At 40.7% G+C, this 72,089-nt stretch overlaps 2 protein-coding genes across 2 annotated transcripts; both read left to right on the top strand.

Annotated features, from left to right (window-relative positions):
• Positions 1-20,200: 20,200 nt before the first annotated feature.
• lingo4b (leucine rich repeat and Ig domain containing 4b) lies at positions 20,201-22,042 on the top strand (the record flags this gene model as incomplete). Its single annotated transcript, XM_079228174.1, has 1 exon — positions 20,201-22,042. The coding sequence occupies one exon, from the start codon at positions 20,201-20,203 to the stop codon at positions 22,040-22,042; it is 1,842 nt and encodes a 613-aa protein (XP_079084300.1).
• Positions 22,043-28,378: 6,336 nt separating this feature from the next.
• Positions 28,379-60,004, top strand: LOC306744822 (semaphorin-7A; the record flags this gene model as incomplete). Its single annotated transcript, XM_079227511.1, has 14 exons — positions 28,379-28,457; positions 33,631-33,770; positions 35,665-35,727; positions 39,568-39,663; positions 40,037-40,142; positions 43,632-43,739; positions 44,226-44,365; positions 45,020-45,198; positions 48,246-48,354; positions 48,572-48,779; positions 57,433-57,548; positions 58,428-58,594; positions 59,029-59,084; positions 59,658-60,004. The coding sequence occupies 14 exons, from the start codon at positions 28,379-28,381 to the stop codon at positions 60,002-60,004; spliced, it is 1,914 nt and encodes a 637-aa protein (XP_079083637.1).
• Between the last annotated feature and the right edge of the window lie 12,085 nt (positions 60,005-72,089).

Raw genomic sequence — 72,089 nt, 5'->3', positions numbered from 1 at the left:
GGAAAAAAACAGTACAATCTGGCAAGGGGACAGGAGACAAACAGGGTTTAAATACAAGAGGAAGGTAACGAGGAACAGGTGGAAAACAATGAGGACAGCACAGGTGAAAGGAATACACAATCAGGGAACAGGGCAGACAGACAATCACGGACAATCACAGGGGAGGAAGTGCAGAAACACAGAGGACACACAAGACAAGGACTTCACAACCAAACAAGACACCAAACAAACCAACATCATGACAGATCCTTTAGCACCTTTCTTATAAAAGTATATATAGAGAGTCTCCAAGGATCCCACTGTTCTTAGGATCAACACGTCTTTATAAAAACAACTTCAAGAGTTTGGAACCCAACTTGTCGAAGGGAGTTTATTTTAAATCTCGTCCATCTCCACAGACGGCCACGGTTTTGGATGTCTGCTCTCACCTCGGTCTGTCTTTTTTCCCGGTGTAGTCGACTGTTCCCGCTGCTCATGAATGGAGCTCTGACAGACACACGTGCTTGAATCCAGAGGGAAGGTTCTTTGGATGGGTGACTTTGCAGATAATGCTAAGATGCATTCACTGAAAATGTTTTGGCGCCAGTCGAATACCTGAATAGTTCAACGATGGCCTTCGAGGTATGTTCGCTCCCTTTTGGTGGGTCTGCTGGGGCTGAAAACCAACGCAGCTGTGACAAAAACCCACCAGAGCAGCACACGGAGCATTTTTAAAAACCTTCGCAATCTTCGCTGCGATTCATTCGGAGAGAGAAGTGCCAGTACGTCCAGTTATCTATTTAATGGGGATCAGCTGCAACATTTTGGTGGATTGTTTAAACGCATTTTTCACCTGTTTTGGAATGCAGAGATACAATAAGACTGCAGAACATTTCATATTGCGTGTGCACGCTTGCCATGCTCGTGACGATCTACTTCAGTTTTATACCTTGGGTAGGCACATTTGTGAACTATGAGGACATTTTTTTGGAAAGTGGGTGCCTTTTATCCGCTCCCTGGTTATTCAGAGGGTGGTTTCCATCTGCAGGATTTGAACCCTTGGATTGTACCCTTTCGTTCATCATCTGTGAGATAAAAATCCGGGCACAACGTGGGGCGATTGATTGTAAAAGTGTACACCCACTCATTTCATATCAGCTGGAAGATATGAAAGAATATATTTTTGTTTTTAGAAGAAAAGCAAGTTTGCATGAGAGCACAGTAGAAAACGGCGCATCAAAATGACCGCTGAAAGCTAACCTTTCCAATGAAACGTCACTTGAACCGATAGGATAACCGACATATATCCTTCATATCCTGACTGACAGGCTACATTACCCAAACAGAAACTACGTTGAAGTACAGGCTCAGCCTCTCTTTTCTTACGTGGATCAAGCCTGTCACATCGTACGGCTCAGATGACAGGTGTTTCGTACAGCCAATGAAATTGCCTAAAAAAACGAATACCAGGAAGAGGGGGGGGGGGGGGGGGGGGGCAGATAATCACAACAGGCTTCAGCTTGATGCGAAGAGATTTCTGCTGATTGAGACTCAGTTTGGCATTGAATTAGCATGAAAATTCATTTATTCTTCATTTTCTCTGTCAGCAATACTGGTAGTAAATAGGAATAGTACCTCCTATAGGTTTGCAAGACTATAAGCCTTTTTAATAGGTATATATATATATATATATATATATATATATATATATATATATATATATATATATATATCTCATGAATGTTTTCAGTCTCAAAATGGAAAAATGCCTAGACATTTCATTAGAAAAACATGTGTAAAATATTAATTTTCTGTGATACTGTTATCTACTTTTTACTTAGATACTTATTAGGCTTCAGGCTATTGTCCCATGGTGTTTTCCAGTCCATAAGTCGCATTTCTAGACATTTACAGGCATCTATTTGCAAAGAAATGTTCAGGCGGAAATAAAAACCTTATACTTTAGTTCAAACTCATAACTCAGTGTCAGCAGCACTTAAAGTGATTCTGACTATTGAGGGGGAAAAAGCTTCAAAGTGTTACCTTTTCAAAAGAGACCAAGGCCATGCATTTACTCCAAATAGTTCAAGTACAGCTTGCAATTTACTTTGGATATTCCTGGATAGGTGTTTTTCTGCAAATTTTACAGGAACGCTAAGAGGTTAAATAAGTACATGACTTTGGACAAACAATTGGGAGGAAGTCCAGTGTTTGCCACTGCCAGATCAATCCATCTTCTATAGATATACAGACATACGCTGACTTTTTATCAAAAACATTTGTGATACGTTAAACAAAAACATAATCCGGAAGAAAAGATGTTCCCATAAACCGTACTTGGCGAAGCGGTTTTGTTGGAACATAATTTTTAGGAGGCATGTTATCCCTATTCAGATAACATGTCACGCACGTAAGTTAAACGTATGTGAACATGACTTTTGGTTTAACGTAGGATCCAAACAGCCATCTCGTGGGTGAAAGTCTAGTGTTTGACGCATACATCCAGCTCGACCTCCTCTTTGTACAGATTTGCCTGGAGTTTAATTTGATTATATGAAAAAAATTGAGGACAGGCTTCCAGTGCGGCATTTAGAACAGCTATAAACACTTTTCCCATTAGAATTGGTTCAAGTACACTGTGTGTGTGTGTGTGTGTGTGCAACGTGAGCTCCATGTAAAGCAGGTGAATTTTCCGCCTGCAGTAGGGAGCGCCTCTGTTGTTCCAACCGGAGAGGAAAAGGTCAGTCCACCGGGAGGGACGACGATGATGATGATGATGATGATGAGAAGATGATTTTCCAGCATCATAACTGCTTTTATAAAACAACAGCTGTTGTCTGCTCACTCACTGCACTTTCTAAAGGGGATATGTGTCCAAATGACCGTGGTGATCCTGGTTTTAAAGGACATCAGGATGTCTGAACTAAACTCAGTTGATCAGTTTGTATAAGCTTCATTAACAAGCACAAGCAGTGTGTGCACACGTGTTTATGTGTGCATGTGCATGCATGTGTGAGGGGAGGAAGGGGGTATTCTTCGCCTCTAGAGTCTGAACCTACTCATCTTTATTGTACCCAGCTGTTGTTCAATCCAGAGATTTGGCTTACCAACGCTTTTCTGCCGATCTCTCCCTCCAAGCTGTGATAGTAATGTACTGTCCTGGAAACATGCCAGCACTCACTCAGTGTGCGGGATAACAAGAAAAAGGAAAAAAGGAGAAAAATTGCAAAATTGCAAATCCCCTCAGAGCTGACAGCTTGGGGATTTTTGCCACCCATATTATGATTATGTGCACGTCTCCGGCACCCTGGATGTGTTTTAACTGTTACTTTGTTGACAACAGCAAAAAAGCACATGCAATCTGCTTCAAACTGCAGTTCTGTGTCTTTGATTATGCATTAAATGTTGTGAACTGATCCTTAAAGGTCATATGTTGTATGCACACCCTTATACTTAGCAAAATCAACTTTAGTTGTCAGAAGTGCAGTTATATAATTTGTAAAGTGAAATAATTCATGCAAATTCTATAACTAAAATGTTCTTAAAATGCTCATGATTTTCGAACCTCCAGTTTTTTACTCAGGGTCAGAAACGGCTTATTGCCAAGTATGTTACACACAAGGCATATGTCTTGGTGATTAGTGCTTGAACAAAGTGCAATCGTAAAATACATCATTTTAAAATAGTATTCTAATATTATTTGACATACTTGGTTCTGTGTTACTTCCAAATCCAGACAAAAAGCAAATTATTTCCTCTTACTATCATGCACTATTCATAAAAGTGGGGGAAATATAATGAATGGATGGTAAAAAACGAGCATGACGATGGAAATTAATCTTTTTTTTTAAATTTGTAATTTGTATTAATATTTAAAATGGAGTTCCGTTAACTCCAAGTAACGACTTTAACAGTGTTTGTTACAGCTGTAATGGAGTAATTCCTACGCTACACTATAGTTACATGGGGATTTAAGGCATTACGTCCCCGACACATGGCGCGGATCCAGCCGTAACCCCGTGGTGTTTGTGCTCCAGTCGAGCGGAGGGATGGAGATGCGGTCAGAGCGCGGCAGCTTCTCCCCAGCATCACGCGCACAACACGGCAGACACACATCGTAGTCGACCTAAATTATTCTTGTAGCGCAATTATCCGAACACTCCCCCGAGGAGTTTCTGCAGCTGGGGAGGGGTGCGGTGGGGGTGGAGGGAGAGAAAAAAAAAAAGGACATTAATGAAGAAGGAGGGCGAAAGTGGATTGCGCGACTTTGATGCGACAGATGTTGGAAAAGTCTAGTTGAATGTAGGCAGAGGAAGAGGAAGCGAGTGAAAGTGTCCTGAACGGAGATGAACGTGTTTTTCTGCTGGAGACGGACGATGAGCATTGAAGAGGTGGAAGCTTTGCTGCGATGTCTCCTTCACTGAAAAGCTTTATCAGGTGAGTTTTCAACTTGATTCCGAGTTCTGATGCTTCTTCCTCACAAAACCCCTCCAACTGCTTTTTAAAAGGTTTCATCAGTTGTACTTGTTGTTGGACGCGAAATAAGCCTACATATTCTTGCATCGTTTATATATTAATCCATTGTTATTGATCGCATGCCTTTGTATGTTTGGCGTGTGTCTGGCAATAACATTCTTTGCTCCCTTATTCATCATAATGAAATCACGATAATAATAATCAAATGTGGAGATGATTTAAATGTGCCAGATAGTTTCATGATCGTATTCGTGCGGTCTTTTTGGGTCCGTTTTAGGATTTTTATACAAAAGAGATTAAATAAGACTCTCCTCAATATTAATTTAAATCTGATTTGTTGTGGCACTAGCAGGCAAAAACCTAAAAAAGAGGCAAAACATAAGGTCCCGGAGACACAGAAACTTTACAGGTGTGTGTTGAGATCAAGGCTGTGTCAAGGGGAAACCTTGTTCCGACCTCGCATTGCTGGTGTGATCCCATCCAAGGTGGTCTCTATATTAATATTTTGTTTTAGTCCCTGTGCTTGTATTAGTTCTCTTGAACCCATCCTTCATAGAAAACTAGAAACATGTGGCATTGCTTTTATTCTCCAGTCTTGTTGCATTGTTTGTGTATATCCATCTTTTTATTGTTGTTGTGGTTGTTGTTGTGTCATTGTTGATTTGCACTCTGGCCGTCCATGTGAGCAATAATCCTCTGGATACTTTGTTCCATAAACCTAAAAAAGGGCCAGAGAAGACTGTTTTAACACAGCAGGATTACAGCCTCTCTTCAAACCTCCAAGTGTCGCCCCCCCCAAAAAAACTGGATAGTTTCCGAACTTGGCTCCTCCCGTTTGACTTGATTATCATCTTACCTGCAGCCTGAAATAAGTCAGGAACAGCATTTAAGGGAGGATGCAGAGGTGAACCAACCACTATGTCCTCTCCCCTCCTGTCATATAATGAGGACACACATCACATCAGTTCCAATGTGGCTCTGGAGGAGCAGATCACCATCAAGGGGGAACCAAGGATTTGACGCTTGGGATTCTGCCAAATGGGCAATTTAATCAGAGGGCATTTTATGCAGAGGAAGTATGTCAGTCTCCTTGTTAGGGGATGATTGATCTGGACTGTTATATTGGGCAGCGGCGCCACTTAAATAGATTTCAGCTTCAGGCAAAGAAGTATATAACATGTTTTGAACTATCTTTGCTTTGCCTTCATGGCCGCTAAACAATACACTGCTGTGGAATGAGGCAGCAGCTAAACATTTCTTTACCTTGCTGTCAGTCATTGAATGTATATAAGTGGATGTAGTCATCGGGATGTCACCCGTTGATTTGTGGAATGTCATTATGAAGCCTTGAGTATCTTGGATTACGGCCGCCGCCATCTTTTTTTTTTAACGCAACTGATGAGCGAAAGTCACCATATCTGGACTGAGGAGGAGTGATGTAGAGTGTAGCGACATGTCAATCACCGTGTAGCGCCGACCTAAAACATACCCTGCTTCATGGTCGGACTCTGAATGGATACTAAATGAACATCATTCTGTATTAAAGAAGACTTGAAACTAAAGATTGAGTCCATAAACTCATGTTTACTGAGGGAATAAATCAAGAGGGAAGTAGAGTCATTTTCTATAGACTTCTATACAACCAGAGGAGTCTCCCCCTGCTGGTCAGTAGAGAGAATGCACATTTTAAGACACTTCCGCATCGGCTTCACTCGACAGAACCGGAGATAACAAACTCAAGATGTATAGCTTAAAGTTAAAGTCAAGTCAAATAATTGGAAAAGCATTGATCATCGTTTAATTTAATTACAATGTCGAGTTTGAGTCCAGCAGATCTCAAATGTTTAATTCATGTCCTGCAGCTCCAGATCAATATTTCAGTTTCACACATTCCGTAGTTTCTTTATCGTGACTAAAGATTCTCATCACAAGGTCCATTTAGTGTTTGCTGTTACATTGACTTGAACGTCTTCAAAAAAGCCATTGGCTGTTTGCACACTCACGGTCCCATTTGAAGAGATGAAAAAAGTGTGTGACAGACTAATTCACTGCAGCTTTGACTTTTATCCAAAAGGCAGCACCTTAATAATATCAGACTGAGCCGAATGTGTTGACGAGCTGTCTGAGAGAAGATGTATCTGAGCCTGGAACAATAAATCTGCATTTACCCACTACATTTTCATTCTTAACGGCAATTTGATTTACAACACAGTAGTGTTCAATACTTCTCTTGCTTTTTGCAAAAGAATACACGTCTTGATTTTCATGTACATTGATTCTTAAGTTGAGTTGGTTGTCTTTTCATCGAAGTCTTAACCGAACCTGCTTTTGCAAGGTTTGCACATGAAAAGATCTTTTCAGGGCAGAATATGTGGTGCACCGCCCCTTTGAACCGACCAAAGTGCACAGACGCACTATTCAGGCCACACAGTCATTTGAAGGCTTTTTGAAGATGAATAGAAAGATGAGATGTTCACTGCCCCTGAAGAAATGTAGTCAGGGCATGAATAACGAGGTGAATGGCACTGGCCCTGGGCTTGTGTCAGCAGCAGTCTTGTGTTTTTCACCATAAAAAAGCATCTTTTCTATTTGATGGTTTCTTTTATGCATTTTTTCTTTCATGACATTTTTACTTTTCCAAGATGCGTGTGTCCTTTACAGTTTGATTATATCGTTCTGTTTTCATTGCATGGGCTTCTTATCTTAATCATTTGTCTATCTTTTTTTAACCTACACAATCAGTTTTTAAAAGTTTTTTGTAAAGGAATTTAGTTGGATTAAATCACAATCCAGTTATTCTTGATTCTTTGTTTTCTCCAGTGGCTTCAATTAGGGAAGGTATTAATGTTTGGTAAACTATCATTCAAATCATATATGGTCATTGTCACGGTTGTTGTGCAGTGGCAACAAGGAAGAGGACCCAAATGCAGCAAGGCAGAGCTGGGGGAATTAGGAACTGTACTGGAATCAAAGGGTAATGAACAGGGTTGGCAATGTAGCATTCCAAAAAGACAGTTAAGTTTCAGGACAGGGACACAATACTGACAGGGGGGGAGGGGTGTAATAGTTGGAAGTGATATGGAAGCAATGCCTACCTTGATCTTCCTTGAAGATCTGGCAACTTAAGAGTGGGAAAGTGCCGCGGATATACGCTGGTGCTTAATAAGGGAACAAGGAACAGGTGTGGCAGGGTGGAAAACTCTGGTGGCATCTGGTGGGCAGGTTGGGAATAACAGGGTCTGCAAAGACAGTAGTCCTGTTTGGCCCAGTCCAGCTTACTACAGGGCTCCTTTTGGTACCCATCCGTCAAGCTATCATCTTTTGAGTCATTGGTGCTCAAGGTTATTTTTAACTTTAAATGCATTAGAGCACTATCTAAAAACACAACTAAAAGGGGTCAGTATCATTAAACACCATCTTAAACCCCTTGCTCCCACACATTTCCAGTGTCAGAATTTGGAGGAGATCCATCCACCAATAACTTTTCGAAAAGCATCAGTCGGACAATTATTTATGCGACAATTGGCCAGTTGGGGGCAAGGTTTGATCTTCTCTCTCAAGCTTTCTTTTGTTCTGTCACTTTTTTGCATGTTTGCATGTATACAACCAAATTCAACGCAATTAACGCCTTTGAGGACACACCTTACAAAAGTGTTCCCTTATCCTCATTTGTATGATTAATTGCATAAAGACTTATAAAAAAGTCATGTAAAATACATATCAGAGAGAGGAGGATGCTATGCAAACTGACTTCTTGCACCCCCAGTGATCACCAGCAGTGGGGACCATCAAATGCAAAAGACACCCATTAACCTCTTAACATTCCTGTAAAATTTGACTATCCAGGTATACCCAAAGTAAATTGCAAGCTGTACTTGAACTATTTGGAGTAAATGCATGGTCTTGGTCTCTTTTGAAAGGTTACAGAATCACTTTAAGTGCTGCTGACACTAAGTTATATGAGTTTGAACACACTAAAGTATAAGGTTTTTATTTCCGCCTGAACATTTCTTTGCAAATAGATGCCTGTAGATGACTATACATGGGACTTATGGACTGGAAAACACAATGGTGAGGAACTTGCATTTAAAAGCAAAAGGCAATTCCTTCCGTTGAGAACACAAGTCGCGTCTCGTTTATTTTACACGAGACGCGTTCTAACCTAGCAAGCATCGGGGCATACGTCATCAACCACAGCCGAACTCTTAAAGGGACCGCGATCCCGGAACAGTAATGCCGACGTGTATAACACATTACTTAAATAACTGCATGACACAACAGTGTATAGAACCACACTAAGCACAAGGGTGAATTATGAAGTCACAGTCACTACAATGGAACCATAGCCTGAAGCCTTATCTAGTCCAAGTAAAAAGCAGATAACAATATCACAGAAAATTAATATTTTACACATGTTTTTCTAATGAAATGTCTTGGCGTTTTTCCATTTTGAGACTGAAAATATTCATGATACATATACTATATACCTATTTAAAAAGGCGTATAGTCTTGCAAACTTATAGAGGTACTATTCCTATTTACTACCAGTATTGCTGACAGAGAAAATGAAGTACAAATGCATTTTCATGCTGATTCAACACCAAATTGAGGATCTGTGAGCAGCTGTCTGTTCTGGTGAAGTTGAAGGCTGTTGGAATCAGCTCCACTGCCACTTCCTGGTATTCGTTTTTTAGGCAATTTCATTGGCTGTACGAAACGCCTGTCATCTGAGCTGTATGAGGTGACAGGCTTGAGCCACGTAAGAAAATAGATGCTGAGCCTGAACTTCAACATAGCTTCTGGTTGGGTAATGTAGCCTGTCAGTCAGGACCTGAAGCTCCTATTGGTTCAAGTGAGGATCAAATAGAAAGCTTAGATTACGGCGGCTATTTTGATACAGTTTGTAGCTGTGCTCTCATGCAAACTTGCTTTTTCTCTAAAAACAAAACGTTTTTTTTCATATCTTCCAGCTGATATGAAATGATGCAACACCAGTTGGTGGATATTTATGGATGTAATCACTTGTTTTGAACTAAATTTTTTATGTGATTTTTTTTTATTGGACCTTTACAACATAACAACGTTGGATTGTTATGGATTTATGGATCAATATGAGGCGTCATCGGTGAGTTGCCTGGAATTTGCTATTGTTTGTTTGTTTGTTGTTGTCTGACAAAAGTCTCGTTTGTAGCTGCTGTGGTGGTCTGATTTTGAAACGGGTTGCACAGCTGGAATCACAAGTAGGTTTCCAGAAACATATGGCACTCGTACCAAACTCGTACCAAACTATAAATAGGGGGTACACTGTACACTAGAATGTCCAGTAAAGGACGCCCGCGGGACCGCAGAACGTCAACAGGTTTTAACTGGCTGTACTTTTAAAAGTGATTTCATATGCATGTGCCCATTTTACCATTTAGTTAAGGTTGTGGGGGCTGGAGCCTATTTATCATGCAATGGGCAAGAGGGAGGGACCTTGGAGAAGTGGCCAGTCCTTCAGGGGGGTCCAAACTAAAAGTAATTTATATACTTATATACTCATAGTTATGCAAATGTTCAGGTCAAAGGGTATTTATTATAACGCCTAACAGCTCCTGCTTGCTGGACCAGGTGCTTGTACTGTAGCATTTTCCTCCACATCCCCCTCTGTGAAAGGACACAACTTCAAGGCTTCCAGAAGCAATGACAGTATTGCTCATTTGTTTCCATGCTTGACACCTTTTGCAGTTATACACTGGTCCTCTCTCAGCAGCAAAGGCAAAAGTAATGTGATGTTGTTGTACCATAAAACCTCAAGAGTTTTTCTTCATCCAAGTCAAGGGTCTAAGACGGTGTTGTATACAGCATCGATTCAGATTGGACTTATTGAGGAGGTCAGGGTGGATAGTCGGGTGTACTTTGCATAAGACTCAAACACCGGTTTCCACAATTTGGGTTCTGTATCCAACAGGCAATGCTCCTTCCTTTTTAAATATGGCTGTTATTGTTTCCCAACATTAACCATACATCTGAGTTGCCCGATCTTAGCCGTACCTTAAACATATCAGAAGACACTTTTAATTTTTGGAGCAATAACATGGGATGTGTAGGAAGGCACTGACGAATGCCGGATTTTGTAATTTAGTTTTAGTGACTAGTTGGCAACTCCATATACCAGCAGAATGGTATTACCACCAGTTCTCCAGCCTTTGATGTAGATTTGTGTAGACTACGGTTTTGAAGCCATGAGTTCAGCATTTTGGCCGTCGGCAACTTTTTTTTAATCATCGCAATGTTTTATTTATTTTTGCAACCAGAAGTGGAAGGTGGAGCTTAGTTCAACCGAACGCTGAAAAAGACATGGTCACAAACTGAAAACACACTGTGAAAGGGTTTAAGTTGTAAGATGGAAATACAGACTCCCAAACGCTGAAAACGGCACGTCAGAGACCTGTCAATCACGAGGTAGCCCCCGCCCTAAAGCATACCTTACTTTATGGTTTACTCTAAATGGGACCATAAATTATCAAACACACATCATGCTGTATTAAAGAAGATCCGAATGCTCTTAATGGTCAGATTGCTTTTTGTTATATGGAAAGTGATCATGCTTTTAGCAAAGAGTCCATTATCAGGAATTAATGCACTTGGCAGAGGCAGCGAGTCGTATGATTCTGGCCTCCATGTTGTCCATTAAATCCTGCTAATGGAAACCTCCCTTACTTACTTGTATACATAAATACAACTGTTTCAATTCAGGACAACACAGATGAGTGTAGAGATGCAAAGATGCGAGAGGAGAATTAAAACTAAAGTAATTATACATACATCTATATCTCTCCTCTCTATCCAGTTTGCATTGTTTCCCTTTAGAAGTCATAGCAGTGTTTTGCATGTGTAGCTTAAACACTTACAGAAAAAATAATAATACAAACTCAACAGTAATGGACGTTTCAGGAAGCCGCCAATCCCCTCTCACACATGTACAGCACACTTCTTTTTTTTTCTTAACTTTCTGCCACTCCTGTCCGGTTCAGGATCAGTTGGAAACCAGGTGGGATTGTGTTAGATTAACATGCAGGCTGGTAAGTGTGCCAAAGAGGTAAAGCTCCACCTCCACACTAGAGAGGGGAGATTAAAGAGTTGATCGCCTTTCTATAAAATAGCCCCCCAAAAAAATGACAATAGTGATTCCTTTCTCCTCTTGCTCTTCAACTTCCCTCATTTCCTCTTAATTAACCTGCAGAACAGAAACCTGAGTGCCTCAAAGCTTTCTTTGACATAACCTTTATGTTTTGGTAGAAAACCTTGATTTGTAGAGATTTGTTGTGTCTGAGGTTATTGGGCATGTGAAAATGACTATACTAAGGACATTTACTCAGATGTTGTACTTGAGACTTGAGTAGCTATGTCTCCTTAATGCCATTTCCCACTCTTGTATCTCCTTATTGATGCATTTATCTTTTGTTTCTCCCAATGCTTATTTTCGCACCTTTTTCTCCTACTTGTTCTTGCTTCCCATCCTCTAATTTTAGTTATTGCATTCATTTACTCATTTTATTTCCACCTTCTTGCCCTTTTCTTTTAAATCTTTCCCCTCATTGCTTTTTTTAATGTAATTTTTTCATCTTTTGCCTCCTCCTTTTTTCTTCACTGCTTCCCCTCCATTTCTTGTAATTGGTACTTTTCCTCCATATTCCCCTTTTCACCTTTATTGTGTTCTCGTGTTTCTTTTAAGTCATCTGAAAAAAGAACTCTTGCTTCAAGTATCTTTACTTTTGATACTTTTACCACAAATTTTACTTTTGCTGTGTGATAATTTGTCATTTTCTACTCAACCTTTAACACTCAGATCTGAGTACTTCTTCTACACTAATCTGAGGGACTTTTTCATTTTCCTTACAGTCCTTCAGAGTCTAATAGAAACATTGCAACATATTTGATATCTGACAGGAAACACCAACAGTCTGCTGCCCCACATTTGAATGGATGCTGTTGTCAGTGTGCATGTTGCCCTGATGAAGTTTGATCAGTGTTTGACCTGTTCCAGGTTAAGAGTCCTCCGTGTACCATCAGTCAGCTCCACTTTAATGCGTGACCTCCGCTCATCCCTCTGATGCGCGTCGATGGATCGGACGCATCGCCACTGTTAACTGAGACGACCTAATTTGTCACATCGCATAGATGCTGCGCTGAGACTAATTCCCTTCCCTCATTTATTTGTGCTATTATTAATATTGCAGACGACGCACTTTGCGTGACACTGCACAGAGTCTTAACTCTCTCATCGTCAGAATGAGGAATTACAGCGGAGTGCTTTACCCAACACGCAGTCTGGAACAAGACCGACGTGAGTGGATCCGTCACTGTGACCCACTTCCACCACACGTTGCACGGGTGTAAATACTCAAACACATTCATACTTATAATGCGTCAGTCCCGTTCTCGCTCTCTTGGTCAAACAGATTGACTTTTTCTCATTCAGACAATCACTTTTGCATTCACCTTTTGAATTTTACTTTGACATGTTTTACATTGGCATTTCATGTAAATACATCTAAGGGAGCAACATTGCATGACAACAGGACGAGCAGACACTTAAAGAAAACAGAAAGAGAGACATTGATTAATTACAACACATGACAAGTGACATTAGAATGCACAAAGCCACAAGTTAAACAAAACACCCACACTTCAAAATACATGTTCCAACCTTGCATCTGTACACACACAAACACAGAAAATGTCATTTCTAATTGTGGAAAATGTTGTGACAAGTCTAATGTCAGTTTGTTCCTGAGTAATTACTTCAAAATAAACTACGTAAAAACAATTCAAGCACTTGCAAGTAATGCGTATGTAGCCACAGAGGCAAACAATTAATATAATCCTATTTGTCACAGACACAAGCTCGCTGCCAGACGCACACTTCTTTATATCTCTCCCACCACATGCCAATTTCAACTACGCCATCAGGCAAACCCACCCTTCATCTGTTACATTAGTATGCATGGCTCTGCTTTTTCCTTACAGCCTTTTAGAATTAGAAATGGCTCACGCTTAACCTCCGCACAGTCCGTAAAATGCTCAGCAAGATATTATGTAATTTAGACATGAATTGGGTGAACATTACATTCCTCAGTGTTCACAACAACAATTTCCCCTTAAATTGTATTTTTAGACAAATCTCTGTTTGTATATTGAGATTAATTAAGTGTGGCTTCAGCTGCAAGGGGTCACAGGCCCCTGCAGCAAGTGCACTTCATGTTCTCCTGCGGGCTTAATAATAATAATCATAGTCCCAAACTTTGGCGCGTATCTCCTCCAGCAGCATTGCCAGCACATGCGTCAAAATACATCAAAATGTGCGGCCTGATCGGGAATCGTGTGCTATGACTTTTCTAAGAGACCGGCTGTTTTCCCGAAAACCGCGAAAAACTGCAAGAAATTGTCCCATTGACTTGAATGGGGTTTTGGTGTGAAGAGAGCAAAAAAACACTCATCTTTGTGCCCATAGTGACTCGCCATAAGTTAACGTAGAGAAATGGTTTAAAGTTTAAAACGTTGACAAAAGTCTGGAGTGTATAGTGCCTAATTTAGCATTTTTTGATACCTTAGTTTTTACGTAATTATTGTTCAAGTTTAGGAAAATGTGGGGACCATTTCAGAGTTTACAATGGGTGTGTATGGCGCAGGTTAGAGTGGTAATGTCATCGCTAGAGCATGGCGGAGCTTTTTGCGTAAAAACTATTTGTATTTTACCATTCACTCTATAATATTTACTTTTGAGGCATAATATATATATATGAAAACTTTGGAAATATTGTCGTGGAATCCAACAAACGAATACTGTTTTGTCAGCAAGCCTGAAAGTGACATGAAGTCCGGCCAACTGCTCCATCAACCTCCATGTTAAATCGGACCACAATTTTCTCTCTTGACGGAAAGGTGAGCACTTTATAAAATTAAGTTACTCTCTCATTTATAAATCCTGACATATATTTAAGCAGACGGAAACGTTCTCAGAAGTCTTGTGTTTCTCATGATTACGTTATTTTCGCGGTATAGGTTGTTTTCTTATTAAATCCACAGTCCTGTCTCCCTCTGTGACACAGCTGCTTCAAGTTAGCCAATCATGGCTGTCACCACGACAATCGGTGACACAAAGATGTCAGCTGACGTTGGTCAGCTGACATCCACAGTCTTAAGACACTCATATTTTAAACTCTACAAAAAACGTTTCACACACACATTCTTATATATCATACATTGTCTCTCTCTCACACACACACACACACACACACACACACACACACACACACACACACACACACACCTACCTCTTGGGGGAGAGACAAGTGAATTTACACGTGTTAATACGGTTGTGTGCACGTTCGCGTGTGTGCGTGCGTGTGTGTGTGTCACTTTGAATTAGGACTAACAGCTCCACTGATGCTCACGTTCACAATATTAAGTCCATAACAATATTCAAGCATATCAATCAATCAATCAATCAATCAAGCTTGTTTCCTCTCTGTGTGACTCTCCGAATCAAAATGTACTAATGTATTTATTTTTAAGAGAATTTGAGTTTTTGGACATGTTTGTGTCTAATCTTCAAGACACACTTTTAAATGGCACATGAGAGCTGACAGCTGTATTTTTTTACAAAACTTTGATATAGACATTGATTTCACTGCTCAAACAAGTCGACATTGCGTCAGTTATCAACCAATCAAAGTCCATTTACAACCTGCAACACTTCAGTTGAAGGCTGAACATGAGCATCTACTCCCATGAGACATTATTTTATGTTCATGATATGTCAACATGTGCTGACTCATTGGCAGAGCCTGCAATCTCAGTTCGGAGTAAAACAAAAAAACAGGGTCTTGTTAGCGTTAGCTGTTTTTTCACCTTGTAGTGTCAGACATTTACTTGTTTATTTAACATGCAGGTCTTGTTTACAAGTCCTTTCTCCTACAAACCTAAAGGGGAAAGTTTTGTTTTCCTGATCGGCTACCCGACAGCTGTTCTGCCAGCAAACCTTTTAATATTTGCTGCTTGCATGCATGAGGTCTCAGGGGCCGTCACACTGCAGCAGGTGCCAGAAGCCCATAAACACACACACACACACACACACACACACACACAGTCTGTGATCCCCGCACTGTTGTTCTGTTCCAGCCGCTTTAATTGGGGATTTGAGCCGGACTCTTGTCTTTCTCACTGTGTTGAGCTAAAAATAGCACTTCGACAAGTGTCAGAAAACCCAGCCGGGCTCAGACTTTTGCATTTTCTGTCAGATGGGGCCGCTTGGCACTGGCATCCATAATCAGGACGTCCAAATTCAAGAGGGAAACAAAGACCGTCAACCTGCGGCCAGGTGTGAGGTCAGGTTCCTGTTTAATGCACCTGTTGTGCAAATCATACACGCTGTCTGTCTGACTTTTGCAGAGAGAGAGAGAGAGAGAGAGAGAGAGAGAGAGAGAGAGAGAGAGAGAGAGAGAGAGAGAGAGAGAGAGAGATTCAAGTCAATTGAGAATCATTGCGTCCCCTTTGCTCCTTGGTACAGCAACATAGTGATATGCGCGGCTGTTCATGGGAGCTCTTTGATTAATTTTGATCCTGAGCAGAAAACGCTGCAGTCGTGAAAACGTTCCATCAGAGCCGAGCTGGTGAACGAAGCATTTTCTTCTGAGCATCAAACAACATGTCGATGGGAACACTTTGGTGGGCATCAATGATGTAATTTCTTTAAAAGGTTATTTTGATCGATATAATCCTTTCATAATCTTAACAATCGAGGGAACAAATGTCGGAGAGCCAAGTGATGACTAAATGTGCAGCTGTGTGAAAAATATAAAAAAAAAGGAAAAGAGGAAAGTCCGAATTTAAACACGGGGTGGCAACTGTCCACAGATTAATAGAAGGCGATAGGGGCCGGCGCGGAGAAACTTGATAGGTTTTGTCCGATGACAGAAGGTGGGACGGATCGTGGGGAGTTCACCCAAAAGTCGGCCGGACCCTGCCAAAGGATTGTCTGAAACATCCGATTGGCTGGGATATTGATTGCATGGAGGCATCGTGAGGGTTTATTAGGTAAGAGTTGGCTTCAGGAGAGTGGATTGTTTATTTTTTGAGTCATGAAAACAAAAAGCAAATCCAAGAAACACCCAGATGGACGGACTTCCCTCAGTAATGATAATTAAAATAAAAAAACTGAAATGATAAATAGACTGAAAGATGAGATGTTAATGTAATTTAAAAAGTCACAATCACCACAATGTTACGTTACATTTTGTAACTAGCCTTAAGTCTATGTTCACTGTTGGGTTTCAAACTGGACATGAACAGTGTCTCCTGGGTGAAGGCCTTCTGTGTTTGTTTTAGCTCTATGTTCTTCACGTTACAAGCATGAAGGCAGTCTCTTGGGTGAAAATCCTATATTTCTATATTAGGTATTATTCTATATAACAAACTTTTTAAACCACAAACCAGAATCTTTTCTTAAAAGTAACAAGATTTTGGGGGATTTAAGTAAGAGAATACACCACAAATGTATACTTTTCTTAAAACATCATACAAACTGTTGGATGAGAATTTGAATTAAAGGCCATCTTGCTATTTATATTAAAAAAAAAAGATTCTGCTCTTAATTTACGAGAAATTCCGGGCTCGTCTCTGCCAAATGTTGGACTCATTGCCAGCCTTACTCAAAGTAGGAAAGACCAGAGGAACTACCCTGGCAATAGAAGAACACGTTCTTATTAAATATGGTTATAAACCAATTTGACATTGTTCAGTATTATATTTATGAAGGAAGCCTAAGTTTAAGCTGTTTTGAGTTCTCAAGTGTTTCACCAACAGAATTTCAAGTGACTGTTCTAATTTCATCAACAGGAACAATGTGCGTAATAGAAAATACTCAGGGTAATTAACACTGTAACAGGATACTCATGTGACTACGCTGCACCAGGGTGAGAAATAAATGTTGAAATTACAAACGCTACAAAAATCTATTTCCTCACTTTCTAATTTGATAGACGGGGTCAGTCCTGGCTGTGACACTTGGGTCGCGACCTTCGACTGGACCGTTGCTTTATGATGTGTTCAAAAACACAGGGGGAGGACCGATCCTGAGTTCCGATTGGCTGGAAGGGCGGAGAAACTGACAGCCGTCCCAGCTGGCATATCACACACCTGCCAGTCTCTGTCTCTCACAAGTTGGGGGGGGGGGATCAACACATTTAGAAGACTGCTATTGGTTAAAGGCTAGAATCCAATGATCAATTATTTGATATGTGCATTTTGGCATTCAGGAAAGAGAGAGGTTGCAGAAGTGTCTCAAAGAGCATCATAGGACAATAAAATGTATATATAACAATTTATTGTGTGTGTATATATATATATATTGGGGGAAATGCATCAGAATTACTTAACAAAAACAACAACAAAATTGATAAATGAGAGTTGAAATTTAATACTGAGCTTTTGACGAATGTTTTGCTGCAACTGTGGCCAAGAAAGCCTCCCCCTCATCAACTATAACTGGCTGAAGTTTAATAAAAAGCTAGTATCAGTGTCTGGTGGTGTCTGCTCGCTGATATATCGGTCCAACGGGAGACCTGGGAGTCTCGGAGCACGAGTGCTGGGTTGTGAGTCAGTGCAGCCAGCCGGTATGAGAACTGTTTGCAAGAAGAAGCAGGGATGATATGAAGACAGTGCAGCTCTGGGACTGTCGACAACTCTGCCGCTCAGAGGAGAGGCTGCAGCGAGGGCGAGTCTGATGCTGCAGGTTAGACTCAGTCTGGCATTTGGATTGTCTTTTGCTGTATTTTTACCGTCTGATATGTAATAATATCTCTGCTTGTGAGGTACAATGTTGCTCCATTTGAGTGAAGCTTATATTTTGGGCTTTGAGCTTCCGGTGCCATTGTGGGACGTTGTAGGTGATGTGTGAAGAATTAGAGTTGAATTATTTGAAAGATTAGTTACCTTTTTTTGCACATACTATAGCAAGTCTCAGTGGTGGTTGTTAGAGGGAAATACATCATTTACATCACATACTTTCCCAGCACCTGTTTAGTCAACTAGAAAGGGCAGACACTGGCAGAATAATGTAATTATGTAATATTTCACAGTGCAGCACTTTTCGGATGCCTTTTCTACAGAAATACACAGGTTGCTTTCTGTTATTATCAGTAACATTATTGTTCATTTTAAAATGGCTATTTGGATTTGCCACTTCTCTTCGTTCATGATTAAGGATTTTATCTGGTTTGGAGCACATTTATTCTAATTAAGATGAACAAGTATTGTCTCATTTTGGCAAAACTAGTTTTCATGTCTTCTGAACTTAGTTTTTTTTATAATCCTCATTATTCAAACCTATTATATTATTTAAGTGTATTAATTAAATAACTACCTTCAAATCAGTCACGACCTACTGTGATTCGGATGAAACTGCTTACATGGATCAAAAAGCTTGTGACAGAATCTTGTTTTTTACTTCAGTACAACTAGATATGGTAATGGATGCTCGTAATGAAGACATAAAACAAATGTGCATGAGGAAAGAAACCTTTGCAGATTTGTTTTGAGTTGTTTATTTATACAGTCATTATTCTAAAACAGTACAGCAATAGAATGAAATAGTGAATGAGCAAAAACAAGAGTTGTGACCTCTGGAAGAGGTGCAGAGTATTGATGACTTCGAGAAAAAGTTAACATTAAATAGGTCTAATATACAAAGTGTCGACAAAGTTACCATCTTAACCCTGATTTGTCTACATTTTGTGATAACAAATATATTTTATTCTGAAAATCTATATCACCCTCATCATTGTCCCTGGCTCCAGTTGGCATACCAACACGTCAATTGTGAGACTTTGTCAGCAGTAGAAATAGTGTCACCATATTCGGGCTCATACATCTGAGGACTTTTGGGGTGGAGGAGTTGAACATGGCAGGACTCAATTAATATGTCTTTATATGTATATTGTCTTTTCTTTACTTCAGGTCTACATTGGAAGCCTAGTCACTCGTCTCCATGAGATCAGCTGGCACAAAGTGAATCTTTTTAAAACTAGGACCGCCTGCTGAGAAAGTTGTATTTGAAGCTGTTTTTTTATTTTATTTTATTCATCTGGTTTGTCATGTTTTTTCTTCTGCTATGACAGCTGAGAAGTGTTGAACTAATGCAAAAGCCACAACCAAAACAATTGCCGGAGATTGATTGTGTGCAGGCCCGGTTCATCTACAATGTTCGTTGAACAAGTAGATACCGCCAGCAATAATAGTTGCCGTGCTTCATTGTCAGCATTTGTTGTATCAAAACAGAATACTACAGCAAAAGACTGTTGTGGGGTTATAGATTTATTCTAAAATATAACTAAGTATGTTGGAATTCTGCTTTGTGTTTGGGCATTAAGTTAAACTTCAAAGCCATTGTTTCTTTAATTTTTCTCAGACCTGTTTCTCTCTCTCTCTCTCTTCTACCAAGGCCACTCTAAAGGGCACGCTATTGACGAAATCTTTACAGAGGACTTAACTCAAGTCTAATTCCAACTTGACTGCCACTGGTTATGAGAATCTGCACTCTGAAACTGAAAAGGTATGTTGTACATTCAAAATAAATGAGGAGAAATCAATGAAATGCAAACATGTCTTGCTTGGATTTTAACAGTGTTTATTTTTAAAACATGAGATTAAGCATTAACATTTATGCATGAATTGCCCAAAACACCAGCGCTAATGTCTTTATATGTGTGTCTCTTCTCAGGCTGGAGGTAAGATGTTTGTGGAGTCAGTCGTCCGATGGGGAGCTTGGAGCATCCTGTTCCAGTTTGGACTGGGTGTATCTGCAGGAGGCTGTCCTCCACGCTGTGTGTGTCGACCTGAGAGTAAGGAAGTGATCTGCTCTGGAAAACATTTGAACTCTGTGCCGGAGGGCTTTTCCGGTGATGCCAGACGTTTGGATTTATCTCACAATAAGATTAAGACTGTTGGGCGCCGCCAGTTCTCTGGCCTCCTACAACTTCAAGAGTTGGATCTCAGTGATAACATAATCTCCATGATTGAGGTGGAGGCTTTCCAGGGCCTACAGAATCTCAGGACGCTTCAGATTAAGAATAACCGGCTGAAGATCATTCCGGTTGGAGTGTTTTCTGGCCTTTCCAGTCTGCGGCTTCTGGATTTGAGCCAGAATGAGATTTTGGTCTTCTTGGACTATACCTTCAAAGAACTGGGCAACCTGCAAACGCTGGAGGTCGAGGAAAATGACCTGGTCTTCATCTCCCAGCGGGCTTTCTTTGGTCTGCAGAATCTGCAGGAGCTAAACTTAGACCGCAGCAACCTGACCTCCGTTCCCACCGAGGCATTGTCCCACCTCCAGAGCCTGACACGTTTTCGCATGCTACGCCTCACCATTTCTACACTGCCGAACAACGCTTTTCGACGACTACACCGTCTGCGTAGCCTCCTGATAGCAAACTGGCCAGCCTTGGACACTGTAGCTAGCAACAGCCTGATAGGTCTCAATTTGACCTCGCTTGTCATCAACAGCTGTAACCTAAGTACTGTTCCTTACTCAGCACTTCGTCACCTGGTGTATCTGCGCTACCTGGACCTGTCCTACAACCCCATCACTGTTATCCAGGGTAATCTGCTCGGGGACCTCCTAAGACTCCAGGAGTTACACCTAGCAGGAGGGAGCCTGCTACGAATAGAGTCGGGGGCCTTTAGGGGACTGGCCTATTTTCGCATGCTTAATGTAACATCCAATCAGCTCACTACTTTGGAAGAGAGCGTCTTCCACTCTGTGGGGAACCTTCAGGTGCTGCGGTTGGATGGGAATCCCTTAGCATGTGATTGCCGGCTTTTATGGGTTGTACGTCGTCGTCTGCGCTTGAACTTTGATGGAAATCAGCCCACTTGTTCGTCTCCTGATGCAGTCAGACAGCGGGAATTCAGAGACTTCTCTGAGAAGGAGCTCCCCAGGCTGTTTACATGCCGCCCTGCCCGTGTCATGGACCGCAGGCCGCAGGAGGCACGCGTAGAGGAGGGCACTACTGTGGTTTTCTCCTGTAAGGCCGATGGGGATCCATTCCCATCTGTTACCTGGATCTCATCCCATAAGAATGTAGTTTCTCCAACAGGACGCATCCGAGTTTTGCCCAATGGAACTCTAGAAGTGCGTTTTGCCCAAGTGCAGGACAGTGGCACATATCAGTGCCTGGCAAGCAATGCAGCCGGCAATGACAGCCTGACTGTCGGCTTGTACGTGAAGGGGCTCCCTCGTAACCGAACCATCCCCTTCTTCTCAGAGGAGGGCTGGGTAGAGCCTTCAAACTCCCAAGCCACCAATTCCTCGGCTCAAATGTCTAAACCATACCCGTTTGACGCAAAGACCCTGATAATCGCCACCACCATGGGCTTCCTGTCTTTTCTCAGCTCAGTGGCCATCTGTTTTGTCTTCATGTTCTTCTGGAGCCAGAGCAAAGGACAGATTAAGCACACAGCAACTATTGACTTTGTTCCTCGGTCTTCGATGGGTGGTGGAGGGGAAGGAGGGGACGGTGGCAGGTTCACCATGAAACTTATTTAAAGCCAAGGAAGAGGTGAAAGGGGCCTCCATATCGACTGTAAGTTACTCTGCACATGGACCCATACTGAGACATTCTAAAGGCAAAACAGAGCCAGTTTGTTGGGCTTGTGCAAGCCCTCTTCTAATTTTAGAGTGGAAAGTCTCGGCAACCACTTTACTAACGAATGAATATCTCATGATCTTGGATTAGAAAGATGTAAACAGATGGAAGGCAGAGCTCTCTCGTGTTTGTTGTGTGTTTGTGTTCAGCAATTTTTTTTATTTGAATGTAGCATGTTAGCATAAAATAGTTAAATACATTTTCCCAGATTTTGGGATTAACACATGAAAGGAGTTTGACACAGGTTTATGCATTGTCAAAACACATCAGGTGCTTATTTAAATCATATTGTACAAGTGTTCTTGTAGGTCTTCTCTTGCCAATACAAGCCATGTAAACATTTGCCCTTTTGACTCTTGGGTTGCTATTTATGTTTGCCCACATGAGGATCATGTCAAAGAATGCCAATGTGGCATTGGCTGTAAGTGTATGTGACTAAAAAGCTTTTGGTACTTGCAATAAATATATGGAATAGACTAGCCAAATAATTTATGATTCTCAACTTTATGGTTACATTTTGGATCTTCCCAGTATGGTTCAGGTATGCTGCATTGGATAATGGTGTTGTGCTTTCTGCAATAGGTACTGCTTACTTTAAATAGATAATGTAGCAGTGCAAAGGGACTGATTGCATACCATAATGTACATAGGAATGTATCCTTTCACATACTCAAAACAAGTTTGTCAAGTCCAAATTGGACCACTGTCTTTACCTTTTAACATATTATTGTATCACGTTATTTCTCTCTGTTCCATCAGAATATGCTATGATTTCTCCTTTTTGTATTCAAGACACTACTTTTTTATTTTCTACCCACAGAAATCTTTGAAAAACATGTGCCTCAGAAACATTCTCATCATCGACAAAGAGAATGCTCACCTGATCATTGTTTGTAAATATTAGGTCAAGGGCGTTTGTGTGCGCTGGGTTTATTCTATCACTTCATCTAGTTCTGGGGATTAGTGTCACTCAAATATTGCACTCTTGTATGAACGTACCTGTTTAGACGCACTACGCACAGAGCAATGCTTTAGTATGCCAGGAAACGAGGATGTAAATGATGCATACATACAGCATTGACAGATTTGTTCATAACTACATTTTTTCCATTTTACTTTATTAAATGCCTATATCTAAACCTGCATTGTTTCAAATAAATTATTATGGTTTGTTTATCAAATGGGGGAAAAAAACAACTAATCCAATCATCTCAAAACCAATCTCTCATTGGATCTTCTTCTGAAATGACTTGATTGTTTAAAAATTGGCAAGAGAAGGAAACATTTTCTTGCATAACCAAAAGCACTTCATCTCTGAGCTGTGAGTCCATTGTGGGGAATTTATGTTTCAATTCGAGACAGAAAGTGGCCCTGTTGCCCCTTTGGAAGACAACAAAGCTACAGCTGGCAGCGAGCCACACAAATGCTTGCTTGTCTTCTGGTGAAGAAGAAGGATTATGTGTGCAGAGGAATACCGCTGTGGCTGTGTGTTTTCTTCTCACGTCTGCTGAAATACGAATGGATCTCTTTAGACATTGACTGTCTCCCCTGCTGCATATTCTTCACTGCTGACTCGCTGTTAAAAACATAATATTGCACTTAAAAGTGATGAACCAAATGTTAACCAATGAACTGCCCTCGCTTCATCTCAGTGCAGTTTAAAAGACCGGCAGTGCACCGAGTGGATTCACCAGAAAGAAAATCTCTTTGTCCGTCTAATGCAGTTGCCCAGAATAACAACAAGGAACTGATAATAATGTGTGTGCGCAGAGATTTAAATCCACTTGGATTACCTCTGCATGTCTCAATCTGTCATATAGGACTGTCTGGCGGGTGCTAGCCTCCCGACCCAGCTTGTCCGTGGTCATATTATCTATTTTAATACAACTATTTGCTCCCATTGGACAAAAAGCCAAAGGGGCAGATTAAAGTGGTGTTTATAAGCCACTCCCCCCTCCATGACTGGGATGCACACACCACTGAAAACATCATGGTCTCTTTGCATCTGCTGCTACGTTAGTTTCAAGCTCCTCCTCTTGATTGACGGCAAAGACCAAGCATTTCTTTACAACACAAGAAGCATTTTACATCTATGTTGAAGGCATTTGGCTGGTACCGTTATCTGGAGTGACAGGGGAATAGGACTAAATGATTAGATGACCTAAATTAAGCAGCTAACGGCAAAGGTGGCAAAGATGAGGCGCTGGATAGCTGGAAATAGAATATAAAGTAACTGAAGGGAAACATGTTTCTTCTAGCTTTTCGGTTTCTTATTTGGAAATACTCATTCATATTATTGACTGTAATATATATTATAAGAGCCGTGTTTTTTCTGAACAACTACAAAAAACTATATTTTTCCAAAAAGGTCAATTTTCATGCACTGATTTGTTTGAATAAGCGGTCGATGCAGAACTGGATCTAGATCTCTATTCATCCTAAAGAAATGGAACAATATTCTGGTCTTGAAAAAGGCTTCAATTAATTCTTCCTGCAGCCCGCCCTGTTTCTACTGTCATTACACCTGCTTCTGACTCAGCTGGAGTTGACCTGCACTGGATGGCGGTGGTCTCCACAGCACTTCAGCGAGGAGATGAGCGGTGACGAGAGGTCCTTGAAAAGACGAGAGAAAGCAGAAAAAGCCTTTCCACCTGATTTACCGTGACAAAAGTGGGCATGGCTCTACATATTAACTGGAAAAAGAATATCTTATCTGTATTTCAAGCGGGGCTTCAGACACAGACACAGACAGCTTTTAATGTGTAGTGTGATCAGCAACATAGCAGCACTTTGGGGAAGTACATGTTGGATGGATGAACAATGATATCTTAGATACCAACCACTAGTGTTGATCAATCTATGTATATTTAGGCCTCAGCACAGTGTCACAGAAAAGGCCATGATGTGTTGGGGTTTAGATCTACACTGTCAGACCTGCTTCACCTTTCAGTCACAGCTGTGTGTTTAACTGAATTCTAATTATGATGCAATTCTAAGCCATTTGGTCAGTTAGTTGAATTAAACTTCAGTACTAAGTTGGGGGTGAGGGGGCATTTTTGTTCATTGTCATTTAGTTGTGATGTTGGGGAGTCGAGTAGATATTTATTTGTGTGCATTTAGATATTATTTGACAGGTTGATGTTTTTTGGCATGCATGTGTATACACACACACACACACACACACACACACAGTTGTGTTTACATCCCTATAGAGGACATTGCATTGGCTAACATGTATTTCCCTTGAGACTTAACCATAACCGCTACTCGCCGACTACCATTAGGGACAATTCGGGAGTTCATTGTCTTTCCTAAGGCCACCGACATGACACAGCTGTTATTAGTATTTTAGCCATGCCCTGTCTGAAGTTTATTTATTCATATAAGGACCAAGAAAACCAAACAGCTACAGGTCAGTCATTACTCCTGCCTCTGCTCGTCGAATGATCCTGCAGGGTTGGTAAACAGAGTGCTGCAGGAATGAGTTCTACAACCCAGGAATGAGTCAGCAGATTCCTTCTTCTCAAAGTCAACGATTTTATGATTTTTGTTTAAATGACTGAAATAAGGTCTTTGGTTAACACACACTTAAGAGATTTCAACGATTAGTTCTATGATATGAAATCTATCAGTGAATACCCCAGTGGGAACCAGTGATACACAAATACGTCATCTCTGCAGTATCTGATTGTTTTGTCACTATGGCTTGGTTTTCCTTTTAGGATAGCCGTAACACAATAGGACATTTTAAAGCTTTTGGTCACACTTAGAAAAAGGTCAGAGAATTGCCAACAACAGGTTTCATCCTCTTTGGAGGTTTTGCTTATCTAAATGGTAACTTGTGTTATCATAGCCCTGGGGAATTATGTCTTAACTATATGAAGTAATCTGGGACTTATATCTGTATTTGAATGTTTTTTTTAGTATCACCTCACTCCATTAATGTAAATCAGAAGTAACTGAACTTCCCATGAATGTCTCATGCAGCTGACATTGGGCGAAGGCAGGGTACTCCCTGGAAGGATGATGTAGTATGTTTTCATTTCAGTTCATTTCTGTTTTTGTCCTTTTTTTTAATAATTAACCTATTTTGTTAGTTTGAGACAACAGGCCTTAACTTGACTTCACAGGCAGATAATTCCATGTTTTCAACAGTATAATAGAGCACATTTTTGATGGAAATAAATATGTTTACAGATTTGTACCTTCAATCATGATAAACAACAACAAAATGATTGAATGATGGTGATTGCTGCACTGGATCCAAACTGCATGAAGCCATCTTCCTCCATCTTTACTGAAATTGTGACCTGCAGGGAAAGAGTACATCAGGTGCTTTCACCATAACACCTTCCACCAGAGACAGCTAATGGTTGCAGTAAGCTGCTGAAGGAGACAGAGCGCTGCTGTTGCAATGATTTAGGAGGTAACATCATCAGCTCGGAGTGCTGAAACACAGATTGAAGCTCTTGATTTTGCTGCCATCTTGTGGTCAAAATATAATATCCCCCACCTGAGCACTACACTGCTGTCATATACAAAATGACATCACTGTTGAGTGAGGTCATATGTGCAACAGACTTGAAGTAAAGCTATCATCACCATTTAGGGAACGACTGATGGAAACCGAGCAAGCGAACCGAGTAGAAAGAGAGGAAGAGGGTCGATACTGTGACTGAAAACATCTAACTAATACTCATCAGGCATTCTGTCGATCATTTTGAAGGAGACAGACGACTTTTCCTCATGTGTTTTGACGATTTTAGTTTTACACAACTCATCAACTGTAATAACAACAATCTGTTTCTTTTGTTCCTTTTCTCAGATGGTCTTCAATACTGTTTTGAGAATCAATAAATCAAAATGTTGGTTTGTTGATGATGGTTGGTTGTCACAGTAGTTCATGAGGACCCCAATGACTCCAAGCGTAGTCCTTGTTAGTTAAATATGTTGATAAGATGAAGGTTATTAAGGGTACAACATCTCTTTTTGAAGCTTCATACCATGCATAATTGAGGTAGAATGTGTGTGACGTAATGAGTAAGTTTGAACGAGTAACAATATTTAATTTGAATCCCTGTAGAGTTTGAGGGGATCTCCATCTCTGACGAAACTCAAAGGTGTTGATTTCAGGGGCAACACTGAGGGACGATTAAAGCATTTGAAGTATGTTTGAAAAGGTAAATTGCCAACAGCAGGTGAGCTTTGACAGGTTTGTTTCGAGGACACACCTGTGTGTGACATATGCCTTCTGAATTGAGGGAAATGCTCGAAAGTTTCTCCTCCATTTTTCTAAATAGCTTCATGCTGATTTTCTCCCACCATGCTCCCAAATGTCTCATAGACACTCTGATGAGGCTTTGGATGGTGCCTAACACAGAACGCAATCTTCTGTAAATGCAAACATCTGTTTGGTTGTGTACACTAACAGGCATTCAACGTTTAGAGTGGTGGAATTTTTAAAATTTGAGTCAATTAACTTTCACAAATGCAAACGCAGCGAAGCCAAACTGCTGATTCATTCCCATCCAGGCTTTCAGGACCTATTGACACACATTGATTAGCATTACAGATGCAGTTGCTGAGGCAATATCATTATTGGCTGCAGGGCTTGTGCGCAAACAAAGCATCAAAATTTAATTTGTGGTTATGTAGTCATTCTTTTTATGCATTATGACGTGTTATTGTTTGATGTTGTCGTGATTTCATTAGATTTAGAAAATATGACGTTTATCAAAAAAAGCTGGAGGAAAAACTGATGTGATCCTATGAACGGATGTAGAATGGAAAAAAAAATATTAAAAAACAGGATGAGTGACATGATTTCAATCTGTGGAAATCATCTTTCCCTAGCAGCAACAGGTTCGACGCCTAATCCTACACGCCAGTAATTATAAACCGTTTTTTTTTTTTTTGTTGCAATCCCACTTTTCATTCCTGCGTCTATGCTGCTGAAAAGTCTACGCTCCCCCTCTTCTCTGCCGTTTGTTTCCGAGGTGGAGCCTGATACCCCGACTTCTCCAAACTGAACTGCCGGGCGAAGCAGGCGGACACGAGAGGACTGGGACCAGCAGTCGGTGGCACAGATCTGGGACGCAGCAGATCGAGAAAGGGACCCGAGAAGAAGAAAAAAGGCGACTGGAAGGAAGAAGCAGGATTTTGTGCAGCTTGTCGTACGGTTTATGTATTTATTTCCTTTCCACAAACCGGCTACACACGAAAGAGCTTCAAGAAAGATGAATTATTTCATCCTGCTGCCGCTTTTTGCAACGATTATCGCTGGAAAGTCACCTCGGCTGAAATTTGTTTTGCACGGTAGGGAGCTCTACCTTTCTGGATGATGCCTGTTTATTTTAGCATTTGATGGTTGTTTATTGTTGTCTTTATGTCGCCAATCATGTTTTATTAATGTGTACGGAGGTTAATGGAACCAATGAATGGGTGAATGGATGGAGGGATGGACGGATGAGTGAATGAATAAATAGAGTGAGAGTTTAGTCACAAGGTGATGAAGCCAGTTATTTTCCAGTTCCCTCATTAAACCATGTTGTTTTGTCATTTGCGAAAGACGCACAGGCGGCACCGATGAAGCCACATTGACGGGGTTACCTCTGGATTAATGTTTTAAAAAAAATGCCAACCCTCCCCCACTGACCGAGTAGTAAATTACGCGCTCGAGCATTCAGGCCGCGCACACATGTTCACAGGCTGTAAGAGGATTCACATCTGGGGTAAAAACTAATTCGGCTATTAACAAAACGCGTTACTGTTACCGGAGTGATTTCTTGGCCAGCTCGGTCTTTTATTTCCTTTCCATTTCCAATTGGCATTCTGTGCACATTCGCTCACAGGCACATTTGAATGATTTTGATGTGATTTATGCAACTTGTAGCTTTTCTGTTGGTCTTTTTGACCACTTGCGTGTTTTGTTCAGCACACCGCACGCTCACTCTATGCTCGTCTTCAAATTGCACCGTCGCATGGTTGTATCAGTCAGGTGCTCACAGGTTTTGGCGACCGTCCACCCACAGCATCCGCGGCGCACCGAGCTGAATTAACCCAGATGCACTTAAAAACAACCTTCTGGAGTAACATGGCCGCCCGTTTGAGCCGAACACACCGCGAGTCCTTTAAAACAGCCTCGTGCCTCCGCCGAAAAGCATCGTTACTGTGAAATACGACTCTTTGGAGGTTGACACGCTGGAGCTCCCACGTCCTTGCGAGCTGCAATGCGGGACACGGCAGCTGCTTCACACTGCAGCAGAGGAGCCCGGTTCCATGGGAGAGGTGGTTGCTGTTGGGTAGCAGCCACCATAAATACACGATGTACATGTACTATTATACAGACATGGAGAGGATGGGGGGAGGGAGGGAAGGTAATAGAATGGAAAATTCCAAGCCGATTCCTAGTTATTTATTCCACTCACGCGTTTTTACACCTCACACAGTCCTCTAATGTATTCAGCAATCAGCGGAGATGGGGGCTGTGTCTCAAGTTATCTGTATCTGTCTCCCCTCCCCGCAGAGGAGCACAGTAAAAAACGCCACAAGATGACGGCCCTGAACGTGCAAGTCATATCAATCAATCTCGTTGTAATTGCAGGTTGAGCTGTGAATGCCTGTCATTAGGGCACACATGCGCGCGCGCACACACGGATAGAACACTGTCGGAGGAAATCCATCAAAAGGCGCAGTTTGAGCCTGAAGTGCAAAAGCTTCACAACAAGATGCTGGAGCCGCTTCGGAGCTGGCGCGGTTTCAGCACCAGGGACAGCGCCGAGGTCCTCAGACGGCACAGGGTCCCCAGTATGCATGTTGGTGCAAAACGGGGATTTGTGTAACGTCAAGGAACTTTCTTTCAGCGCTACAACCCGGTTATACGATTTAGGTTGAATCTGGGTTTAATTTATGGTGAGATATGATGTGATGGCTGAATACATTGTAGGGGCTGGGGGATGCATTACGTTGCATTCATTTGGCAGACACTTTTGCCCAGAGCTATTACAATAAGTGCATTAAACCTCAGTAGGAACAAGACATCATGAAAAATTCCAAGTGCATCCCTCCCAAACAAACTACTAAGAGCATAATACAATACATCCCACCGTCATGACTGTTGTCATTTTCAAGCTGTTTTAGAGAGTCTACTGTATTTATATAAATGGGATATTACACCTCTCAATATGATTCAAAACAATTCAGCATCAACATAAACAACAGCCTTCATAATGATCATTGTGTTGAATAAACACCTAAAACATTCAACACAAAGGGATCCTCACTGTACACCTTTAATGCATATTGTCGTATGCGTGTTGTTTTAGACTAAACTCGTTTTAGCAAGGTGTACTGGAAACTGGAGAGCATATAATATACTAAAACTGGATATGAAATAAAAACATACCATAGAAAATACAAGAGCAGCAACTACTATTTATTTGTTTGGCCACTTTTGGGTGAAACACATATTTGACATATATTTGATCCCATATGAAGTTGATATGGTGTATGTGTTGCTTATTTACACAAGTTATTCACCGGCCGACAAAGAGCACCATTAGCACTCTTTTTCTGGCTAAAGTGGCTCTTGAGCAGCTAAATGCTCCTCTATTTTCACCAGCTCATCCCCAACTTTTGTCTATGTGCGGTTTGGTGCTGATCAGGGTGCATTAAGTTGGTCGAGTAGAGCTTTTTCCCTAAAAACTGCTGACAGGGAAATAGGACCAAAACAGTAAAGTTGTAAGCCCGAAAACCAAAACAATGTGCTGGAAGACGCTAAAAAGTTAAAGGGAACTGCAGAGTGGGGTGATAATCCTCTGTGGGTTCATCGCTATGAGTGATCCCATTCATATTACACATTGACATGTGAGCTAACCCTAATATACAAAATACTGATTATTGCAGCTAAACATAGCACAAAACTGAAATGGTTTGTATTGAAACATATGTGAGTTACTGTAAAGTATTTTTGTTCAGGTGTGAAAATGAGAAATGTTGTCAAATTAAGAGTGTTTTCTTCTTTAAAGGGACTATACAAATATAGTGAAGTTTGCCTTTACTGTGCGTTATATGCACACCCATTCTTTTGAATATGTCTACTTAGGAGTTACAATAATATCAAAAGGCAGAGAGAAGCAATGCAGGACAAACACAACATAAAATGGGAGAAAGAGGACAGACATATGCAAAGGTGGAGGCAGAGGGTGAGTGAAGGACTGAAAGAGAGACAACAGCTCATCTCACGACTGCTTTGACCTCTACGGCTGCATCCTAAATATCAGAACATTTGGCGAAAGTTCAGGCATTGTTTGTGTTGACCTTCTCTCTCAGTACACCTTAATACACTATTGAACCGTAAGCCTGAAAGTTTCTTTTGGTTAAGTTCATAATGGAAGACCTTGAGGTCTATCTATGAAACAACTTTGGAGTGAAAGATTCCATGTAAATTAAATTAAAGCAGCCATTATATGATGCCAGAACAGGAAAACTTCAAAAGCTTTGAGATCAAAACCCCTTTGACTTCGCCTCTGCTGTTTTTTTCTTCAATATCTATAACGCTTTATTCATGCCGTACAAGTAGAAGCGATTCCCAAAACTAACATCTGCGCTTTACTCTTTTTTTAATTAGCAATTAGGCATTTGTTTCTATAAAACTGACTCACTAATTTGAACATGTTTTAACTTCATTTAAGGATCCCATGCTCCTCCGAGGGGAAGGAAACGCTACAATCCTTGAGGGTTAAATAAAGCACTTTTTTGGAAAAACAAGCTAAAAAACAAGGATGTTTTTCTTGTTTCCTAAAAAGCCGACCTTTAGAAAATTCAAGGTTTTCACCCAACAGCAACGATTAAACGTCTCAGGAGAAAAGAGGAAGGAACACGCTCAACAATAGGGAGTGTGACTGAGATGTTATGAGTTAAAATTACATCCAGAATGTGAAATAGCCAACATGTTCTCACTGCCCCCACTGTAGCGTCACATTTGGACGTGTCAGGGACAAAACGTCACTTTCCACTCGTCACACACACAGTGCCTTTTCTAAATGAACTTCAATATTCAGAAGAAACGTACAGTGTCTGCTTTTCCCATGCATGCGTTCACTTTTTAAAATAAACTTAGCTTTAAAGTTTACTTACGCAACAAGCATACTCGTTTAGACTTAGGAAAAGATCGTCGGTGGGGTGAAAGTAAGTTTGTTACTTTTGCTGGTAAAATGACTACACTTGTTACGTAACTGTAACGTAAAGTATGGAAGTTATGTAAGAAATAAGTAAATGCTGACTTGGTTTCACATGGGACATGAACAGAAGTCTCCTGGGTGAAAGTCGGTGTATTTGATAAATTGGGACTGGGAACGGGTTGGCATTTTAGTTGTATACCCTTTTGAAGCAGTGTTGTGGAAGATGTGGACTAAGGACTGTGCATTCTGTCTCCCTTTTGTATTTTGTTTCTTGAAAGAAACAGGACAGCTCCTCTGACAATCATACACTTTGTTTATTCAGGGTTAGATGGAGGAGGAGCTTAGCCCAGGTGATACACAACTAATTGTTTTGTGTGTTACATTTGTATTCGGCTTAACATAAATTTATATGTGTTTTTATTCCTCCTCAAAAAAATGTGCAAAGCTGTCTTTTTTACATTTTTGAAACGTATAATTATTGAAATTCAATCGCAGCTTCTTCCATTCTGCTTTGTGCTGATCTACTGCCACCTGTAGATCACTGTGATAATGTCAATGTATTGGTAGGAATGTTCACATCATCCGTGTCCATATGTGTCCTAAGTGCGCACGAGAACAAATTAAATGGAGACCACCCACTCATTACACACTCAAAACATTGCTCCCTTACGCTAGTAGTCATCAACAACACCACAGAGTATATTTTGAATAGTTTGCTTGGCTAGCATGAACCAAGTTCAGTATGGTTCCCTCAACAGAAAGGATCCAATTGTCCTATAACTTGAAATGTAAACTGAATCTAAACTGTAAAGTTAAAACAACAAATATTAGCCAGAAATTCTATATTTATCTCACGGAGAAGTGACTATCTTGTTGAGTTCAGTTATCTGTAAAGTCTTGGTAAATATATTAAATACAATTTAAAAAAGGTATAAAAAGGTATTTTGTTGCCAGCTATTTGATTGACATTCATTTTAGGGTGGTCACTTTTTTATTTTTGAGGATGTTTAACTGTTATGGAAAACATCCTGAATATTTTCTTCTTCCTGCTCCTTCTACTTTTTAATTATTGACATGGTAGTAATGCGTATTATTAACAGCACAAGTAGTGTTATGTTATTGAAATCCAAAATGGTTGCTGTTGTTTTTTGTCTTTGTGTTCAGTTCATTTATATTAATTTAATTTAATTACCAAAGGGCACATTTTGTATTGCACTAACAAAAACATTTTAACAATTAAAACAGCAATGTACTCCTGCAAAGCTCTTGGCTGCCAGCTCATCTCTTTATGTTGTTGTGATCCACAGAGGCCTCCAGGTTCCACTTCAACAAACCTGAGAACTACATCAGCATGTACCACCCGGAAGGGAGCAACACGCTGTACGTGGGCGGCCGGGCGATGGTCTACATGTTGAGGTTCACTAACAGAGGGGTCCGCGACCTGGAGGTATATTTTCCTTTTAGCTGTGTTTGCTGTATTGTACGCAGAGAGATATTTAATCTTTTTGTAATGGGCAACCACTATGCTGCCAAGCAGAGTGGTTATAGAAGATCAGTTGCCAAACATCAGCTGAAATACTAACTACCGTTTTTAAGTCGGTCCACTTTTATAACCGCTTTGGCAACCAACCAATGTTTGGAAGTGCTGTTAGCACATTAAACTTAAAGGCGTTTCACACAGGGGCCGTTTTTGTTTTTCTTCATGCAATTAATATGCACGTCAATATATATTTTCGAACTGTTGTTTTTGTCATAAGTAATTTCATACAGAACATAATTATTATGCTGCAAAAAAAGCAATTTATTGTAATTATCTGATATATTTTCTGAGCTGTCACACTTCTACTAAAAGCATAACCAATCATATTCAAATGTTTACACAATAGTGTACAACAACAAGACACATACAAGGCATACTTGTTTACCAGAGATTTAAGTTTTCATAACATTTTTTGCATTTTGCTAAAAGAAAACTCAATACAAGTGGAGCAGTTTAGGCTTTACAACAACTTAGCCAATTCAGTTTGAATATTTTTGAAGTAAAATATTTTCAGGTGAGAATTCTGAAATGTTGTGTTGTTCAAGTGTATGGTGTGTAAAACAAGCATCAGGGACCTAAAGGTTTAGTCAAAGTTTAAGGACCTGTTTGTCTGATTAAACCTACTCACAGGACTGTTTGGGGAAAGAGTGGGCTTGATTGACATCTCCACAAATAACAAAATTGTTACGTTTAATCAGCCTTCAAATAAAAAAACATAACTTTCTACATTCCCGGTGGTGTACCAATTAAACAAATGTGTCAATTTGTGAGGAGTTGGTAGTTTTTTTTACCTCTGTGAAGGTTACTACAAACACTGTTTGCCAGTGTCTGGACTACAACAAATATATAGTCGGCCTTCTGCTGTGAGAGCAGAGAGAAAGAGATGACTGCCACTGACCCAGTTCAGCAGCTGAGGGCAGAGGAAGTTGGGTCATGCATACATTAATGAAGCGATACATATCTCTCCCCCTGTGAAGAACAAAAACATCATTTACTGAGCGAATAATGTCAACATATAGGTTCAAGATTACACAGTGTGTGGGCTGCGGTATCAGCGCTGACTAGCCCGACAAAATGAAGAGACCGTAAACTCCATGTTTCAGCCAAATATGACTATGCCCTATTTTTCGAAACGATTGCTGGCTTAGTATTGGGTTTTCCACATTGGAGACAAGAAGACATTGAGGGACTGTTTTGATGTTTGATGCCGGGTTTTCTGACAGTTTGTCAGGAATGATTTACAGTGCAGATTTGTTCAGCCAAGCATAACAGTTGAGAAAAAAATATTTTCATTTCTTAAAAAGAGCATCGACGGCCACGCGGCACGAGAGAGCGAGGGCTTATTTTGTGGTGTTAAACAATTGTAGTGGGATACATTTAATATGAAAGGGTCACTCAACTTAGTTATGTACTTTGCAATGGAGAAACAATGCTTGTTTGACTGAGGGGCAGTTTACTCTGAAGCATCAGCTCATTCCGCCTCTTCGTATACTGCTCCATCGGTCGTTCTCTCCACATATTTGCACAGAGAGCAACAAGTTAATGGCGGTTGTTGACAATAAATGTGACATGTGAATGTAAATGTGTCTGAGAAATGTTGAGTACAGGAGACAGGTTTTATACAGGGTGTACAACAAGGACGTAAAGCACAGTTTTAATGGGATGATACATTCTTGAATGCAGTGCACATCACATAGAGGCGTTGGTATCAGCAGCTGCAGTGAGGTCGCAGGTTGTTTCTTGCTCAAAAAGGGTAGTGTGAAAGAAGTTGGCACAAACTAATCAGTCCTTCCTCCCACAGATCCCAGCGGTATCCGACCAGACTGCAATTGATACCTGCAAGGCAAAGGCTGCACCACTCGAGGTAGAAACTCACCCTCGCCGTCAGCACCCCCATCACTTTCTACAATGCCCTCTCCTCCCTCATCAGTGTATTATCAAAGATGTCATCATCGTTCTCATCACCCTCTTCATGATCATTTGCAGTTGCACCACTGTGAGGTTAGTGCTACCATGTTCGGTTCTAATTATTTTTTCTAAGACCTAAAAGGCCAAATAATTTAAGTAAAAATAGTAAAGACACAAACAAATAAATGCATAAGTAAAGGTGATTTATAAAGACGCGATACAATTACACAGCTTCATCACAAACCAAAACACAGATGAGTAAGCTGTCGATAATTGCTCCTGCATAATAATTCCATGAGATTCTACGGAGATACTGAACGAATGCCAACAGATTAATACATTCGACCTGAAACAAGTACAACAGCGTGAGGAAGCTGCAACCTAATGTGAAAGGCTCCGGGGCTCAGGAATAATCTTTAGCAGAAGGATGCATTGGTGCTCAAAATGCTGCTCGTCAAAGAAATTAAACAAATCCGGATGACAAGAATGGTGCCTGTCAAGAGAATCAAATGTCTTTGTATTTTAAGGTTTAATAACCAAGACCATTTTCCCCCATTTTACATCAATCACATCCATTTGGGCATTCATTCATTTTAGAATTACAGGAAATTATCAAAATCATTGAAACAGATTTTTCATTAATTGTCGCGGTCAAATTCTGCATTTGCTCTATTGCTAAAAAGAAAATAAGTTGTCACCTCCTTACTCATCACCAAATCTATTATTGCGATCGTTCATATATGACTATACTCTCTTATCATATATCTATAAAAGGTGCACACAGTGCAATTATATCTACCAACCAACAAACTTTGAAATAAGACAGCTTAGTCAGTCAGTTTTTTTTGTGTGGGCTACCGTGATCAGCTTGTGATATAACAAGCCATTTGATTTTGCTCCCGTTCCTTTGTCTCATGAAGCCATATTTTTCTCGCAAGCCAATCAGAGCAGACTGGGCGTTTCAGAGGATGCTTAAAGAGACAGGCCTTAAAAACAGAGCGTTTCAGACAGAGGGGAATATATTAAAATGGTACGACAGTATAATGGTATACAGTATCTCCCCTTTAAGGGACAATTTAAATTTCAGCATCTATAGAGCCACGAGGCTCATGTCTGCAAGGGATCACATCCAAGTAATGCACACATTTTTACAAAAAGAATAATAGTATTACATTTAATTAACTAACAAAACAGTATTGCAAAGATTTAGCCAAACAAACAACAGTGTAACACAATATGCACAGAACCAAGTGCATGTATGTGTCCACTGTCCACATATGTTTTGGAGTACATCAGAGGCAAGCCCACAGGGATAAGATCAGGGTGTAGCTCAGGGTGTAGCTGGGAGGTCAAGGATGCATGTTATAATTTACAGATTCAGATCCTTGTATATATTAGATCATCAGTTTTGAATTATTGCCAGATTTGCTCCTGGCTTGTGGAAAAGAAGGCAGTGCTTCCAGCCGCTTGTTGGCGCTTCTGCCTCCTGTGTGAATTTGGCCCGATGGTTTGCAATAATCGCCGTGAATTTCAATAAATGTGCTGGCAACAGAAAATAAGTGACACCTTGCTTTCAAACTCAGTTGTTCTGCTCGGTGCTGTGAAAGTTCTTAATTATTTTCACATCTGATTTACTTTTGCTGCGTCAGACCTCAAAGTCCTTCAGTCTGCAGTCAAGCAATGTCTGCCTGGATTGTAGACTTCATTCAGTCATGTTTTAAAAGGCGGGATGGTTCTATTTCAACACACATAATGTCTTTTTTTTTGCCAAGGCAGCATGTCAACTGTAGTCTGCTGTGGCGACCGTGAGCATGTCATCATCAGGACAAGAGCACCTTTGCATTTCAATTAGCTAAGAAGTCCATTTCAATATTTCCAACCATATCTGATCTAAGCTAAAATAAATTATCACATGTGTGAGTATAAATCAAGTAGAAGTGTTACATCAGCTCTGGCACAAAACAAAGAAGGCACTGACTTGCATAAACATAGCTGGTGCTTCAAGAGGGTCTGGCAGTGGCAGATGGTGGCAAACGAGAGTGACACAGTGAATCTTATTCTAATAAAGACAATGGCTCTGGGAAGGGGTATGAAGGACAGAAGGCAACATTCGTCAGTGATAGACAGCCACAGGGTTTGTGGAAAATATAACCCCTTTGATCGTGATAGGAGGTTAACTGTAGATTATTCAATAGACAGACTGTATTCTTAAATCCACCTCAGGTCCAGTTTGTCCAGAGCACAAACATCAAAAGCTGAGACTAAGGAGCAAATACACTGACGGCAAATGTGGTCCAGGTTGAGCAAAACAAGAACAAAGTGTTGGCCTTTATTAAAGCTAATCTTACTTTGACCCTAAAAATCCCCCAAAATGACTCATTGTCAACCCTCACAAGGGTCTTTCAGGTTCAGATTATATTTGGAGAGGTTGTACTGCTCTGCTTGTGAAAACATTTGTATAATGTCCTGGCTTTTGTAGAGCTTTTTTTTAACTAAAGATTATTTAAAGATTTGACTAGAGATCCCTTTTTCCGGCCACCTCTAACTGGTAAGAGGCCTAGGGGGAAGACCAAGAACATCACTTTTTATGGCTCATTATTACGTGGATAACATACAAATTATAGTGCATACATTTTCATAAGTATAGCTACGAACAGTGTGATTAGGCAGCAAAAATCCTCAGATTTAAGGTCTCCCAACTAGACCGAATGTTGGCTTTGGACATAAATCATGAGGTGCAGAATGATTAAATATGGATGTTATACCCAGGGCCAATACACTGGTATTCCAGTGAGCATTGTTTGTTAGCCGTAGTGAGAGCTTCTTGCCAAGCAGTGCATTAAAACAACATGATGCGTGACAAGAAGCCTGATCAAAACTGATGCTACTGAAGAAGACGTTGGTTTGAGTCTGACAGCTACGAAGTCTACAACCTCAGTCATAGATTGCGTGGACCACGTGAAGCCCCTTAAACAAACATGTCCAAACTCAAAGTATTTCTCTCAAGAACATAAGCACACCAAGTAAAAATGTGCACACTCACACACAGATTACCCAGCCCACCCACTCGCCTACACAACACCTACACACACACACAAGCTTTGGCCCTGCTTTTTGGATTTGTTGATGCATTTCCTCCATCTCCAGTTTTTACCAGCCTTGTTTTCAGCAAAATTTCATGATTTGATTGTTTTCTAAAAGGCACTTTTTTGGGGGGTTGTTGCTATAGACACAGTAAAAACACACGCGACCCAACATGAGCGCCACCTAAAATCTGGATATACCCCTAAAGGTTGTACTCAGTATTCATTTCCATTATCCATCCAGTAATGCCTTTGATATAGAAGTCCATTTTCTGTACTTAATGAATAAGTGATGCATATGGGGCATAGCGGCTAAGCCCCCCGGGTGCTGTCTGCCAAAAATGTTCAGAGCATGGATCACCTCCAATTTTTCTTAAATCTCTCTCTCTCACTGAGCAATCCTCTTTTCGCTCTCATAATCTGTTTTATGTTGTACTCGCTCTTTGTTTCTCTATCTCTCTACCCCACCTTCCTCTGGTCCTCTGTTTGTTTTTCTCAGTAACCTAGTCTTGTCTGGTTCTCTCTCTCTCCCTTTGTGCTGCATTTCTCTCTAATCACTTTTCCACATATCCTCCACAGTCTCCAATCTCTTTTGCCTCTCTGTATCTTTAATCCCTCTCCCAATCTGTGTATTTTTTCCTCCCTTTTCTCTCTTTCTTCTGCCTTATTTTCTGGCTTTTGTCCCCCTCTTTTGCTGCCTCGTTCTCTCACAGCTGGAGTGTGATAATTTCATCACAGTCATTCAGAAAGTAAACGACACAATAATCGTGTGTGGAACAAATGCTGGAAGCCCCAGGTGCTGGATGCTGGTAAGAGTTTCTTCAGACACATTCCTTGTAATGCTATACCGTTTATTATTATGCAGCTTTTTAATGCTGTTGCTGCTTTTCAAGCCTAAAAGATCAATTGCAATTAGCATTTATTTATTAGCTCACTTATTTCTTTGTGCTGGTAAAATGAAGGCCGGGAGTTATGTATTGCCATAGAGGATGTTTTCAGTAATAAATATGGATAAGATAACATCTTCTAAACCCTGTGTGGTGACAAACACATAACTAAGTGTTGTGTCTTGGGATAGCGAACTGTAAGATGTTTACTGCATAATGACGCATGGCGGGAATGAACAGGGTTTAAAAGGTCAGACTTCCTCCGGGCTCAAACGTCTCCTCTCTCTCCCGGCAGGTAAACGATACTGTGCTGACTGATGTTCAGGGCAACGGGCAAATAGCGTCTGCCTCTGACATCTCACCACCCTACCCTTCCCAGAGGTCCATCAGCTTGCCTGCAGGTAACAAACACAGGGAAATAAATTACACGCCCACTAGCAGGAGTTCATGATTCACTGGGCGGAAAAAAACATTATCATCTTACAAACACAGGATTATACATTCTTCATGGTTTAGTATCAACAAAAGGAAGACACTGCTATAAAGAGTTGTGTTGTTGCGAGTGAACCTGAATGACCTCATGAATCAGCTGGAGGCAGATTGCAAACGACCTTGGTTAAAGCCATTGGCCTCTGTGTGCTGTGAGTGCACGGTCACACGTGCACAAATGCAGGCGAGTGACCATCACCTGCCGAGGCACGAACACTGATAAAGTTCAACTCGTGCTTTTGGTAACGGTGGTCCTGTTTTCACATATATATTGTTGAAGTACTTAAGAAAAGCTTGATGGAAATGTCAAAATTCAATAAAACTTTGCGCTAAAAAGCATACGGAAATGCCTGCGGAGCCTAAGCCTTTTGGAGTGTAATCAGTTCGAACAAGTTGCATTTTTCCTTTTTTGTGACTTTTCACTTTTTTGCTTGAAATTCACTTGATCATTGAATGGAACCACAGCTGGAGATTCATAACGTTTTTTAGAGACAAATTATATCCCACTTATATGTATTTTGTGGTTTAGTTTGATTGATTTGTTGATCTCAACTGTCCGCAAAAGCCATATTTGAACTTAGAAGTATATATAATGGAATAGACAAAATGATCATCTATTTTGTACCGTACAAATTTGCTTATCAAAATTGACCAAATTGACTGATTTGCATACATCTTGTAATCAGGAAATATTGCTATGAATAGGTCCAAATAGAAGGAGTCAAATCACTTATTACTTCAGGAAGTAATGAATGAAGGGTGTGTGTGCCACTTTGTTCCATTTGGTACGAGTGTCACCATTACAAAAAAACATTAATTTAAAAAAGGTGTCACTTTTTCCAGATATCTTAATTTGGAACAAAGCCATCTTCAGCTCTTTATATTAACTTAGCTCATTTCAGTTGGGAGCAGCAGAGTGACACTTGTGTGTCTCGAGCTCGCAGGAGTGATCTGTCTCTTATTATTACTTTATATTCATAACATGTACATGAGTAGATGCTTTTATCTGAAGCACCTCACACTACTTCAAAGAGCCAGTCCTCAAGAATGGTGTGTTAGTAGATTTTAATAAATCATGTCGTACTTGGCTGATACATGTATATTTTACCTTTAACAAGATCTAATGTGTTGCCCTATTAAAAGCAAATTATTATGTGGTTTCGGCAAATCGGTCAATATCTTCGATGAAAAACATAACTCTGCTAGTTTTCTTTAAGAGTAAATGTTGCGGTATAGCTTGTGTGGTTTTTCAATTTGTACGTCACAATATTCTTCAAAGAATTAAACTCAGGACAATCATTTCTAAATTAAAACCCCTCCATCTATACGTGAGTAGCTTTTTAATCAACATTTAACAAAAGGAGCCTCACTTAATTGAAAGCTATCGAGTGAATGAAGCAATCAAGGCCCTATTATCTATCGATGTGAGGGCCTTGCTCGACAGTATTATGCTGCATTAAAAAGAAGAAGGAGATGAAGAGGAGCTTTATTAACATTTAGCTCTTTGGGTATATTTCAAGAGAACTGGACAAACCAGATTAAAAGCGTTACCACAAACACATCAGTTATATTTAAGCAGACCCAAATCATACATTCTGCTCAAAGGACATTACAATCTGTACAGTATATAACACACTTTATCCTTAGACATTTAGATATAGAACATCTAAAAACTTAAATATGTAGAACACTTCAGGGCCAGAATTACCCAGTTTTATTCCTGTGCCTCGGCAGATCATATATGTTGTTTTCAAGTGTAACATCACTGGGGGATCTCACCACCCGGACTGCCAAACACACACAAGAGTCGGCCATCTGCCGTTGTGCATTCACATGGAAAGAACTCATGTAAAACATTGCTAAATGGAGCTGTTGAACTGACAGCGCAGACACATTCAGAAATAATTCAGACACAGGTTGTACAGACTACTGCATGCAAAAGAGAAAATAAAAATGTCAGGGCTGTGTGAAATCAAACATTTTTAACATTTTTTTTCTTTCAGATTACTCGTAAAGTGAATACAAATGGGGATAATTAGCAGAATTACAATTTAAAAAACATTTTAAAACCAGAATGGTTGCATGAAGTGTAGTTCAGATTTCTGCAAGGTGTGTCTGTAATGATCACTGCTGCATTGTTTGATTGACGGATCCCACAATTGGCTCACTGCCCATCTTGATGTGCATCAGATATGTGTGATTGATGTCTTCACCAGCTCCATACAGGCGCACATCTCAGCTCCATCTCGCAGCCGTAACCAAGACACGACTTATGCTGCAGACAGATACACAGGCAGATGCTGAGACAAAGTTTCTCTTGTTTTTTTCTACACTTAATTTAATAAACCAGCATATATGCCCACTCTAAAGTCTGCCTACACATTTTCTCTGCTGTCGGTAAATCTCGTTGCCAAGTTCATGGTTGCAATCGCCAGTTTCAAGTCTTCTTCATACAGCATGATGTTCTTTTCGAAAATGATGGTGCATTTAAAGTCAAATAGACCATAAAGCAGAGTATGCTTTAGGGCGGGGCTACAGGGTGATTGTCAAATCGCTCCCACGACGTTGTCCGCTAAGGCTGTTCACCGTGTTTCCAATTTAAACCTTTCATAGTGTGTTTTCTTTTCATGAAAATGATTTGTCACAGTTTGGTCACCTAAAAAGGACAGAATTTGGTTTTACTCAGCCCCCCATCCTCTCTTGTATCACAACCAAAATATCGGCAGCCAAAATTCAGAACTCGATGCTCCAAAATGGCCGTCCACAAACCAATGTGTAGTGTCACAGTCCACTTCTTACATGTAGTCTAGGTGGAAAATACAGGCCTGCTCACCAGACACTGTGTTTTTTGCACACCCAGCTCAATTGGATCAAATAAAAAGCAATTGTTCAGGGTGTAATTCATCAAAAGAGGTTAGTCCGCGCTGCAAGACGGCATTCTTCCAAAATGGGGATTGATTTTTTTTGAAGCAACGAGCCGAACCCTCCGCTTTAGTTGCGCTGCATTTTAATAACGATCAGTCCTAATGAAGATGCTGCTGCTACGATTTCAAGCGCTCCCTGTCTGCATCGCTATGGAGACAGAGCTCTAAGTGGGGTTATACGAATATGTTGATTGGTGGCTGCTCATCACTGCAGTCAGCTATTCTGTCTTGATGTCTTCTTCTGCTCTTGAACTCCTTCTCCTCCCCATGTCGTTTAATTCTGTCTCCGTCCTCCTGGGCCTTCTTTTTTTTCTCCCTCTCTGTGTTTAATGCTTTCTCTCTGTATCTTCCTTTCCGCCAGCTTCAGTCAATCCTCTTCTGTGTCACTCCAATCTCCCTCTGAACCGTGTGCCCTTTTCTTTTCTTTACCCACTGTTCACCCTCTCTTGCTCTCGTCTTTCTTCCTCGCTGTCTCAGATGGGAGCCTGTACTCCGCCATGTCGTCAGTGGCAGGTCACGCCGGCTCGATCCGCCGTACGTTTGGTCCCCAGAAACTCCTGAAGACGGAGAACATTTGGCTGCTGAGTGAGTAAGAGGGGGGGGAGACTAATGAATATGGAGATGGTGGGCGGTACTCTCTGTAAATCACCCACTATCATTCCCTTGGGGAGAAACAACATGTAGGAGTATTCACTGTCACCGTATTTGTGGTTTGGGTCACGATATTTACGGCAGAAAAAAATGCGATACGGAAACTGAAAGCAGACAGTTGATTCTCATAATGTCCTTTTTTTATAGTGGACATTTCTCCTCTGAATAGAAACAATATATATTTTTCCTCTTACCTGTAGTGATATTTATCATTCTGAAATGTTTAGCTTTGAGTTGTTTAGTTTAGGAGATATCGCCCATAGAGACGACTGCCTTCACTCCAATATAATAGGACAAGATGGCACTCCAAATTCCTTTACATTTTTTTACGAAAGACTCAAAAGCAATGTCTCTTTACTCACGATAATCCACACATACCTAGTTGATATCTCAATGGCCACGTTTAAATCTCATCACCAGATCCACAGTTTGCGGGTGCAGCCATAATTCCCTCTTCGATAAAGTACAAGGAGGAGATCTACTTCTTCTTCAGTGAGATCAACAAGACAGCCAGAGTGGACGAGGAGCCTTACAAGGCTCGCATCGGCAGAATCTGCACGGTAAGAAATCACACGTTTGATGAAATGTCCAGACACAACATGTTTTTCTACCCGACTTATCCATTGCATTGCATATATCTGAATTGTGAGCGGGCAATCAAAAGAGTGCGTTTTGCCCTTTCCAGATTGTTTCATTTAAATAATCGGTAGAGACGACGCGATTTGGCATAAATACTGTTTTCAAGGAAAAACACTGGTTTTAAGTGAATTGCTAAGAACTCAAGGATTGAAGGCCCAAATGTTTAGAGTGAACATGCAACATAGTACAAAGTGATATAGTACTGCTGTCATTTAGAGTTCAAACCGGAGCTATTAAACGTGTTGACTACCACTGGACTGATCAAAAATGCTCATGTTTATGGCGGCAGTTTTCAAACTCAAACCTCTGAGTCTACGTCATGGTATTTGATGTTCTGTACATGAACAAAGTTGACATAGTTAAAGCATCTGGGGACTTAAATGCTATTAATTTGCACCATGCTGTGCATCCACATTGTTTGCAAACTGTAAAAGGGTCTACGAGGGAGGGGAAGGGACTCCAGGTATCAATGTCACATCTTGGCAGGAGACACAAAGTAGAACTCGGAATCAATTTGGCAACCCCGGCTGCCCTATTATGACTTTGTTGTAACAGTCCTTTCATGTTATTTCCAGGTGGACGAAGGGGGCATCAAAGCTCTGCTGGCAGACTCATGGACCACCTTCATGAAGGCCCGGGTGATGTGTGGCTCAGGCAACACGCAGCAGCAGTACAACAACATGAAGCAGGCGGTGGTGCTGACCGCGCAGGATAAGAGGGCCGGAGTGCTGTACGGCCTCTTCTCCAATGCATGGTGAACTGGAGCACATCATCACTTTGACCACTCGCTTTAAGCTGGAAAGATGCGTATATACGTGCAGAGAACGGGTGTTGTGGGTAAACTCAGGCTACCTGATTCAACTCCTGTCTGGAGGCGTTTTGGAAATGGACGTGAAAACAAAGATGAACATGCTGTTAGAAGTATAAGATGAAAGGCAATGCCAGCGACCCCCGATAGGTGCCGTCAGTAGAAGCCTGAACATCATTTCATGTTTTCGTTTAATGCTGAGCCAATTTACCAACAAGGACTCATGTTTATTGGGAATAAAGCCCTTATTTTATCTCATTAAGTTTGTTCATTTAAGTTTCAGTTTTAGTCTACGATAATAATCCTGGCTGCCTCTGGCACCACAATCTTTGAATGAACTGTCAATCGTCCAGTTGCATTGTGGGAAATGTAGCCGTTTTGACAAGAATGAAGAATGTGTGGAATGATAATATAAAAAAAAGAAAAGACAATGGCTTATTTTCTGCAACAATCCAAAGCCTAATGAAGAAATCCCATTGTTATTTCTTAATGACACAGTGCTCGGTCCTGGGCTTGGCCGACAATTAATCTCTGCAGCACTCGGTTTGTCGATGAAACACAAAAGTTCAGACTGCCTTTCATTTCCTCGAAAAACATGTATAATAATACATAGCAATAGTTGCATCTGATTATTCAAAGGAGAATTGATTGAGATGAGAGCATATTTTGTGACAAAAGTGTAATGCAAGTTGAGGATGTATAATTAAGGAGTAACAATCCCTTAGTTGCAGTGTGCAGTATAATAAGGAGCAGAGCAAAGATGACCAAGGGCTAAATATTGATTTAATAGTCAGACATAATATTTACGTATTTACTGAAATCTGCTCGAACATGCAAATAAAATAATGAAAAACTGATATAAAAAACAAAGCTACGCAACAACACGGTAGCTGAAACTCGACCACAGACACAGTAGTACACAGCAGAACCGACACACAATGTACACAATATATATGCACACACACACACACACACACGCACACACACACACACACACACACGCAAGTTCCTCCATTTTATGATATTTTGAAAATGTGTCTTGTCAGTGTATCGGTTCCATATCATTTTGCTTTTCTTTGGAAATCCTGTTCCAGCAACATCAGCTGGCATACATTTGATAATAAGTACAGAAAACATTGGGATGTTCTGCAAGACATTGATAACATATTTATCTAATTGCTTTGCAAAGGAAGTACTGATTGCAGTTTGTATTATTTGCTCATGTGTTGCTCAAGTTATCAAACTGCAATAAACAAAAGCAATTATTTTGTTCCCATGTTGAAAACACAAACAAGTTCTAACAGCAAAATGAGAAACAATGCTCTGTTGCTGTCAGGATAGACTTGATGAAAATCAACAAACTTGTTTATTTTACCTTTTTGTCTGTCATGGCCTCGATCTCTATATTGAGAACACGAATAAAAGATGTGGAACAACTGCAGTAATAGTCCAGTTAGCTAAGCTAACAGGGCACTGCATAAAGCACACAGCACTTTGTATGATATCTCACGAAATGTTATTTTGAAATATTAGTATAAGTATAAGAAAAAACTGGTATTTCAGCCATTTCACCTCGCTGTTCGTGAATCGTGATAAATGACAAATCAATGTTGAGTAACTTGTCACGTAACGTCTTTTCCTAAGTAATGCCGCTTCCATATATATTTTTAAAACAAAACACAGCCTATACTTAACCTAAGTTAATATTTCTCTCAAACCTAACTAACTAGTTTTGTTAATAATGCATTTAATGTATATAGCGCTTTTCTTGGTACTCAAAGTCACTTTACACAACATTACAATGTCCTAAAAATTATGTAATAAAACAAGTATAATAATAAAACAGATACAAAATAAATAAATAAAAACAATAAGAGCACACAGTCATACATTAAAAGCAGTTCTGAAGAGGTGGGTTTTGATTTGTGTTTTGAATGTGGAGAGGACAGTGCAGTCTCGGATGGGTTTGGGGAGAGAGTTCCAGAGGGAGGGGGCAGCTATAGAGAAGGCTCTGTCACCCCATGTCCGGTGCTTGGTCCTATGGGGGATGAATAGGAGGTTGGCATCAGAGGAGCGGAGCTGACGGGATGGAGTGTGGTGGTGGAGCAGGTCGGTGAGGTAGGAGGGGGCCTGATTGTGGAGGGCTTTGTGAGTGAGAAGAAGGATTTTATATTGGATCCGTTGTGGGACGGGGAGCCAGTGGAGATTCTGGACAACAGGGGTGATGTGATCACGGGAGCGGGTGTGGGTGAGCAGGCGAGCAGCAGAGTTCTGAATGTACTGGAGTTTATTGAGGATTTTGGATGTTGTGCCATAAAGAATGCTATTGCAGTAATCATTTCTGGAGGTGATGAAGGCCTGGATCAGGGTTTCGGCAGCAGATGAGGAGAGTGATGGGCGGAGACGGGCAATTTTTTTAAGTGAAAGAATGCAGTTCTGGTGACTTGTTTGACGTGGTGTTCGAAGGAGAGGTTGCTGTCGAACACGACTCCGAGGTTGCGGATGTGTGGGGAGGAAGACAGAGTGGAGTTGTCGATGGTGAGGAAGAAGTTGTGACTGGTTTTGATGAGCGATTTGGGAACTTAGATGATCAGATCAGATTCATCACAGTTGAGTTTTAGAAAATTGGTTTGCATCCATGATTTAATGTCAGTAAGGCAGTCATTCAGAGTGGAGTGAGTAGCAGTGGTGATGGCCTTTGTGGAGATGTAGAGCTGGACATCATCGGCGCAGCAGTGGAAGAGGAAGAGGTTGCCTAAACCCAACCGAGTGGTTTTCTGTGAAGATGGATGTTCATTTAAAAAAAACTGCACGCATGTAACGAGCAGAAATTGACACATTTTGCTGGACTTTCGTAGGAAAATGCACAAAGAAATCTGTTCCAGGGCCACGAGCCGGCTGTGAGATTGTAGCTGTGGCCCTGCGTGTGCCTCATAACCACTCAACCTTCTTGTATGGGGGATGTAATTACTCTTCTCTCTGCCTTTGTTCAGGGGCAGAACAGTGATCTGTGCCTACTCCATCGAAGATATTGACCAGGCTTTCACCACATCCAAACTGAAGGGGTACAGCAGTTCAATCGTTGGCAATCGCCCTGGGATGGTAAGAAAATAAATTTGTCACACTGAGAAAAACAACATGGAGAAATAAATATAAGCAATTGCATGAGTCAGCCTTTGTTTTTTTTCAGGTGAAAAATTGAAGTGCTATTTTTTTTAAAGGGCATGAGTTAATAAAAGAGAAGCAATTTAGAACTCTTTGTTCAAGAGCATATTGTTTATTCAAGTGCCCCACCGATTACATCACTTGTCCTCTCCAGTGTGTCCGGAAAAACTCGACAACCGGAGGTCACAACGACATCAAAAACCTCGGGGTGATCAGATACCACCCGGAAATCGAAGACGTGATCCGGCCTGTCGGCGTGGCTCCACTCGACCTGCCCACGGATGACCAGATCACGCACGCCGTGGCGGACATCGTCCTGGCGGTCAATGATGAGCACTACAGCGTCCTGTACCTCGGAACAGGTGCGTGTGCGTGCATCTGCGTTAAAAGCGGTTTGTATTGGAGCAACAGCGCAATCCTCTTTCGGATTTGATGCAGTGGGACATATTCCATCTTCTTCAGGTTGAGGAATTGATTGCCGCGGCCTTGAGCTTTTTTCCAAATGGCCTCATGTGCTGTTCACTTTAAATAATCTCTACTGGCATTAGTTATTTGAGGGGATGAAAAGCAGCTGACTAATTAAAGTTCTTGTCATTTTCCCACGGCATCTCTTTGGCGTTTGATGTGCCGTTACTTGTCTGAGTAGTGCAAGTCAGCTACAGTGACGCGGCTCCGTGAGTAAGCACCATAGCGCTAAGAATGTCCCAAACAAGTTTTTAATGCCCTCAATTCCGATTTGTGTCGTTTAATATTGAGTATTTGCCAATAGTGAGTCCCAATCCGATACTTATCTTTTCTTTTTCTTTTTTTTCTTTTATTTACTTTTTTTAATTTTTTAAAGAACAGAACAATCAACAGAAAGAAACAAAATGAAACAAAGAACAAAAAGAATGATACTTATCTTTTCTAAGATAATACTGATGCATAGTGCACATAATTTAAGTTATCAAAATCAAGCTAATGCGTAATGCTTGACAATTGAATAGCTCTGAGTTATGTTAAGAAAAATAAATAACTTCTCTCCTTTTAAAAGGGAGTTCCAGTGTTTGCTGCTTTGGTGTTGGTGAAGCCTTTTACTCCAATTCCCTGGATGGACAGTATTTATTTTCATAATCTGTATATCCTTTTGGGGATTACATTGGTAAATGACAAAACATTTTAATTCCTCACAGCACTTTTGTCGCACTTGCAGTGTCATGCTGAGTGGTTGTCGTTGGCTTTTTACTGCATGGCAAGTACATCCTCGAGACACCGAGCAACATTATCATCACACTGGAGTTGTGCTTGTCTTTTTGATGATTCGGTCTCCACTAAAAAAAGGCCTAAAATAATGTCCCACTCTCAAGGTCTGGAAAAAAAAAAATCTGTCGCCCCAGATGTTTAATTGTCATCCTCAGCAAGTCACTAACTTTTTCATTCTGCTGTTTGGTGCTGAGCATGTAATGTACAGTTAGTTTATCGAGGCTGAAAGCAGGTGCTTGGTCTGAAAGAAAAGATTTATGGCCAGACTATGATTATTAAAACATCCTTAAAGCGGGACCTTTTTGTATTTATTATCTTGCCTATGGGCCTACACCTGCTTTGTTTCTGGTGGTCAGTTATTCTGGCAATAAGAATGAATAGAGAAGTGATTAAGAAGATTTAAACATTAATGCACAGCAACATTTGTTCTCATATCAGGTTGTAAGGCTCGACCAGTTCAGCAGCACAACACTGTGGGTGAGCAGAATGAAAAAAAAACAGAAAAGAAAAAACGTACAGCTGAAAGATACGTTTTCATTTTTAATGTAAGTGCTGAATAGAAGAAGAAGAAAACGAAGAAAAAAGATTCAAGGTCAAAATGTATTCTGTAGAAAATCCATTAAAACGCTTCCTGGCCTTCACACGACTGTTTTCTATTTGATCAAAGAAGCAAAGCTGAGGCGCTGCTGTTGCCCGTCGCAGTTACTCACAAAATTGCATTGTGCCTCAGGGAGATTACTATGGCAACCATCACAAGTCATATGCTCGTGCGTGCTTGAATGTCTCACCACGCTGAAGTTCACCCAAAAGATGAGCGCCGAGTGTCATCTTTCTGAGCGTAATTTATTCCTGCAGTGGACGTGAGCGCTTGTCATTCATCAGGCAGTTCTGGGTTGCTTCTAATAAAAGATCACACACACACACACACACACACACACACACACACACACCCACCCACACACACACACACAAAACACAACATAGTGTTAAAGAAGTGAGATTGGCCTCCCGCTGTGGGCTTTACTAACTGTGTCAAGAACAAGGAGGAGAGGATGGAGGGATATGAACAGCAGAGGGTCTCTGTGGTAAAAAGAAACCAGAGCAGAGTGAGTCTCACTGGTATCTCAGGCCAGAGGAACAGGTTGTACTGGAGAGCTGCTGTTCCACACTCACAGAGTGGTGTCTTGAATTGAACCCAGCCTATGCTGCTCAGAGTAACGTTGCAGTCGTGTGGCATAACATAACTTTTAAATCCTTACCGCGACCCAAATTCCCACGGTCACCTGACTCATCATCATCATCATCATCATCATCATCATCATGGCATTGCATGGACAAAGCCAGCAAACCAACCCTAATATTTTTCTCATTTGCAAAAGTAACTTTTCATTCATTAGTTTGTATTCCAACACACACACACACACACACACACACACACACACACACACACACACACACACACACACACACACACACACACACACACAATTAATCTGATTTGATTAAAAAGAGAACAAAGAAGGAACCAAAGACAGGATCAGGCCACAGTTGAGGGGTTCTGGAGGTCGGAGCCACGTCGAACAATTTGTGCTCGACTCCTCTGATCTTTTCTGAATTCCGGTTTGATCGCATTCCTTTTCCTTCTTCTCCTGTTCAATATTGCATCACCGTCAGGGCTGCAACTATCAATATTCAGTCACGCTGATCAATCTGCATAATTAATAATTCCAAACACGCCCATGTATCCGTACAAACGATAGAGAGAAGCTCCCTCCTCGAAATAATCCAATCTTCGGAGAGTGGGGCAGACGGACGCACAGCTCTTCCTGATGGATGGTTGCATTAGAGCAGCTTAAACCAATCAGAAGAGGAGAAGTGGCGAGCCAGGGTACACCTCTGGACCTGTTACAGGGAAATTGAAGCGCATGCTTTTTGGGTTCCCGCGGGACATTAGTCTTCCCTGGTGATGGAATTTCCAATGAATATCCTTCACAAAGTTGAGCTCAGAGACATAAACCGCACCGCTCGTCTTTGTGCAAGAAGAAGCGACGGCTGATATTAGCGAGGTGGCCTCGAGAGCAAACATAGAGTTCAAACAATAAATATCATTGACTGGGATGATGTCATCTCAGCGAGGCTCCCTTTGTTGAAGGCAGAAATCTATTAAGTGCACTTTAAATGAACCGTGGGGCAAGTTTCCCCCGCTGGAGTCTGAGCCGAAGGAGTTTCTGCTGAACCTGCGTGATGTCATCTGATTTCACCAGAATCCGACTCGGTGACACCGGCAACGAGCACTATTACGGCTTAATAGAACAAGATAATGACTGTCATATTAATTTCTGAAGGTCATATGGAGGCGTCGGTCTTAATTCCAGACTGTTTTCATGACCATGTTAAAAGTTCCTCACGACAATTTGAAAAGTTGTCCAGCTGTCTGCTTCAACGCAGGCGGCTTCGTTTGTGGTGCGAATGTAAAGTCGACCAGCTGGTCCATTTGTGACACGTGTATGAATCTAAAAGGGAAAAACAAATATATTCACTTGATGTGGGCGCTGATTATGGCAGCCCTTTTTTCCCCTCATCACGTGTTCCTCTATTTGCCGGAGCTGTTGCCTGCTCTGCGAGTTGGACGTCATTTAGCAGGTCGTCTCGTTGAGGTTGATCTCTTTTTTTTCGATGGAGACCTGGGCACAAGAGTGAACGCGCATGAGTCTGAGTGCAGACGAAGGCACAGGACATTTTGAAAATGCGTATTGCTTTCAAGGCGCACACTCGGCTGCTCAACACTTCAGCTAGAGAGACGAGACTGTGGGTGGCACGCTCAAGGGCACCTTGATAAAAGCAGAGAACATTACTCATCTAATTTCCCCACACACGTCGTGCTTCTAGTCACAGTCGTCTAGCGAAGTGATGACGTTATTTGGAGGCCAAAATAAATTCATTTTAAAATGTGGAACTGCCAGGGCGGTGCCCTGCAGAGTCCCAATTAGCTAAACGTCTTACTGCATACTCTGTGTTTTAAACCCTTTCTAACTAGTCTCGCAGGGGACTTCCCCTGTAAGATGCAGGCTGACAGAACGCTGCAGGATTTGACACAGTTATTTTCTCTGTCTTTTGATCACCAGAAAGTAAATCAGCAGAATCCATGCATATAATCACCAAGCTACTTCCATATCTGTCAGCTTGAAAACAATGGTGTTCACTGCGAGCAGCTGTAAAGCTGCTTTCCTGCTGTTACAGACTCAACGTGGTGCAGATTGACTGACAGAAAGTCTTTTCATTATGACCTGATTGCTTGAGATAACACTCAAGAGGAACTCTTGCAGCATCTTGGTTGTGGTGATATGACCTTTCTCTAATATATATCCTCCTCCAAACATACTGGGGTTTAATGCCCCAGTTAACAGTTGGTATTTTAGTTTGTTTTTCTTGGAGTCCCTCTCGGTCAGAAGTGGCTCAAGTCCAGGGAATATTTACGGTAATTGATACAGCAGGAAATTAGATACAGCACTGTATTTAAAAAAAAGTCAAGTCCTGCAATATAAGACCTGGTCCAAAGATAGTTTAGACTAATTCAAGGCCAGAGTAAATAGATTCCTTTTCATAGTTGAGTCGAGTTTTTGTTTTTTTGAAGAGATATAGAGTAATCCTATCACTAGAGATAACACTGACATTGGACATTTCTGTGAGATGCCGAATTGTTTGTTTTGTCATCCTTTTTTTGTTCAGTTTTACTGTTTCTGTTTGTTAAGTGAAATAAATATCAATATAGAAATACATGAATAAAGAAACACATACATAAATGAAATGAATCCTCATAATAAGAATTATTATTATGCATTATATTATATGCTGCATCAAATAATGGAGGGTTAAGGACATATGTATTCAATTTAAGTGTGGGTGAAATCACTGATTCCCTGCAAGTCAGGGCCAGATTGAGCCAACAAAGCTGAACACATTGCACATGAGTCGGGCCTCTGAAATGCAACAGCCGTGAGGCGCCTGATTATGAGTGTGTTGTGCCAGGACCCTAAATAGAGGCATAGGACGCATGACATGTTAGTAGAGCTCAGTTAGCCTCTGAAGGCTGGCCAATGTTGGAAATGGAACAAAAGAACAGACAGGAGTGAAATAGTTCTTCTCTTTCTGTAACTCACTGATAGGTTGGTCACCAGAAGATGTAAAGCTGCTTCGACTTTTTATTTTATTTTTATTCCACAGACATGGAGCCGATACAGCAGAAAGATCCCCTCAGGGCATAGAAGAAAGGCCACAGACGTACACTTCTCTTTACTTGACTTAGTGTTTGAGATCAGAAGAAATTTTCTTTTTACTCACTGCGACACTTGAGTGGCTTAAAGGTTAGAGAGGCGGATCAAGAGGTGGAGGCCCGGCTGGGAAAAATAGTTTGTTTTCCTTGAGACGTGAGTGACGGCAACTCAGTGTTCATGTGCAGAGGTTGCAACCTAGAAAGAAGGGGAAATGGACCTAGTTAACAAAATAAAGAAAGTTTGAATCTTTAGGCCAGCTGGAACATTTATGTATTGACCTTAGGGACAGAAGGTCAACAGGCAGAAGTTAAGGATAAGGAGTGTGTGCAACTATGTTGATGTTAAACATGTACTAGGGAATGTGTGTTTGCTGGAAAAGAATGTGCACTCAGCAAACTCTCCTGGATAAATAAAACCCCCAAAACTGATTATCTCAGCAAAAGTCCCACGAGTTCAGCATTGTCACCCTTTTACTTCTGCAGAATGTCGTGCTGCTATCTTTGTACTGACACACAGTCTTGATAAAAGAGCTGAAAATAGCTGCGGACAGGATTAAAGAATCACATAAAACATAAAATGGATGAAATGAGGAATGGTATCTTTGACGACAAGAAGAAGAAAAAAAACAGATTTGAAGTTTATGAAAAAGAGACGAGACAGTTTCAGGACAAAGGAAGTCTAAGTGACAGCAAGAATCTGCCAGCATAATTACGAACGTGAGAGTGCCTCATGGAGGGGCCATGCAGGAAATGAAGAAGTGAGATAAAAAGGCTTTAGCGTAATCACATTTTCACAGTGGGGAAGGAAAAAAAAACATCTTAGACGTCACAAAAAAACAAACAGGTTAGAACATCTTTCTGAAGGGAGCCTTTAAATCTGTCAAGTTATTATTTAGAGAGGAAAGAGGCGATGATTTGAAGAATGCAAGTAGTAAGAGTAGAAGAACATGTTCACTGGCGTTCAGTCAAATGAAATATCATCACACTTAGTACCAAAAACGTAGGCCATAAAGAAAATACTGTGCAGAGCACGGGGCTGTAAACAGTCTGCGAGAGTAATGCTGCACTTAGCTGACTGCTAGTGGAACAGCCTTTTGCACAAAACAGAGTGAGGGCTCGGAGCTACAATAAGGACTCCGTAATTATCCATTTTCAAACTCAAGCTGCATGCAAGACGGCGCTATTGACCCACAGCACAGCGTTGAGGAAAATAACCAAATTGCAGCAGGCCGGTGGGTCTGCTCCAAACTTTTCTTTGGGGACAAAAAAATAAAGAAACTTAAGTTATGAAGCTGACTTCATTTGATAGTCGGAGCAAATATGCACACAGACATGGTGCCTTTCATCATTCATGCAGCTCGTGCATGTTGAAAACACAAGTTTAAAAAGCTCCATATCATTTTTTTTTTTATCTCTTATGGCTTTTGTATTGGAAGCAAATAACTGTGACTGTTTGCTAACTCAACTGTTATTGCCGTAATGTTCCAATTAGCTAAACAGTAAAGGGCATTGCAGTTTGGTAACTTATTTAGTTGATCATGCTAACAGTGTAGCTACATAAAACAAGGCACAGAGCTGCTTTGTGTGCCTTTTCTCTCTCCGTCTATCAGCAGTGAAGACCTTTCTGCTCGAGCTAAACACACAACTTATCTCAGCCAAAAACAAAAAAGAATGCATTTTTTATTATAATTAATGCAGGAAACACAGTCCCACAGCAATTTTTCCACACTTCAATGTCGAATTAGTGAGAAATCTAGACTAGTTTTATTTTTTCCCCCTGTGTCACACACTGGCTTGGAATGTGACAAGTCAATACATTAACTATAAACAAACCACGAGGTGTGTGGGTCAGGTAAGCGGTGCACGGATGTGAGGCCACTGTGCTGAGGAGGTGTTGAAGGTGCAAACCAAAAGAAAGTAATGCTGCAGGGAAGGACAGAGGGAAGCTTTTATAATGTTAATAAGGCCTATGTGAGCTCCATCAGCTGACAGCCCAACCCTGTCTCCTAAAAATTACGTTCCCCCAGAACTAATACGCATTCCCAATTACGTTTGATCAGAAACGTATCTCCTCCCTGATTATGTTTGTGTTTGACGTATTACATATACGTTAATTATACACGTATAGGTTGATTAAACACGTATGTTGATTATACACGTATTTTTGTTTTATTGTTTGTGTTTGACGTATTACAAATACGTTTATTATCGTGTGTTTGTGTAATTGTTTTCTTGCTTTATTTAAGCATATTTTAATTTTTAAACTCTGCGGAGAAAAAAGAAAAGAGGGGCGGGGTGAGGCCAGTGACAGCCGGCCAGTGACAGCCGGCCAGTGACAGCCGGCCGGCCGCACCGGGAGCCCGAGAGTCAGTCGCACCGGGAGGCGAGCACCGGGGGGACCAGCCGCACCGGAGCACCGGCCGCACCGGGAGGCTCGGGGCTCGGTGTTCAGACGCTTGGCGTTGCTGTCAGGCCGGCGGTAACAGCCTCCTTCGCGCCGGCTCCGGTCTTCTCTGAGTCGGGTTGTTTGTGAATGCAGCCCAAAGTGTGTGATAAACTCCATCTAGTGCAGTAAACCACTGCGATCATCAGCAGACACTCGGATCTCTGTGGTCACATCAAGTGCAGAATCTGACGTAAAAAATATTCAAACGGGCGGAAGGAGTCACGGGACCCAACATCCGGTTTTCAAAATACTAACTGATATGAATGTGTTCAGAACATTTCTGACCACATCCAAACATCGTAGCTGTAACAGTATGTTGTGTTTGACTTATTACAACATTTCTGTAAGACCAGTACAGTTAAGATGTTTGAATGTGGTCAGAAATGTTCTGAATGTATTAGTTCTGGGGGAACGTAATTTTTAGGAGACAGGGTTGGACAGCCCTCCCAGTGTCTCCTATCCACACCTTGTGCTATTTTTCTATGCTGGAACTGGTCTGACGTCTGCTGGTTGTATATATATATATATATATATATATATATATATATATATATATATATATATATATATATATATATATATATATATATAATAAATGAGCAACATGTAAGCCTGAAACTGGGATACTGAGGGGTTTTAGGCTTTATATTTCAACCCTGAGTCCACTTGATTTTTACTGCAGAGCTCAAACTTTGTCTGTTGTATTACTGTTGTCAGTAGTGTGGCACTGGCTCCATCCGAGGTTGAGGTTACTTCTCTTTCCAGAGCAGTTACTCCTTCACAAATGCTTGTTCAAACAAATGATCTCTATACTCTAGCCTGCCATTTTGCCTTTAGCCCTCCAGCCTACCTCACGATGGAAGCTGTCCAAGTCAAATGCGTGTATTTATAAAACACTTTGGAAAGCATAACAGGAGCCGCAAAAAAGGAAAAGAAAAAAACAGAATGCTCAAATTTCCACAACAACGAGGAGGTCTTTGTGTGTACTTGTGAGCAGATGAGTTGATGCATTCCTCCACTCTTTACAATGTCTTCTCCTTCTGTACTTCCACAGATCAAGGCAAAATTCTCAAGGTTCTTCACACCAGCGAGGGCGTCTTCGTCATATCTCAGTACTCTCTGTTTCACAATGAGGGCCCCGTTCTGAACATGGCCATCGACTCCCAAAAGGTATGAGGAATAATGTCCGGGGGTGGTTTCAGTTGTGTTCCTGGTTTCACCGCATATTAAATTGACATGTGATTTTTAATGCAATTTTAGGAATATAATTTCACTTATTAAAAGGTAAGATGGTCATATATACCTGTACCCCTCTCTATTCAACTAAATTAGGTTATTTTTGAAGGATTTAAAAAAAAAGAAATTATTCAAAGCAATTTTAGAAATAAATAATTCCCTATTCATTTTGTATTGCCAGTTAAATATTGAATCCAGTCGCCAGTAAAAATGTTGGAATTGTACATTTATGTAAACAACAGGATACTGTCGACATTTCTGAACCCCAAAATATGTTTCATATGAGCGCTTGCATAAAGAAACGCACAATGCCACGTGGTCAACGTTTTGAAACAATTGGCCAACGGAAATACTCAGATAAATTGGGAAGAATGATCATGGTTTGTGGAAAGAGAAAAAACACAACACGGCATATAACAGGAGCTCTTTCCTGCTTGTTATACTCGTTATTATGCCATGCAAGTTTCAATAATACGTAACCGCTGCACGTGGTTCGATATACAATGCCAACATCTGGTGACTGGAGTGTTAATCTTTATATCAGCCTTTAGAAAATATTAAATATCTTCCAGTCATGTCATAAGTATTCCTCATTTGGGGTTTAAATTGAGGTTTTTACTGTCCCCTGTTGGTTTTGAATGCTGCTTCAGAAAAGCTCTGCTACCGTAAAAAGAACAAAACTTTTCGGAAGATATTGACTGCCTGTAATTACTGTGTTGTAAAAATTGTCAAGGGAGCAGTTTTGAATGGCACACTGGCTGATTTATTCCAGTAATACTGGTGACGCAGTCCATTGCATCTTTTCCCCCGTAGGGACACCTGTACGTCGGTACAGCGATGGAGGTCCAGCGACTGCCACTGGCTGACTGCAGTCGCTATGGCGACACATGCAGGGAGTGCATCCTTTCCCGGGATCCGTACTGCGGCTGGGACAGGAGGAAGTGCATCCCCATCCCGCCCGGATACAACGTAACCACTGGGTATGATTAGATGTGATGTCACTGCTGCATAGCCATCATGCGTTTTTTTCTTTTTGCACGAGTCGACCAGAGGAAAGAGAGAGGGCTCTCAATAAAACCAGGGCTGCCTGACCTGAAGCCAAAACATGCAACTAAAAGAAAGCAGATGAAAATTGTTTTTACTATTAATAAATTGCAGTCGTGTTTGGCTTGGTTAGTAAATTGCTTTGGCTTTAATATATCTTGTGTATTTCCATTTCTTAACAAATCAATCATGTGCTGTAATGAGCCTCTGACTCCTTTTCTTCTTTTTCCTTCTTGACATTGTTGGATGATTTGTCTGTGCATGTTTTAATTTGTGAGTAACAGTTGGTTTATTTGGATGGTCTGAAGCCATTTGTGAGACTACTTAATGCTGCTAATTTGTCCCCTGTATTATTATTCTTTTCCAACAGGACACTTATTCAGAACCTGGACCATTCAAACTCCTCTGTTTGTGTGGAAGCTGCTGGTGAGCCCTTATCTGCACTCTCCCACTCTCTCTGTGTATCTTAATTAAACCAAAATAGGAACCTTTTTCTGAGCCGCTTCAGTAAAAAGATGATCATTATCATATAATGGAGTCCAAAAACCCACAGGGAGATTCTTTTTTTTTTTTTACATCATGGCCTGCCCTGTTTTAAAGCTCAAAACCCAGTTATAACCTCAACTAATCATGACAATTACTCCCCTCTGTAGGGACGGCTATCTGATCTTAACACTGCTCTTATTTCCAGCTGTGTCACTAATGCCACAGGTTCTGTGACAAGGTCTATCTATTTCCCCCAGAAATTAATAAGACATACCAGCCAGGTGTTTTGATTTTTAACTAATATCTTGGAGCAAAGGAATTATACAAAGCACAGTAAAGTTTCACAAAATATGCTTTTATCATATTTACTCTAATCTGTTATAGATTTTTAAATAAAAAAATACGTAATGTTAACTTTCACTGAATAACACATTTGATCAATCAATATTCACAATCACAATATGAAAGGAGTTTATTTTTGGATGAACAAAATGTATTTCTTTGTCCCTCCAGGTCTGAAGCAGCGTCGCACTTCCCCCAGAGAAGTGATGGTGCAGTCCAACACCTCTGTCTTTCTCCCTTGCCCCGTGCGCTCCTTCCACGCCACCTACCGCTGGGAGAAAGACAACTGTGTTAAGAACTATCCCTGCCTCTTCTCCGGAGACTTCTGCATCCTGGGGCCAGCCGTCGACACGCCCCTGAGGAACGGCGTCTTCCGCTGCATGGCCACCGAGGACGGGTTCAAGGTGGAGGTCATCTCCTTCAGGCTGGTGAACCACGGCAGGCCCTTGGCTGCCTCCCTGGCCTCCACCTTGGGGCCGTCGCTCCTGCTCGCCATGGCTACTCTGTGGCTCCATTAACCGCAGCTACCGCTAATGCTAACCCCTCATCCTTACTGGCTCCCAATGCGAGAAAGGCAAGGAGCCTCTGTTAGGAGGTTAGGTTCGCAGAGCATCAAAGTACATGGTTGGGAAATTGATTGATTTTTAGAGAGAGTCCAGAACAAATTCTTTATTTTTTTTTCTTGCATAAAGAGCAACATATCTGCAGCTATCTTGTTAAGATCAGAACTTTGAAATACATACTAAAAGTGGCTCGAAGTTACTGTCCATGAATTGATACGTCTTACGAGTTTGATTACCCATGATTAGGTGCTTTTGCGAATCTTTCCTATCTGATTTAAAACATATCGTATGAGTTGGGGCGAAAAAAAAACAATACCAGGCCAATTGTTTTCACCAGTCCTCTACTTATTTTCAAATTGACTTGACTGTGCTTATTTGTGAATATATAAACCTTTAATACCGCTCTTACATCTAATCATTCATCTTGTTAAACTTCATTGGTATAGCTCATTAGTACTTAGAAAATTGTCTGGTATTGAGATTTAAAAAGCCTTAACACTTCGGGGGACATAAACTGCTAAGCACAATTTTGCAGTGGAGGCAGAATACTGCAGCCTCAGTCAAACCTGGCGCTGTAATTAGTGCAGCTGAGTCTAACAACATCACTGGGAGGAAGTGTCAGCTTTCTGACAGGAAGTAGGCGGGTGGGCAATAGCTCATCCTCGAAAACATCACTGTGTCTCAGCACCTCCTCCTCAGATGAAGGCAGTGTCTTGCATCTTTTTATCAGATGGTATCAAACGTTGTTATTACGCCTTGTTCACAGCTTTGTCCGTCTTTTTATTATTTATTCTTTTTTTTGTACATGCCATCGTCTTTCTTCCTCCCCAGAGCATCAGAAACAAAACACTTAACAGAATGTGAAAAAAAAAACATTGCCCACATCTCCGTTGGAGTAAAAGTAGCTTAATATTTGCGCTACGGAGCAAACCGCCTTCAGAACCTCTCAAAAGGAGAGTCTTCAGAATAAAACAATTAAATAATTAAATAGAACTATCAATCAATTGGAAAATGTTACTGGATAATTTCTGTTCGGTCATTTATTGCGGAGAGACGATGGTTGCAAGTTATGTAAAACAGCACAGACGATTCTTTTTTCTTTTTGCTAATTCCGAGTCCCAGACAGCCATTAGATTTCAGGAAAAAGAGTGGAGAGCGACAAAGAGGAGCTAATCTGCTGCAAATGGCCTCCAATTCAACCCGACAATGGGTAAAGATGTGAACAAGGTGTCGTGCTATAGCAAATTCAATAAACACACACTTACATTATCATAAGGGCAGACAAAGCTATATGGAACCGCATATTAGGCTTGCATTTTATTGTTTGCTTGGAGAAAAAAAAAAAGGCTTGTACTTAGATCCGTGAAGTGTGTTCTGTATTTTATTGCTCCTCAGATGCTGATTTCTACCATTGCTGCCTACTTTTGTGACATTTTGTGTTGATTGTTTGGGTTTTCATGCCATAGTTAGAATGTGATACGTAACCTTTGGCCTCTTTGCCTCTTTCCCCAGGTACATCGGTGCAAATACACAAGAGACTGGTTATTTTTTTTCGTACTTTTGTGTCTCTATGCTGTGAAAAAAAAAAAAGCTTGATCGATTCAGAAAAGACGCTTAAACGATTTACAACTGTAACCACAACATTTTATTAAGACCAGGATGGCAGATTAAAGCTAAATGTAAAAGGAAGTTAGCTGTGTTTGTTGCCAGGAGTTCAGTCGCACAGAAGTGCCCCAAAAAATGAAAGCTAAACCTTCTGAATACTGAACAGCTAAATGAAGAAGTAGGCTCGTGCGGTGATGAATTTTGCAGCGGATTAGCACGTTCTCCAGAGCTTTGAGAATTATCATTCAGTAGTATTACATAAATCTGGCCGTGCCGAGCCTTCCACTGTGGCAGAGAGAGTCATTAATAGCCAATTAGACAAAGGAGCCGACTGCTCATACAACGTATTAGAATTTATTGTACACCGTCAGGGATAGGAGCAGCGAGCATGTTCTCAGCTGTGAAAATCTCAAGGAAGTGTTGTGTTCCTCACTCAGCTCGATTGTGTGTTGCTGCTCAAGGATCTGTGTGTTTTTTGCATCAATTTGAAAACAAAGCTACGTTGAGCAACCTTGTCCTCCTTCTTATATTCATTTGCAAAAATCCCTCGCTCCTTATACCTGACATAATATTTGATCCTGGGTCAAACTATGAGCGTGTGTACAACATCGGTCTTCCCCACAACCAAACTCACAAACCCCTGACATGCATATTAATCGTCTTCGTGCGTCTGTGTCGATATCACGGTGGGAAATTAACACCAGCCACCGGCCAAGTGCTGGGAAACATTGTGTGGAGGCTGTTGACGGCACTGTCAGAGACCTTTGGCAGGATACTATCTCAACATACACAGATGGACTCAAGGCGTTTTCCTGTGTAAACTCCTCTATACTGTAACTAGAACTGCTCTGTATTTGTTGTGATTGGACTCAGAAAGCTGTTATCACAAGCCACAATGAGAGGAGAAGCCTATGCTATCCATTTTGGCAACTTGCCCTGGTATTAGAAGCTTCCTGTGTCCCAAGTCCATAACATAGAGCTCAACCCAGTCGGCAAAAATGTGTGTTCATGAATCTTTCGGCCTTGTGTTCAGCTTGCAGAGACGCACAATGCCATGTGGTAACGTTGTAAAACGCTTGGTCAGGTTCAGGCAACACAACTACTAATGTAACAACGTAATGTAACTAAACGTAACGTAACAACGTAATAACGTGACGTAAAAACTTGACGTGAAAGCGTAACATAACAACTTAACAATCGTACATAAATAACTTTCACCCTGAGTGAACTTTCATATTCAACAACAGACTCCTGGGTGAAAGTCCTGTGTTTGACCCCATAAAGGGCTTTCTCAGTTGTTCGGCTCGTGAGGTAACTTCCATCAACGCTCGCTGTATATACTACGTCAATGTCAACATTCAACAACTCCGTGGTTTCCAGAAACGTACAATGCTAAAATGTTCCATCACGACTGGGTTGATGATTCTGTATCGACTGTCTTCAAATTCTCTTCGGACTTGCATGGACCAGTAGCGCATTTTCCCAAGCATGAGACTGTTAATGGGGAAGTGTTTTAAATACTAAGGTTTTAGAGTGCATACGACTGGATAAATCAAACTTGGATTATCCTGCACGAGTCGTGTGAGAGTTCGTAAATGGATGTTTGGATGTAGCTTTGCTGTTGTTAAACGCTGCCCCAATTTACTTCAATTCATCGAGACTTTTCTCTGTTTCTTCGTTAATTTACAAATGGACTTTGCTTGGATAAAGTATTCCTTTAACCAAGTACTTTACGTTGCCTAAAATGACAGTGTTTATTTGGCAGAAGTCTAAAGTGTGGATTTGGGACACAGGGTTTGTTTTCTCACCAGAAGAGATAACCTTGAGTTTAAATGGGGTTGTTGCTTTGCAGAGATAATTATACTTCTTCTCTTCATGAGGAGCAGCGCTGCTCCTCAGGCAGATGAAATCCAGCTTTCATCACTCAGTACTTTACCCGGTCATCATCTTCAACTCCACAAGGCTGTTTTCCAGCTGTTGCGTGGCATTAAGATTAATAGCATTTATACCAACTCTACAAACCTCTATGTTCAAGTCCTTGCTTTGATAAGGATGTTCACACGGCTGCTCTATCGAAATTCAGTTATCACTCACTCAAATCCGTCATGGTTCGCCAGTCCGATAACGGCTTATTTCCTTCAAAGCAAGCTCTTGATTTGCCTTCAGGAAACCAATTTAATGGATCGCGCTATCTGCTGTAAGCAAATCAACGTCGAGTGAAGCGGGTCACTGTTTTTGTTCGCTCTGGGGTTTTTGAGTGTCAAGTACTGTACATGATGTGTGCCGACGATTCTGTGTCTCGATATACCTAATTTTAAGTAACATGCCGAACTCTATTCTATTGGTGCCATGCCAGTCTAATGTCATCTCATAACATGTATTTTTAAAAAACAGATATCTATAGTGCAATAGATATTCATGTAACAAACCCATATTGACATGTGTTTCCCTAAACATGTGCGGTGAAAATTAATAAAACATAAGTATAAAGAAATGATTTACTGTGTTTATTTAAAAGAATTATGAAACTGAACCATCAAATTTAGCTTTAAATTCCATTAATTAACCCATTAATAATCAAGGTATTTAATGGGATATTAAGGGTATGGATTAAGGGTATGGATTGTAGTATATACAATTATTATGACATAGCCTAAGGGCTTTCTTTTAATTAAAGGGCACTTGTAAAGTTTTTTTTTTATGTTGAGGGGTTTCCCCCTTTAAAAAAACAATGAATCCATGCAGAAAACTCTTTCAACAATAATGCATTAAAATCCATATTCGTTTCCATTCATTCATTCCATACTTTACCATGGGGTAAAGCAATTAGATACTTGAATAATGAACAATGATTTAAAATATATCAATTTACTCTAATATTTACATTAAAATGTATGTAGTTAAGTCAGGGCTTTTGAAATAAAAATGTTGCTGAGGGGCTTTAGTCACCTTTTCAGAGAACAGTTGTTGGAAATGATAAGAAGGTGCACGTAGACTTTCACACAAGCAGAATATTGTGGAAATCTGCATCACAAAATGGTTGACACGTAGTGTAGTTGGAAGTTCCTGTCAAGACAAGCAGGCATCATCACCATCTGCTGGCCAATATTTGGTGTATTGGCAAAATTTGTAAAAGGACATACCGCCCATTCAGCATCTCAAATCATATGACACAAGTCATAGATCCAGTTGTGATTGGTTATTCTTAAAACTTTCAGCTGATTCCAGTTGTTGTAGCCTCCCCTACCCTGATCGATGGTATTTTATGAGTCTAGAATGAGCAATCTTCTCCATGTATCAACATTAATGTGGCATGGTTGTCAAACCTGTCAGAGATGATGTTACACCAGCCAGCAGGCTACGTGTTCCATAAAACATTCATCAATCTGAGAAAGACGGGCTTCCCTCTAAAGTCCTTTCTCAGATTGATGAATATTTTATGGAAAATATCCAAATGTGTTCGTTTAACAGTATTTATTGAGACTACTGAGTGAACTGAACGCACCAAAAGTCAAACAGTATTTGGGAACCTGACTACATGCATGCTAATTAGCTTTGTTAAGCAGGATACAAGTTCATACTACAGTGTATGTTGTCCCAAAATAGTTCAGTCCCGACTTCTAATGGCTTTTTAATAACAACAAGTTAATGACGTAGGAGAGATATAGTGGCAAATACACCTGTGTGGGCTTGTGCATCGTTTAGCACCACAATTGCAAATACCACCATACTTGTCATCACAGTGCCCTCTTGTTGCAAAGTGTCCTCATACAACAGTTTGATATGTTACAGAAAGTTAATCTGTTCTTTTTCTTTGTTGTGTTTAGGCCACGAAACTAGCTGGTTAGTTGAAAGAAAAGATCTCGGTTTAAAGTAACTACGGATGCGGCATTACTTAAGTATTGAGGTTTTGTGGCAAATAAGTCAACGTTGACTTCTGGTTTTACACGGGACACAAACAACGTGAAAGTACTGAGCTTTCTACCCCAATTGTCCAACCCAACCTGTTCCCTACGTGGACTTTGTTGCTCTTCATGCTATGTCACCCTACCAGGCTCACACTTATGCAATTGTGAATAAATGAAGCTCAAACGTAAATTCAGTAAGGAAGACACTCTTTCCTCTCCGGTTCATTCATAAGCTCAGTCTCTAAATCTCACAGCAATTACTCAATCAGCTGATTGGGCGCGTGTATGCTGAATGAACCACACACTGAATGAAAACACACTGTGAAAGGAATAAACTTTTACTATGAACACGAACAACTCCCAGACCGGACAACCGTGATAGTGACTTGTCAATCACAAAACAGCCTCCGCCTTAAAGCATACTCTTTATGGTCTACTTTACTGTAAAAAGACCATCATTTACGATATGAGGAGTCGCCCCCTGGCGGTTAGTAGAGAGTATGCAGCTTTAACACATGAAGCATTGACTTCTATACAACCAGAGTATAAGGCTCTTGGGCACTGGCCTTACTTTTCAAAACCGGAGGTTGCCGCCTGCTTTACACAAATTTGAATCTCGCAAATATGGGTATTTTTAAAAGAAGATGACCCCTTTTCAAGCTGAGGGCTTGTGACTGCTGTAAAATATGAATTTATAGTTACATTTCACATCAGCCATATAGAAACCGTTCTGAAGATAACTCAAGTTTTGCTAAATTAACAACTTTTGCCAGATAGTTTCATGTTTTGTTGTTTTGCTTGCTAAAAGTAACGTGAGAAGACCACTCCTTCAGTAAAAGCAGCCTGTTGCAGAAGTGAATCAATTCCTGAGCTTTTTCCTCAGAAGCAAAGCCTTGCTTAACAGGAAGACCCTGAGTGGGAGTCTCTATCTTACTCTGCAAGCTCACAAACAAATTGCTGCCTATCAACTCTATTCATATTTTCTGGCTGAATTTAGCAGAAGAAGCTATTGAATATAAATCCTCCTTTCTTTGTAATTGGTTTGGCACATCCATTCTTCTGCAGTTGTCAGGAGCATACACACATACATACACAAACAGTGAAGAAGTTCACATGTCAATCTTCTCAGTGGCAAAAAAAACACAGACACAGCAATAGATTTCAAGCCAATGCCCCAAAATACATCAATCCATATTCCATTATAATTGCTTCAGATGTCATATCTCTCCAAACAATGAGGTAATCTTTCTGAGAAAAAAAAAAACTGCTACTATTGTGGGAAAGGCTCGGTTCCAAGAACTAGAATAACTGATCGGTATCCTCTGAGCCGTGAGACAGAGTCCTCCCATGCGAGTGCTGGACGATGTCCTCAGCTGAGAGCCAGACAGTGACCCAAGCATGATCAAGCATGAAACCCCAACTTGATGCACTCTTGTCACATAACCTGGTTCTTCCTGAGCCGATCGTATGAGGCAACATTTCACAGTTTCCACCCGTTTCCAACCTTGTATGAGCAGAATGCAGAGAGGCAACGTCTATATTGTCAACATATGATATGTGATATGTTCACTCGCATCTCTGCCAGCTCTCCAAAAATTCTGTGTATCATACCTGGCACATCGTGGACACCTTCATTCATTTTTTAGATCTTTAACCATAATTTAAACAGTATCAGACCTTCTGTGTTCTGGGGAGCTGGTCCAAAAGATTAATAGTTTCCACAGTGAGACCACGTGGGGAATACCTGCCAATTTTTCTAAGATATGAAATGCTCAAACCCCATTTAGAGATATAAAGTGAACAGTTAGGATTGAAACATTATTGTGTACAAATAACACCAAGTCTATCTGCATGGCTGGAAATAATGGCCCTGATAATGTCAACAAACCTCATGAATGTAACTAACTTCTGAACAGGAAGAACACCTTCCAGACACATTCCTGAGTAACACACACACAGGGAGAGGGAGAGAGAGAGAGAGAGAGAGAGAGAGAGAGAGAGAGAGAGAGAGAGAGAGAGAGGGAAGGAGAGAGAGAGAGAGAGAAAAACTGAAAATAGAGTTGTCCTAAGCTAACTCATCCAGCATTGAGTCACTTCTCACCAAGTGTCAGACTTTTTCACAGCACATTTTAACCTGCGCTGTCTGTTGAATCTGACTTCCCCCGTCAAGGTGAGTTGATTTGAATTCTTTCCGGTCATATCTGTTTCAAAATTTCACAGGTTAAAAGTTCCTTTTTGTAATTTTAACGATGGTAAAAACACTGGCACTCTGTAAACAGAGATACCAGACTTTGAATAGAGATCCGTCACTCATTAGTCATCACTGACCAGAAATGTGTCATATAACACCCGCCCATTTCGGATGTTAACAGCCAATTGAGTGAGCATTAGCAGATGTTATCGCTACCATTCTCATGCTTTAGATGGGGAAAACATGCTTCTACCATGTTGTAAAATTTAACATAACATTTTTTGTTAAATTGAAAAAACAAAAAACTTCAGATTTAATAAACTATCAGTCATTTTACCTGTTGGGTGTCAGCACGGCTTTCCTGGATTAAACAAGTATGTTCAGAAGGAATGTCACTAAGTGCATATACTCAAGTATTGTTCTGAAATACAATTTAGAAGTACTTGAACTTTACTTACTTTACTGTCTTTTCTTATTACACCACATTCTACTTTTACTTCACTACATGTTAAAGGGAAATATTGTGTTTCGATGGTTTACAATTAGCTGGCAGTAGTAGCTATTGCTTTACAAATTAAAGTGTATGCATACAAAACATACAAATAGGTTGTAAAATATACTACAAACAAGTACAGCTAAATTGATTAACTGGAAAGAGGACATTGTTATGCATTGATCACTTTTTACTTTTACTTCAGTAAATCCAACCAGGAAAAAGTTTTAAAAAAAGATGTCATTGCAACGTATTTTTACAGTGGTTTTGTAATCTTACTTAATAATATCAGAAAATGATCTCATTACTTTCTCTATCATTAACCATAACTTGCATCCCCCTCTTTGCTGAGGATTGGTTATTATATATATGACAAAATATTTCATACAAAATGAATTGAGGACAGTTGTAACTTTCACCATACTTGTCTTTCGATGGTTTACTTGTCTGACAAGAAGAGCAGAAAATGGAAGTTAAGAGTTTTCGAAGGATGATTTAAAGAATATGTTGATCCAGATCTGTGACAGGGTTGTGCCTATTATATGTTTATTTTATTAAAATGATAGTAGTGTTGCTCTCACAATGTTGGGTGTTGGTTGCCTGCTCAGTTGTCAGTTCAGACTTGTTCTAGTATAAATCACTTGACACGTAGTGAATGGATTGCCAGGAATGTTGGTCCAGACATTCATGTTCAATGAGTCCAATATTTAGTTGTTTATGCCCAAATACCTATAAACAAATGACCTTCCCATATATATTATATACAAACTGTTGGTCTTATGATGGGATTGGTTGCTAAAAATAGAAACATAAACTCACACCAGTCTTATCTTTTAAGATACCCGTCTCCTCAGGCAATCAGCCTGCTTAGTTGTTGGCACCTGTGAAGCTCCAAAACGGTAAATTGGCTCATTTCAGGCAGTTTAGTGCAGCTGTTATGGCCTGACTGATCACGTCTGTGGTGTTTTCTGCGGGGCACAGATATTGGACATGCTCTTGGTGGGATAAAACCACTTTAGAAGGTCATAAACTGTGTTTTTTATTGTTCAGGCCGAGGCTCCTGTGGTTTAAGGGACTTGTTTGTCAACGGATCCACGACTATTTATGTTATGATTTCAGTCATTTAAAAAGGTCATGTCATACCCTCTAATGGCGAACCAGCTTTCCGACCTTCCCTTTTTATCTTACACTTTCCCAAGTATTGCAATGCAGCCTTAACCTTGTTTGAGAGCTGCCTTAGTCACATACAGTATGTTTATTGTGTCCAGAGAACTGAACTGCAGATTTCTGGAAGTTAAAAAAAACAAACTCCCATTTTGAGTTTGACCAGTTTTATTTACTGGACCATTTGAGTTTGAAAACCACTGCGTGTTTCTTTGGTTAGTAGTCTGACAAAGTGTTTGGTAATATAACTGTCCCCGCCTGTTCTGGTAAAAGTAATTAATTGATTACTCATTCACTAACCAAGTTGCATAGCACAGACCACAGAACAATAGGTGGAGTCGACTCTCACACAGTACTCATTGTTCTGTGCTCAGTAACCGGGAAACGGTTGGGAGAGGAAAGGATGACTTTATGTATGATGACGTGAACAACCCAAACACACAAACATGTGAAGTGTTTGTCGGTGTGGAGGAAGCAGACCTGGGAGCTGAATGTTCACAACTCGAGTACACACAAACATGACGCATCACAGTAAAGAACATGACTGCTGTCAGGTGAACGCGTCACATGGAGGCTGTGGACAAAGTGCTGCCAACACGAGTCCATGAAAGAGCTGTTTGCTGCCGACTATTGACTGCAGGGTAAATATCACACACGACAATGTGGAGCGCTAAGGTCACTCAGATGACGCCATCCATGGCACATTAGAGAGATATCATAGTTGAATCAATAACAGAGCCATTTATTGATTCTTGTATAGCCTGGTTGCTAATTTAGTGCAGGATTACCACCTCACAACAGAGCTCAACGTGTTGCATTGAGTTACTATGGACCACATAGTGCCACAATATAGTATGACTGCCTGCAGAAATACATGGATCCTCATGTGAGATTGAATACAGTAAAGTAAAATATGTTAGAAGAGGATTATTGTCATTTCATTTATTAGTCCATATGTTAGCCAAACATTGCTGAGGTGGAGGCAGGTTCAGGAGCAGCGTATAGGTCGGATAAAGCAGCTCAAATAAGGCATTCTCTATGAGATTTGCCAATTGGATGCATAGAAGAGAATCATCATGTTTAAGTTTCCGTATCCAATACATCAAAATCAATGAGAAATATTTGCACAACCCATTACTATGGCAATAATAGGATGTCTCAGATTAATTTAAATTTGTACATGAAGGGGGAACTCCACCAATTTTACACTGCTGTGTGAAGTGATGTCACTCGAGTCAGCGTCTGTTCGGGCTGAAGACTTTATTTAAAATCCTTTTCTAATTCTTTTTTTTTAATAAAAGCTCAGACTTCTCCACCCAGATCCTTATCTCGGCTTGAGGTTTCATCCACCGCTGCTAGCATAATAATAATAATAATAATAATAATGTAAAAATGTATAAAGAGGACTGGATCCAGTGTTGGGGGTGGCCTGTTCATTCCTATGAAAGCTGCTTAGTGGTGCTTGAAGGCAAAAATATTTGTCTTCCGAGTATAAAACCACCCGGATCTTACTGTGATCCCGTACAGCAAGTGCACCGGCGTTTTCTTTTGCCGCACCGTATCCGCTCCGTCTTGGACTCTTTCATATGAAAGAAAACATTTTTTTTGCTGCTTCAGACAAATTAGCTGGGGGCTAAAGCATAACACACACGACCCTCTGACCTAACTGTCGGTGGTGTTGTTGCATTGTGGGTAAAGTAGGTGCCAGGATTTGACAAGGAATCAGTATGCATGGGATAAATAAGATTTTGATCTTTTTTTTATATAAAACCCTCTACCTTGAGTCAACATTTAGTTTGAGAGGTTTACGCTTAGTTTTTTCCATCACTTATTTTATTATATAGGATATATATATTTTCTTTCACACAATGACATTGTTTCCAGGCAGTGTCAGTCTATAGATTTTAAACATGACATGATTTATGAAAGCTATCTCTCGGAAGCGAACGAAACATATTTTCCCACTTCTCGTGCTCTCAGCGTACCTCCCAGTAGTCTCTCCACCTAGTCCTATGTGAACCTGGCAGCAGGCCAACCTGCACGTGAAAGATATTGACCTGGGAAAAGGGCCATATGTTTTATGAGCATACACAATAAGGCGCAAGTGTAGGTGTTCTAGATTGTATGACCTAGACATCTTAAAACCATAAATATGTGTTGTTGCTAAAGTGATTGCAACATACCCTAACATCTGAAGCTGGGGAAAATGATAACCACGGTTGAAATAAAGGACAGCCTGCAGCTTTGCCAGCATATTAGTGCACATTCCTTTTTACAGATAAGGATGCATACACCACAGAGAAGGAAACTGCACACATGAGTCAACTGGAACATTCTCGACATCCAATCCCAACATAAACTCCTGCCAGGAAGGTTAATATCAAACACTATTTTACACTATAATGGAGTTCAATGCCATTTGGCTGTTTTTCTGAGACCCGTGTCTACTCACTAATTATAAAAGATGAGTGATATGCTCAATGCTACTCAGTGTTGTCAGTTTGGCGTGGCGGAAAATACTACAATTCCCCTGAGCCTCTTGGACTTGCGCCTCAACAAGTATGACACATATACCGTAAAAACCTTTTTAATGTTTCGGTTATGTGCAAAACTCCAGTTGAGAACGTCAGATTCATTTCTTTATTTTTGACTTGTCTGCTTTGTTTGGATGACTTCTAG

The sequence above is a fragment of the Taurulus bubalis genome, assembly GCF_910589615.1.
Source record: "Taurulus bubalis genome assembly, chromosome: 12".
In the NCBI taxonomy this organism is placed as follows: Eukaryota; Metazoa; Chordata; class Actinopteri; order Perciformes; family Cottidae; genus Taurulus; species Taurulus bubalis.
Note: the sequence above shows the minus strand (reverse complement) of the source record. Positions and strands in the feature narration are given on the sequence as shown.